This window comes from Lactuca virosa, chromosome 2 (assembly GCF_052849685.1).
Source record: "Lactuca virosa cultivar CGN04683 chromosome 2, Lactuca_virosa_CGN04683_v6, whole genome shotgun sequence".
In the NCBI taxonomy this organism is placed as follows: Eukaryota; Viridiplantae; Streptophyta; class Magnoliopsida; order Asterales; family Asteraceae; genus Lactuca; species Lactuca virosa.
In genome coordinates this window covers 84,261,138-84,333,226 of record NC_136427.1, presented here as the reverse complement: position 1 = coordinate 84,333,226, position 72,089 = coordinate 84,261,138, and the positions used below count along the sequence as shown (strand labels likewise).

The following is a 72,089-nucleotide window of genomic DNA, read 5'->3' as shown; positions in this document are numbered from 1 at the left end:
ATCAAGTCATATGATTGAAATCACAACTAGAAGTCAAGACATAAAGTTGGAGAATCTAGGGTTCTAGCCACTCATGACTAGAACAAGATCACAAATCTAGAAAATGAAATTAAAGTTCTTACAAAATGAAATCAAATGTTCCCAAGTGTTAATCTACTTCCAAAAGCACTGAAAATCGCCTTCTCTTTACCCAAAAGTCGACCCCCCTCCAAAAAAAACGATTGTCTCTATTATATGAGAGTAAAACTACTTTAAAAACTGTCGAGACGTTTACACGGCCCGTGTAAATTAAAGGGTGAAATTTACACAACCGTGTAAACAAGAAAAGTAGAATGCTCCTGTATATGCGTTTACACGGCCCGTGTAAATTATAGGCTTCCATTTACACGGCCGTGTAAACTCCTGTAAAACCAAAATCTTCATTTTCTTCATAACTTCCTCCTCGATGCTCCAATAGCCCTGAAATTTTACCCTCAACTCTTTTTAACCTCCTAAAGCAACATCCAACCTCTAAAAGTCCCTGAAATATTACAAAAGTGTGTGAATGGAATTGCATCATGAAAAATCCCGAAAATATGCAAAATGCATGAGTTTAAACCTAAATGCAATGTACTTTTATGAAATAAAGCTACAAAATGGGTACATGAAATGCACCTAACAAATCTCCCCAAGCTTAAACCTTTCTTGTCCTCAAGAAAGAACAAGAAAATTTAAACCGGATAAAATAAAATAAAAGAAAAGAAAAGAAAATCAAAGTTAAACTTTTTTTTTTTTGAAACTTGATGCAAGAAATCAAAACAAACATGAAAAAATATATCCAACCCAATTAACCCTGTTTTGTACCATAGTTGAGAATGTACCTGTCATGCCTTGAGTCAACTTGGCTTTAGTCTCAAAATATTATATAATAATAGAAACAAGACTTTGGCCACTCCCTAATACAACTCAACGGAATCAAAGATCACAACACTTTTTTTTTTCTTTTCAATATCATCAAGTCAATTCTTGGAACAAATTATGGTCTTACTCTCGTGAAATTATATGTGACAAAACATGCTCAACCATCTTTGTTTCATAAAATATAACAATGTCAGATTCCAGCTATTTGTTGATCAACAACAATCTTTTTCTGAAAAATCTTTTCTAAAAATTCCCTAATATTTATCCAGATTGGTTACAAACTTCAAACCACTTACACCAGTCAAAGTAATTAACATTCAGTCCAATGTCATAAGTTCAAATCCAAGTCCAAGGGAATCTTTTGACAGCCAAGTATTTTTCCTAAACACAATATTCAATTAAACTATAAACACAATTATATACAAACTTCTTAATTATATTTTTTTTACAAATAAAGCTCATGGCTTTCTTTGAAATCTATGTAACGGGCTTCCAACCAACACATCCAAATCAAATGACCTTAGTGTGCTAGATTTAAAAGGATCCCTCGGGTTTACTTGCCCGAACCTCAAAGGCCACATATTAGCTTTATTTGGTTATTAAGTTCATGACTTTCTATGGAACCCGTGTAGCGAATTTTCAACTCAATCAGTCCCAAACAATTTAGCTTTAGGCGATTAGGTGTAAAACACCCCTCAGAGTTTACTTGTTCGAGTCCCAAAGGTCACAGATTAACTTAATAATATATATTTTTTTAATTTTTTTCTATTATTATTATTTTTTTATTTTTTCATATAAATAAGATAACATATAACACTCTTATTAATTTATTTGCTAGGCCTATTTCTTTATATTTTCGTCCTTCACTTTTCTATTGTGGGACATCTCACGGTCTATTACCGTGAGGACTTCTAAGACATTTTTCAGGGGACTAAAGGTTAACATGCAAAGACCCGTAAGTATAGTTGAAAGCTATGTCCCCAAGCAGGGTATATAAAAGGGAATGAGTAGAAAGGACTTTTTAGAGCGCTGGAAGGCTCGGGACATTGAGATTTTGCATTCTTTTTATGAACTTTTGAATTTGGAATTTTAAGTTCAATTGAGCATTACTACTCATAAGACCGGTCATATGTCCCACAGAATTAACTCATACCTGCTATTATGCTCCAATGTTGACAATATTCTCACTTTCTGTTTTGCACAAGTAGCTTCAGGAGGTGTGCTCGTGTGTGATTAACTTGCTTTTAGATTTTTCAATAAAAAGAGCAAGCCAATTTCAAGGCACATGACTCGTTTACCAGCTCAACTGTTTTGAAAAGATTCGGTTGCTTGGGATTGGATCGTTTTTTTTTAATTATGCAATGAATGCAATGCAAAAATTTAGATGCAAAGAAAATAATAAAAATTAGAATAGAAAGAAAATCTTTTTGGTTTTTGAAAAATTTTCCATGCAGAAAAAAAAATGAAAAAGAAAATGAAATGAAAATTAATGCAATATGTACAAAACTACATGCAACCTACATGCAACGGGATTTATGCATGGATGGATGCCCCTTCCCAAGCTTAAAATAAGCATCGTCCTCGATGCTTGGAGAGAGGCATATCCGGCCTATTGAGGACCGGGCGGTGGAGGATATGGTGGGAACTGTGAAGAATAATCAGAAGGATAAAATGGAGGCCACTGGGGTTGGGATGATGATGGAGGCTGCTGCTGCTGGGTGGGAAGCACAAGTACTCTATGGATATCGCTCATCAAATGATGAACATTGCGGTTATGCTGCTCTTGAGCGACCCATCTCTGATCCTGCTCAGCCCACCGTAGCTCTTGTTGGGCCCAACGCTCTTCTTGAAAGTTACGGTAGTCCTGAAAATCAGAAGTGATTTCAGCGACACCTGTATAAATTTCTCCGACTTCCTGCTGTATGTTGGTGTAACGGTGGTTCAAGTGTGCAAACTCGCCCATGCAAACGGGCAGCAGTAACACCCAAGTTGGATTGGAGGTGCCAATTTGTAGAAGGGATGTCATTGGCCAAGACTAATATCTTCTTATTTCGGTTATCGACGCGTAAATATTCTTTACCATCGACTGTCCAACGAACATCCCCATTGGGATGGTGGTGAAAGAGATGCATGATTTCCAAAACCTCAAGTGATAAACGAGTACGGCCCGGAATTATATTGGTTGGATTGTTGGGTAGATGGAGGCCAAGATGTTCAGCTATAATAGATATCATGCCTCCACAATGTAGCTGGCCACCATTGCTCAGGGCATTTCTGAGCATTTTCTGAACTACCCAACACCCAAAATGAGGGACTTCCTCGGGCTTATTAATCATGCACCACAAAAATTCTAATTCTTTTTTGTTTGCTTTGCTAATCTCTTCTTGGGGAAATAAGAGAGAAGCAATAATCCGGTGGGTGACCTTCAGAACCGGATGAATAATGCTAGAAGCTTTTGTTGTGCCTGACTGAAACTCATCTTCACAAGAGATAGTTCTCCAAAACGTTCCACACTCGCGCTCAAATACAGCATTTCTTCTTCCTTTTTCTATATATACATCTCTTTTCGCTTTTGGGGCACCAATAATATCACAGAGAGTATCAGCATGAATTCTATGTGATTGATTGAGCAAACGGAAAGTGAGGATGTGTGTTTGGTAATCGAAAGTGATGGATGACAAGAATTCCAACATAGGTGTTTGATAACTTACTGCATGTAGATTCAATAGCCCTTCCCAACCAATGTTCTTGAAGAGCTTGTGGACACCTTTATAGATATGAAGGTCTTTGAGGGCTTGGATGTCCACAAATTTTTGAGCCGCCATTACTCTTCCAATAGGCTTGCATACAAAATGTTTTGTTGATTGGTCTCAAAAATAAGACCAAATTCATATGGGTTTTCCATGGGATGTTGGTCTTGTTCATCATTAGACTCTTGACCACCCATATGTGAGGTCCCAATTCTAGCCCTTTTTCCACGGGAGCCCATTGTCAAATTGGATTCAACAAAGTTTTGCACACAATGTAGGACAATTTAAACTCAAGAGTATGCACAAAAAAAACAGCAATATCACCAAAATCACCCCAAAATCTAAGTATATGCACAAGTAAAGAGTTGGAACAATTATACCAATTTGTGCTTGAAAATGGTGGTAGGGTGATGTCCAATGCTTCCCCAAGCTTATCCTACAAGAAATTTCAAGCATTAGGTCGATATTTTAACACTCAAAAATTCTAGGGTTTGCTCAAAACCCCCAAAATCGGCCATGAGAAGTTGAAATAGAGGTGGAAGATAAAGAAGATGAAGAAAAGAGAAGAATTTCATACCTTGGAGCTTGATTTTTGATGCAAAATTGAGGAAGATTGAGTATTTGGAATGGTTTTTTCGAAGGGGGCAGTAAGGAGAGAAGGAGTCGCAGGTATTGAGAGAACAATGAGTGAAAAAATCAAGTTTTGGGTTTTAACTCGTTCAGCCCTGTTTTAACGTTTACACGGCCCGTGTAAACAGAAAGGCAAAATTTACACGGCCGTGTAAATGTAGAGTTTGAATGCGGTGGCTGGTCGTTTACACGGCCCGTGTAAACCATAAACATAAGTTTACACGGCCGTGTAAATGTCTGAAAAGACCAAAAAAAAAAATTTTGATTTTTTCACTTTTTGAATTTGCAACCCGCTAAACCTCTACTGCCCGAAAAATGATTTTTAACCCTCTTTTAGCGTGAAAAACAACTTGGAAGTTTGAAAACAAAGAAAATACAATGAAAATATAAGAAATGACAAAAATACCCCCGGGTTGCCTCCCGGTTAGCTGCCCCTTTTTAATGTCGTTGGCTCGACTTTGCCCCCTTAATGTGCTTCAGTCTTGATACGTGGGCCTCTCCAACACATCAACCTCCTTGCCATCTCCTTCTTGACATGTATATTCTCTAAGGGATCCGGTGGAGTTGATCTTGTGCTTGTTCCACCGGTGGAAGGATTTTGACTTTGGTGGATGGCTTGGGTTTTATATCATCACTCCTCACATGCTTCTTGTCATCAATAAACTCCAAACTCTCCAACACCTCATTGTCCATATCGACCTCCTTTGCAAACTCTTTGGCTTTGTCCCTGTCTAGTTTTCCTTGTAAAACTAACTCTAGAAATTCATTGTTAGACAAACTTAAACCCTTTTTTGTTGAGGGCTGGATCAAATTGACAAAATTAACAGATTTAACATCAAAAGGAATCTTTTTTGCTTCATGCACATTGAAGTTGATAACTTCACCATCAAATTCCATACTCAAAATTCCATTATAGACATCAATTTTTGTCTTAGAAGTTTTAAGAAAAGGTCTACCCAAAAGTATGGAACTTGAACTTGGAGAGTCATCATCTCCCATATCTAAGACATAAAAATCAGCCGGGAAGACAAATTCATCGACTTGCACTAACACGTCCTCTAATACTCCCTTTGGGTGTACCAAAGACCGGTCAGCAAGTTGGATGATCACACCAGTTTTGCTCAATGTTCCTACACCAATTGATTTGAAAAGAGAATATGGTAGGACATTTACGGATGCACCTAGATCAAGCATAGCTCGGGGTACATAAAGATTCCCCAACTTGCAAAACACGGTAAAGACACCGGGATCCTTGCACTTTGGGGGCATCCTCTTTTGCAAAACCGCGGATACATGCTCCCCAACTGTTACGACTTGATTTCCTTTTAATTTCTTTTTAGATACACAAAGATCCTTAAGGAACCTTGCATATCTAGGTACCTGCTTGATGGCCTCGAGGAGTGGGATGTTGATTTGAACTCTCTTGAACATTTGCATGATCTCACTCTCTTCCCGTTCTTTCTTCGTGCTCTTTAATCTTTCGGGAAATGGAGGAGGTGTGGCTTTAGACTCAGTGATGAAGGGCTTCTTTTCGATTGTTTTCTCTTCCTCCTTTTCTTCTTTGGTTGCCTCTTCGACCACTATTTCTTCTTCCTTTTGATCAACCGACACTTTTGGATCATCATAGCTCTTTCCTCCTCTCAATGTGATGGCACACACGTTGTGCCTTGGGTTTGTTTCAGTTTGTGCAGGTAACTTTCCTTGAGATTCTAGTTTGCTTACGGAAGTGGCAAGCTGTGAAACTTGTTTCTCTAAGTTCTTTATGCTTGCTTTTGTCTCTTGTTGGAAAGCTTGTGTACTAGTTGCCAAACTCTTCATTATGTCCTCTAAGGACATACTTGATGAACCCGATTGTTGAGGAGGGTGTTGTGGTTGCCTTGGTTAAAAGTTTTGTGGTGGAAAAAGTGGTCTTTGTTGGTATTGATGTGGTTGACTTGGTTGATAATTTGTCTGTTGATGTCCTCCCCAACCTTCATTGTTACTCCATCTTTGATCACCCCGTGGCTGCTCATATCCCCTTTGATTAGACCCAAGAAAACCTCCCATGGCTTTTGCTTCTTCATAATCTTCCTCTTGAAGTTGAGGGCACATGTCGGTTAGATGCCCCACTTGAGTACAAATACCACAAGGTCTAACTGTTGGTGGTTGCACGCCCTTGTCGTTTGCAAGCATCATCACTACTTTAGTCAACTCAGAAAGCTGACTTTCAATTTTTGGGGTAGAAATTTCTTTCACTCCTCTTGGTGCATCACTGTACCATTCTTTTTCTTGGACTGTATGCTTGGACTCTTCTACCATGTTCTTGATAAGAACTCTGATTTCTGTTGGAGTCTTATCAGCTATAGATCCACCACTTGATGCATTGAGTAATCTCCTATCCCAAGATGACATTCCTTCACAAAAATACTGCAACAACTGATATTCTGTAATCCCATGTTTTGGACATCTTGAACACAATTTCTTGAACCGTTCCCAATAAGTATGCAAGGCTTCTCTCTTTTGTTGCTTGATACCAATTATCTCTCTGCGTAAAGCTGAAGCTCTCATTTCTGGAAAATATTTATCCAGAAACATCCTTGCAAGTTCATTCCATGTTGTGATTGACCCCGGTGGTAAGTCATACAACCACTCCTTAGCTGAATCTTGTAAAGAAAAAGGGAATGCCCTTAACTTGATTTGATCTTCTGTGACTTCATGTGGCTTCATACCCACACAAACAACATGAAATTCCTTAAGGAATTTATGTGGGTCTTCATTCTCAAGACCACGGAATGAGGGTAACAAATGGATGAGTCCAGACTTGAGTTCAAAGTTGATTGCTGCAGGGTAATTTATGCATAAAGGTTGTTGGGTGACATCTTGAGTGGCCCACTGTCTAAAGGTTTGTTCAGGTGGTGGGTTTTGAGGTGGGTTTCCTCCATGGTTGTCTGCCATGGTAGGAGTAGGTGAAGATGGTGGGGTGGTACTTTTGGATGTTGGTGAAGATGTGGTTGATGGATTTGATAAAGAAGCTCCGAATTGTTGTTTCTTTAAAAGTTTAGCTTGCTTCCTTCTTTGTTTTGCAGATTTCTCTATCTCCAAATCAACTGGTAAAGGTGTACCTGTGCGAAAAGATCTTGGCATAAACAATTAGTACTACTGTATCCCCGGCAACGGCGCCAATTTGTTAGGGCGTGTCAAACCCAACAAATAAAGGGTACAAATGACTCCTTAAACACTACTACTATGCACTAAAAATGTAGTACAAGGTAAGTAGGGTCGATCCACAGAGACACGGGACAAGTGTTTATACCTTTTTGCGTAACGTACAAAAATGGTCACAGAATGGGGGGAATTTATAAGCAATGATTTAAACTATAGAATAAAGCAATAAGTAAATGATTGATTAAGTGAAATAAGTTCAAGATTTGTAAGTACTCCAACTCTATGCAAGACAAATTAGCAATGTGATTCCATGGATGACAAGATATTTGTTTAATTCTATCTAAGTTGGTACTTGAAAGTGTTAACAAGCTCTAACACTTCCCATTCACCACAATAATTAACCAAAACAAGCTCTTTGATTAATCCTAACCTTACTAATCTAATCTAAACAAACTCTTAGAATTAGATTGAAAGATTGCATTAAACTTTATGTGAATGTTCCCAATAACACTCAATACTCCTCATAAGCTCGGGAGCATAAGAATGTGTGAATAAGATTTACACTAAATTCATTCAATAGAAATCAGTTTAGTGCTTGTTACCTAGTCCAATTTACAAAACAATTACGGATTTTGCAATTAGATAACTTGAATGATCTAACCCTAATTCAAATGACCAATAAGAATCACAATTAGAATCAAACATTCAATTGAAACAAAATCAAATTCACTAGATAGAAAATTGAAAGAAAACATCAAGTCATATGATTGAAATCACAACTAGAAGTCAAGACATAAAGTTGGAGAATCTAGGGTTCTAGCCACTCATGACTAGAACAAGATCACAAATCTAGAAAATAAAATTAAAGTTCTTACAAAATGAAATCAAATGTTCCCAAGTGTTAATCTACTTCCAAAAGCACTGAAAATCGCCTTCTCTTTACCCAAAAGTCGACCCCCCTCCAAAAAAACCGATTGTCTCTATTATATGAGAGTAAAACTACTTTAAAAACTGTCGAGACGTTTACACGGCCCGTGTAAATTAAAGGGTGAAATTTACACGACCGTGTAAACAAGAAAAGTAGAATGCTCCTGTACATGCGTTTACACGGCCCGTGTAAATTATAGGCTTCCATTTACACGGCCGTGTAAACTCCTGTAAAACCAAAATCTTCATTTTCTTCATAACTTCCTCCTCGATGCTCCAATAGCCCTGAAATTTTACCCTCAACTCTTTTTAACCTCCTAAAGCAACATCCAACCTCTAAAAGTCCTTGAAATATTACAAAAGTGTGTGAATGGAATTGCATCATGAAAAATCCCGAAAATATGCAAAATGCATGAGTTTAAACCTAAATGCAATGTACTTTTATGAAATAAAGCTACAAAATGGGTACATGAAATGCACCTAACATAAACTTTGCCAAAACCTCAACGTGAAATGACTATCATGATCCGATACAATTGTTAGAGGAACACCGTGAAGTGTTACAATATCCTTCACGTAAGAATTTGCAAGCTTATACATAGACCACCTCTCGTTGGCTGCTATGAAGTGTGCATTCTTAGTGAACCAATCCACGACCACCCAAATCATGTCGTGACCGCTCTTTTTCCTGGGCAGTTTAGTCACAAAATCCATGGTGATGTCTTCGCATTTACCCATGGGTACAGGTAAAGTTTCTAAACTCCCATACAGTTTCTGATGTTGTGCCTTAACTCTTGCACAGGTTACACACTCGGCCACGTACTTTGCCACATCGAGCTTCATCGTCGGCCACCAGTAGTAGGGTTTTAGGTCCCTATACATTTTAGTGCTACCGGGATGAATCGAGTACATTGTCTTATGAGCTTCTTCCATCAGAAGATCTCTTATCCCTCCCGTCTTAGGTACCCAAATGCTATCTTGGAATACCTTCAGTCCTTGACGGTTTGTACCGAACACCAATGTTTTGCCCAAACGTTCTTCCTTTCGGTCATTCTTCTCTGAAGCTTCCTCTTGGGCTTTCTTTATGCTTTCCACGATCGTCGAGACAACTTCTATTCTCAACGCTCTTGGCCTTTTCCTTTCAATATTGAATTTCCGACTTAGAGCATCAGTGACAACGTTTGCTTTACCGGGGTGGTAAAGTATCTCACAGTCATAGTCCTTGAGTAATTATATCCAACGTCGTTGCGTCATGTTCAATTCCTTCTGATTAAAGAGATATTGGAGACTCTTATGATCAGTGAAAAGTTTGCACTTCGTGCCATAGAGGTAATTCCTCCATATCTTTAAAGCAAATACTACCGCTGCTAACTCCAGATCATGAGTGGGGTAGTTCTTTTCGTGTTCTTTCAATTGTCGAGATGCATATGCTATCACCTTTTCTCTTTGGGTCAGAACACAACCCAACCCGACTCTAGATGCGTCGCTATAGACCGCGAAGTCTTCAACTCCATCGGGTAGAGAAAGAATCGGTGCTTCACATAACTTCTTCTTTAGCTTCTCGAATGCTTCTTCGTGCTTCTCACTCCATGTATATGTAGCTCCTTTATGGTTCAAAGTTGTCAATGGAGCAACTATCGAAGAAAAGCCTTGGATAAATCGTCGGTAATATCCAACTGATCCCAGAAAGCTTTGAATCTTTGTGGGACTCTTCGGTCGTTCCCACTTCATGACAGCTTCAATCTTTGTTGGGTCAACCATTATTCCCTCCTGGTTAACCACGTGACCTAAGAATTGGACTTCTCGGATCCAAAAATCACATTTGAAAACTTTGCATACAGCTTATCCTTCTTCAACACTTCTAACACTTCTCGCAAGTGTCTGCAATGCTCCTCCTGGCTTTTCAAGTAAATCAGAATGTCATCTATGAACACTATCACGGATTTATCGAGGAATGGTTTATAAACCCTGTTCATCAAATCCATGAATGCCGCTCGAGCATTGGTTAGTCCAAACGACATAACCAAAAACTCGTAGTGTTCATATCTTATTCTGAATGCAGTCTTCTCGATATCCTGCTCTCTCACCTTCAGCTGATGATATCCTGACCAAAGATTGATCTTTGAGAAATAGCTCGAACCTTGCAGCTGATCGAATAGGTCATCAATCCTCGGAAATGGGTACTTGTTCTTCACTGTTGCCTTGTTCATCTCTCTGTAATCTATACACATTCTCATGCTTATGTCTTTCTTCTTCACGAATAGCACCGGAGCTCCCCATGGTGATGAACTAGGTCGAATGAAACCATTGTCCAACAACTCCTGAAGTTGCGTCATGAGCTCTTTCATCTCCGTCGGTGATAATCAGTATGTTGCTTTTGCTATTGGTGTTGTTCCTGGTAACAAGTCTATTCAAAACTCCACTTGTCTATCAGGCGGTAATCCGGGAAGATCTTCGAGAAAGACTTCCAGATTGTCACACACGACCGGTATATTCTGCACTTCCTTCTTTTCCTTCTTGGCATCAATCACAAATGCCAAATATGATGCACATCCCTTGGACAAACATTTTTTGGCTTTCATCAGGGAGATGATTCCAGAATTTACTCTGCGTTTCTCCCCGTACACCATAAATGAATCTTTCCCAGGGGGGTTCACCCTTACTATCTTCTTTATGCATAGTATCTCGGCGTCGTTGGCGCTAAGCCAATCCATTCCCAGAACGATGTCAAAACCGTTCAACTCTATGGGTAACAGCTCTTCGTGGAATTCGTTTCCGTTTAAGTCGATGACGATGTTCTTAATACGATCAGTAACAGGTACGAATTTTCCACTGGCAACTTCCACAATTAAGGAATTATCAAGTTTTTCTACAGGCAATGCTAATTTCCCACCAAATTTATGCGATACAAAGGAGTAATTTGCTCCGGAATCAAACAGTATACTGGCAGGCAAACCATTTACAAGAAAGGTACATGAAGCGACATATGTTGCCTCCTTTGCAGCCTCAAGCGTCATTTGGAAGGCCCTCGCCTTCGGCTTCGGTGGAATGTTGGGTCTTTCTTCCTCATTCTTCTTCGGACAGTCCCTCGAAATGTGCCCCTCCTCGCCACACCCATAACAGACTTTCTTGGTGAAGGAGCATTCATTGGCATAGTGCCCGATCTTTCCACACTTAAAGCAGGTGACTTCCCCGTCACATTTCCTAGAGTGCTTCTTCTTGCACTTGTCACACCACTTCGCTTCTGCTCCTCCTCCTCTCGAACTAGACTTCGAGAATTTACTTTTTCTTGTTGGACCTTGAAGATCCATCAAACTTCTGCTTAGCCCCGAAACACGGGCGTTACAATATGCAACTAATCTCCAGATCTCTTTTCCTTCTGAATTTCGACTCCAGCAACTCTCCAAGGTAGCCAAAAGTCCCTCAAGTCGTAATGATCAGGAGTATATATAGTTGTCATAAAATTCATGGTTCACGGCGTGAATGATACATTCACGTCGTGACTTTCAGGAATCCTTATCGAGCAAGGATTTTTACTTTGCGCGTACTTATCTTCCAGAATCTTCATGACACGTTGTGAACTTGTGGTTCACGTCGTGAATTGAGCTGATTTCGTGGATTTCTTTTTCTTTTATTCTCCAAGCCTCCAAAGTTCCAAGTTTTACCGTTTTTAGTCCTTATTCTCCAAGAATGCTCCTCTTTGGCTGCAAAGTGCAATTAAAGCTTATAAGTACCATTATTCAATGCAAATAACCAAAATATGTATAAAAATGTAAGTAAATATTGCCTAAAAGCATGTATAAATATGGCAATATCAATAATCTCACCCCGTGGTTTTTCCCTAATACTCCAAAGTGATTCCTCCCACCTGGATCCTTCCACTCTCATATCACCCCATAATCTCATCATTAAGTCATCACTACCTTGCCTTCACTAAACTTATGTTCCGCGGTCCATCATGTACAGGTGCACACACCCACCCAGATTAAGCATCACTACCCCTAACGATAATTGCCGCAGCAAGGCACTTTCTCTCAATATAATCCATCTTCTTGAACAATCCCGTCTGATGATGATTAGCTATTGGGTTCCCACTGGAACAATAGTCACTAAATACTCAACTTGTCGTCTAATAAACCCAATTCTCATAGTAGTCGTGTGATTCAGGGCATCATACTCAAATACCTCGATACACCTTCCCAGAATCTCACAATGTCTTGCTATGACCACTGATCTTCCTCTCGCACAACTCGTAACCTCGAATACTCCAACTCAAAATTTGAAACACGGAGGAATCGTCAATGACTGAGAACACGTTGACGACAATCCGAAATCCCATTCTCTACTGATCAATCCCATACAAACTACTCATACCGACTCTGAAGTTGATTGACAAATCAACTGTTGTTCTTCCTGGAGTATAGATAACAACCTATTCATCGAACTAGCAAATCTCAACAATTGAAATCTGACCTCAACAACCGAACCGCCTCGAACTCAAACATTTGCAACCTCGAAGAATCCCTGGCCACAATAAGATTCCCTGGCCAACGGTCACCTACCGTGGATACACTCATCCTCTCTTGAACACATGCAACATGTACCATCTCGCTATGTACCTTACCTTGTCCACCAGTAGAACCAAATCTCATATATCCATACCGCATATTTCCGTCACCCAATCCTCTAACCCAACTTGAAGAGATTGATGATCCTCCCAACCAAATACCCAGTTCTCCCACACTTAGGGTTCGAACTATCGTCCAATGTCATGCCCAAATGTGACAACCGTCAAAATTCGAGTTGGTTCTAGATTTGATAAACTTAGTTGTATGTGTAGGCACGACACATACTAGACTTAGTAACTAGAAACTAAGTTATAACCTACTAGAAACTAGGAAACAATTAGAAACGATGGACAGTGTACTTAGATTTCACATTGTTATGTGAATTCTACAACTACTTAACTGTACAGACTATCCATATTCGGGTCACTCTTTGACTCGAACACCTTTTCATGAATCATACACACATTATTCACTTGACCTAGTAGTAGAAATTAGGTCGGAGTCTCGTGGAACTTAAGTCAAAGTTGAAACTATGACTATTATACTTGGTTCTTCAAGTTCACTTGAATCTCGGAACCACTACATATAAATGCCAATAAATCGACAAAAAGGAATTACAAACATTATTTCTAACTTGAATAAGAGTTAGTAAACACAAAAATAATTTGAAGTCTCAAAGATTCAATTTATTTTGATATCCAAAGATGTATTAAACTCCAAAACCCTAAAAGCCCTAAAATCTCAAATTTATAAACTTTAACACCTAAAACTCCATAAAATTTGTTATGAACCTCATAATATCAATTTAAAATGACTAAATTTAGGAAAATATAATCAAGGAAAAAAAAATAAATCATTAAAATTTACCCTTGATTTATAAGTCAAAAATCAAGAGTTTTATGCATAAAAACTAGAATAAGGTGCACATTTTATATAAAGTTGGATATTTTTATAAAAGATTTAAATTTTTATAAAAGAAACAAGAGAGAGGGAGCCTCTCCCCCCTAAAATTCTTCCTCTCTCTCCCATTATCTTTCTTCCCTAAAATTTGAATCATTTCTCACTTCTCCACACTTCACCTCCTCATTCTCTCTCACACTCTTCATCACCACTCCATCTTCTCTCTTCCCCTCACCCTAACCACGAAGTTTTCCAGAAAAATGGCTCCAAGAACACACCTTATACTCTAAATATTCATCATTTGAAGTAATCTTGAAGGTAATCCCGAATTTTCTTTCATTCTACTTCACTTTTCATTCAAGTTTTCCTATTTTCTTGCTCTTTCTCCTTCTTCTACTCCATTCTATGGTAAAATCATGAACACTTGCTCACACTCACAGTTTTGATGATGATAGTGGTAGGATTTCACCCAAAAACAACATGCATGTTGTAAATGGTGAAATCCAAGGACGAAAACCTAAGTCAAAATCAACATAATGCACTTTTCTACAAGTTTTGGGGGAAAATCACCACATGCACCCTAAGTTTTCATTCCAAAACGATTTTTGACCATTTCAAACTCATGAATAGCCTTCAAAACAACATGCATGTGATGATCTTCAAGCTTAGATGCTTGATGATCAAAGTTTGTTGTTAAAAGCTTTCAAATATGTTCATGAAAGATTTATTCCCATATAAATACCTAAAACTTCTTTTCTGTTCAAATGCGATTTTTTCCAGGATCCAACCAACAAAATAAGATGATCTGCAAATTTTCATGAAACAATTCATTTTTCTCGAATTATTATAATTATTGCAAAAAATAGGTCAGTAATTCATATAAAATACTTTATGAGGTCTATAAATCCTAGGTAAATTTTTGGATCACCCCTAAAGTAAATAATGACATCTCAATGAGTTTCACCGATTTTTGTTAGTGTTTGGTATGGTTTTGAATTTTCTTTTTGTTTAATTCAACTAAATCATAAAACCACTTTAAGGAATCTGAAAAGGCAATCTAAGATTTTTCACAGATCCTACATCATGTGGAATACTCATAAAAATATTTTTAGAATTTTGAATTATGCATACCTATTTTTCCCTGATTTTCGTATTTATAAAGGACTAATAATGAGAAAATTAGTTCTACTCTTCCAAAATTTATGAAAATTTACCAGAAGACGTTATGATATATTATAACTCTAAATAAAAATTTAAATGATTTTTCTATTCAGTATGCTATTTTTCTTCTATTTTCTAAGATTAAATACACTTAAATCCACAAAATCGGATTACAGTATATAAAAATCACCATTGGTATTTTTACCAGATTATGTACACTGTAAATGAAGTTTAAATTTTTTTTGGTAATTTACTTTAACGGTTTGATAATTATTCACCAATTAATGATTATTCAAGAGAATAAAACAAAGAAAAATAGCAAAACTAATTGAAAAATATATTTTATATTTTTCACAGCTTCTATATGTACAATAACAGTGTTACAAAACGTTTGGGTAATTTTGAAAACTTTCTTCTAATTATTTCCATTTTTGTTAGAATAAATGCACAAAAATCATAAAATTGGGTTAAACTATTTAGAAACCTATTTTTCTATTAATCCCAGCTTAAGTATGTTCAATGTCAGTATTATAAAAAGTTTTGGAATTTTTTATCATCTGGATACTATTTTTCACAAATTTATACTTTTATGAAGGCTTAAAAATTTAGAAAAATAGTTAATCACATCAAAAATTAAAGGCAAAATTTATGGAAGACCTCAACTGTATTTGGAATGAAAATATAAAATTTGATGAATTTTGGAAACTGTTTGATAATATTTTTGGATATTTAGGAGTTTAAAACACCTTTAAATGTGTTGAAATTCCCTCAATTAATATTCCAAAAACCTGGAAAATAATAGCCAAAATTATCTTAATCACATGAGTTATAAAATATCACCATTTCAGAAAAATTGTTACCCAGTTAATATAAAACCAATATTAGAACAAAAATTTAGCATTTCTCTATATGTAGAATTTAGTATATTAGCATTAGATTTCGACATACAGACTCACTAGTGTATACCATTATTGTAGGATTCGGTAGGGGTACAAGTGGAACTTAGATCAAGGCATCATTTGCATCATCTCAATGCATTGTGAGTATTCACTACTCCCCCTATTTTTGGTTTTTAAATGTTTTGGGGTGGAAAAGCATATCCAAAGACTGTTTATTGTTCGTTGTATTTAATTTGACTTGTATCAAACTTGGTTGCTATATTTTGTTGTGTATGTGTATGCTATTGTTAACTCATGAGCCCTTATCGCGTTTAAGTCCCTGGAATCAGTTCACACAACTCATTAACTCATTTGAGCCCATGGTCATTACGGATAGCGCTATTAGGAGGTAGACAACTCCTCACTCGCATGATTCGCTTGAGTGCATCTTACGATATTTCCCTATGTTAGCGATAGACATAGAAGAGGGCACCCTCGGTCATTAGGCTTGGGTTGTGAACTCATGGTATAATCATTATGCACATACGGACCTTGTATCTCGTTTTAGCAACAAACTTTATTTCCCATGAGAATATGAAAGTTGCATCTCATTTGGGCAACATACTTCATCTCTCATGATGACAACGAACTTTCTTTATGCAAACTTATTTACTCATTTTTGCAATATATTTCTATTTATGGAAACTTAATTCCCATGAGAATATGAACGTTACATCTCATTTAGGCAACATACTTCATCTCTCATGATGACAACAAACTTTCTTTATGCAAACTTATTTACTCATTTTTGCAATATATTTCTATTTATGGAAACTTTATTTCCCATGAGAATATGAACGTTGCATCTCATTTGGGCAACATACTTTATCTCTCATGATGACAACGAACTTTGTTTATGCAAACTTATTTACTCATTTTTGCAATATATTTCTATTTATGGAAACTTTATTACCCGCTTTAGCAACGAACTTCTATTCATGAAAACTTATTTACCTATTTTATAAATCAACATTGTTTATGGAAACTGTTGTCAATATTCTGATTATCATGATTTCAAACTATATTATGTTATAAACATGTGAGTAGTCACCAACTATTTTTATAGTTGACGCTCATTTTACATGCTTTTTCAGGAATCATCGAGTAAGTGGCACTTAGGGACACATGACCTTTAGGAGCATTCGCATGTGTTGTATTTCAATTCACATTGTAATTTCTTTTAAAATTTGTTCAAACCCATTGTAAATTTGTAATGCTTTTTAATACTATGGTTGGTGTTGTCTTTATCTTTTGCTATGAAACCCTTTGTACTGCCACACCCTGTATTTCCGCTTTAGCAGGGTGTGACACCAAACAACCGCACTACAGACTAGCTCTCCAAATGTACCATTCCCGACTCAGGGAACGTACCATGCAGCACTCGGTGACCTTCCAGAAAATGACCAAATAACTCTAGGTATCCCGAATCTCATATGAAAACCCCGGAATCCTCCCAACGCGACTGTCCCTAGTCGCCCAGAATCTCATATTGACACACCACCGGACATCTTAACTGTCCCAAATTAGTTATGACCCTCAGGTGAAATAATGAACTATCACACACCTCATCTCCGATTCCTCAACCAACATTACATCGCGTGAATTATCATAGAAGCAAGAGACCTCACTTTCACAGTCGATATCCAACATAACCAACAAGGACCACAACCCCGATGTACTCCTGTTGATTGCCATAAACTGGTGCTAAAATATGCCTTACTATAATCAAGTATGGCATATCCTTGTCCTCATCCATCTCAGTCCCCACTGATGACTCTCTTATGTTATAAGAAATACCTCACAATAGACATATCACAAAATACTCTGGTGAAAACATCACAACTATATGCTACCCCACGAGGTTTACCTCTAAACGCTGAACCGAAAACTCATTATCTCTTTCGCTCCGCACAGGAAACGGAAATAGTGTAACTCTCGTTACAGATGGTGACATTTCAATCACCGGCCGATCACTCAACCCAGACCGCAATCCTTTGCAAAGCATAATCTCCACTTTCCTCAAGTCCTGTGAATCCAACTGGCACCTCACCAATCAAACTCCTCGGAATCTAAACTTAATTCTCCATGCAAGGTACACTCTATTGAAGCTCCACTAACATGGCCTTCTGGCCCCACATATAACCGTATCCATTCTAAGTTTTGAACACCCATCGTCGGATAACTGGTACAGACGGAAGCACCCTCTGCTACGAATCATGGTACCCGAACCATGTTCTCTCCCCTCAATCTGCTATTTAGAACCTCTGGAATTCTTCCTGTTTCGAGTATGGGTCCGAGTATGGGTCCTCTGCTTTCAGTAGTACGGGCCCATACTACCTGCCACATCTACCCATACTTTCCACACGGATTGTCCCAGATTTCCTAAGTAGCAGATCAACCTTATCGATCTCCAATCCCATTACACATGTTCGCCCTCCAGCGAATACTCACCTCTAAACAGCGTACTCATCGGACTAAAATTACTCCCTAGGCTCTCCTAGGTTCTCACACTTCTCTGCCATCAACTGTTGAAGAACTCCTCATGATGCCAGCCATCTACCTCCTGAATATCATCATATTCACTTTGTAGCTAACTCCCATCATTCAAGATTTCCTCAAAGCACAAAGCAAGCAGCATTCGGGCATCGAATAACCTCCACCGGTACATAAAACCACTCTAGCATGCAACTCCACTCACTCCATTCACAACTCAACAGGCATCACCGAGCTCAGGCAATCCCACCTCTCGTGGAAATCTAACTATTCCCTCAGTAGGTTCCTCAAATTCACATCCAAGTATCTCTCCTAGATTACTCCTCTACTTAAAGCTCTCTCTAAAGATTCCTGCTAGGTACTCCTACTCAGCACATACATAGAGCAAATAGCAGATCATATTAATCAATAGCATCCCCTAGGCTAAGGCATCATGAATCAGGCAACTCTAGCTCTAAATTCCTGAAATACCTAACCTACTCTAGCATGCAGCTCTAATATCTCATAAGTATCTCATAATATAAGCAAGTATTGGTATTTTGGGAAATCACCGTTCGGGCTCTGGCTGAATGTACATACTGCTCCGTCTCGTTTTCTCTTAAAAACTCTTACTCGTTTTAGAAAAATCATTTCTCTTTAGAAAATTTTCTCAAATCCTTAGTTTGAGTCCAGATATACCCGAGAGTACATCCGAATCCCTCAAACCAAGGCTCTGATACCAACTTGTAACGCTCTAAATTTTACAAATAAAATTTTCATTTTTAAAGAACATAAAACTCAATATTACATTTCTCAAAAACCCAAGTGTATAAAATTATTCAAACACAAGATCACGAATGTCCCAGAATCCTCAAACATAATCTCAAACTGGTGTGTACAATCGAGCCTTCTCCTTCCCGAAATCTACAAGAGTACCTGAAACACATTTCACACAACATGGAAAGCACGAAGCTTACTGAGTTCCCCAAAATACCACACACAATAATTAGCCTCTCATGGCTATATCTAGATAAGGACCCTATGTTCATGTGTCTCAGTGAAGACCCTCCGGTCCCACGGCTTGGGTTGAACCCCCTGGTCCTATTTCCACAATGCATAGGATAATATACAGCATAAATCACAAGATAGAATGCATGATATCACATATCTCAGTATAAGCACATAAGATCAACATATACGCAGAACACTATAACAACATAAGTCACAAAGATAGTATGCACGATAACACACATCATAGTATAAACAAATAAGACCCTCTGGTCAATAATGTACTAAGACCCTCCGGTCAATAATGTACTAAGACCCTCTGGTCAATAATGTAAATAAGACCCTCCAGTCAATAACACGAATAAGACCCTCTGGTCACACATAAATTACCACACAGGTAAGTATAATGAGAAGACTCACCTCGCAGAGTAAAGCAATGTATTCCACACTCGAGCTGCTGGTCCAATCTCCGCCCCTCCATGGCCTCCAAAATCCACAGTTAACCAAAACCCTAAAATCAATGGAAGTCAACACTAAAGACTGACCCATTTCTGAAAGTCAACGCGAGTCAACACTCAAGTCAACAATCCATGTTGACTAAACTCGCCGAGTACGGCTCATGAACTCGTCGAGTTCCTCTGAATTTAGTAAATCGAGAAAACCCAAGTCGACTCGCCGAGTTGCTGGCCAACTCATTGAGTCCATGCAGCATCCAGAAGACTAGGAAAAACCCTAACAAATCGTCAAGTTGTCCCATCAACTCACCGAGTTCACTCCAAATCCAAGGACGGGTAAAACCCTCTCAACTCGTCGAGTTGTCTCACCAACTCGCCGAGTCTGTAAATCGTCCAGACCATCGGGGTAACCCTAACCGACTCATGGAGTCAGTTCACCGACTCGCCGAGTCCCTTCAGTCTAATATCTCATTCAGACGATTTCAGGTAGAAATGATGTCTCATACTTGGGATCTATCTTTCCAAGGCTCACTTATCATGTAAAGCTGCAAGCTTTACGTCCTTGCATGACATATAGGGCTCAAAATGCCAAAACAAGCTCCATAAAGGGCTTCTTGCATAGAGACTTACCCAAACTTGATAAAGCTCGAATCTTTGGTCTCATGGGACCTCAATATGTCCATATCTTGAGGTTTCAACCTCATGACATGCTCAAGTAATTCAATAACCAAAAGATGGATGGGAGAAAACCCTAAAACTCCTTAAAATGAGATCTAACAAAAGGAATGGTCAAGATGGAAGCTTTTTACCTCAAATCAGAAGCTAGTTACTGAAGAACACAGGACCCAACAATCCCTCCTTGATCCAAACCGTGTTGCTCTACAAACCTCCTTCCAAAATGCATAAGAACACTCAAATTACTCTCTCTCTCTCTCTCTCTCTCACAACGAGTGGAACTGGCCTAGGGTTTCTCACAAGGCTCTCAAGTGACGAGGGAGGCAGATATTAAGGCTTTAGGTCCTTTAAATAGGACACAAACCCTAACAATTAGGGTTTCACTACACAGACTCAACATGTCAAGTCCAACCCCTCGACTCGACGAGTAGGCTACATATCCTGCGCGGCCAGCTCAGCTCCTACACGACGAGTCAGGACCATCCAACTCGTCGAGTAGGTCCTATATTGTGCATTATAACTCTCAAGTTTCATATCTAGGATTCGGGGTGTTACAATATTCCTAGGGAAAATTCGAATTAGGGCTTCACAGCATAGTGAAATCACACAAAACAAATGTATATTATGTAAGAAGGAAATCCAATCAAGCATATTCAAAACAATATCACATAATTCAACCCTGAAATACCCTCACTTTGTATGCCCAAATCAGATTGCCAAAATCAGTCACAACATCCAAATGCCAAATAAAATTAGGAACAAGGAGAAAGGTCTTACATTATTCTCGATAAAATCTATAGATGAACAGGAAAAATAACACTAACACATTTTTCTCAATGCTCAGATGGCGACATGGCGTTATCTTCCTGGATATCGATTGTGATTTCAATACCCCTTCTTTTAGAGGCATCTCTCGTTTGCGAGTCTGCTGTATTGCACTTCGAAAATTCAAATCGAAATCCTAGAACAAGAAGATCAAAATTAAAATGGATTGCTGGAGGAGCACCGCGGTGGGGGTCCTTCGCCCCATTGTCGAAAACAAAATTTGGATCTCCAGACCTGATGATTATGAAAAACATAAATCAGACCTGATGATTATGAAAAACATAAATCACGATGAATATCTGAATTCGACGGTCATACCCGATGAATACGAAGAAGACAAACCAAGATGAAGCAAGTTCAGTTCTAGTTGCTTTGATTTTGGGATTTGATTCTACTTTGGTTTCACGAAGTCAAATGCGATTCTATTGTGGGGTCAGAACTCAGAAGCCTTTTTTTTGACAAAATTGCAAGAATGGTCGGTACTCGAAAAGGTTGTCTAAAGTTTGATTTTGTCTAAAAAATTTGAAACTTTTTAAAATGATGGATTTGCCCCTTATTGTTTTATTTATTATTTTCTTTTATTACAATAATTAAAAAACAATTTAAAATAAAACAAAAGCAATCTTTGTGTGTGTGTGTGTGTTCCAAAGGGAAGAGTTCAGATTGATTGCATCGCACACACCATATGGATTCCACTTTTGAGACATACTCCGATTATTATGATGTTTGATATACTTATTTTTCACTGGGTTGTATGAGCAATGATTTTGGAATATTGTCTTATTTAAATTAAAATTGAAATTTTTGGGTTATATTTTTGGGACGTTTCAAACCCACAGACCACCAACATACTTGCATTCAACATCACCAAATCCTTCCTTTTTCAGTACCTTATATAATCGAGGTATCAAATCTAACTCCCGAACCTTAGCCAAAACAACACACTCCACATCGTGAACCATTAGAAGATCAGGCTCGTTTAAAGATAATGATTTTAGGAGCTTAGATACCGGTAAGACTTATGATCTTTATTATGAATTAGCTCAGGTTTTTTTCCAGATCTAGCAGGTATGGTTTAGAATTCTGTTGTTTACGCTCTTCTTGCCTCATATTACTTCCTTCGATCCTTTCGACCAAATCTTTCCCACGAAGCAAAGAAGCAAACAGATGGAAATTCTCAACCCAAACCATATTCATGTCCACCACCAGATGTTTAAATGGTTTGGTTTTGAAAAATTTAACGAATGCAAATCTTTGCCCTGTCTTATATAGAGTATGAGCAATATACATCCGCCACCATTGTATTTCGAACATAACTACCAAAGATCATTGACCTTCATTAACTCTCAGAAATTCGATACATACACATTCACCGATATAACATCCAAGTTTTTAAGATTTGAAATGGGTAAATGTCACTCTAGTCCAACAAACTTACGTGTTTTGGTTTAAAAGGTCCCTCATCTTATTTTTTTGCTTTCTAAGGGCATCAACTTGTGTTTTACCTGCTAATTTGGGTAAACAACCCATTATAACCGGTTAGATCTGCCAAATAGGTTAGAAAATGATGACATGTAGCCTCGTCAACAACACTTGGAGCCTAGTAGACTTCTGCCCCGTCAGCAACTTTGGGGATTTATCTAAGCAGACACTTTTTCTTACCTAAAAAAAGATTTCGCCTTTTTTCTTCTATCTTTTTCAATATTGGGAAATGGAAAAAGCTTAACTCCATTAACAATGGTGGGCTCTAATCACCACAACGTGTCCAGGTTTTGAAGCATCCCGATTTCCGGAGGAACTTCACTGGAGAGACCACAGTTGGCAGCGTCGAGGCGAATGAGGCTTGATAAATTACCAATTTCTGGAGGAATACCACCGGTGTAACCATTATAGTACCCAAGGTAGAGCTGTTGGGGGTTTGTTAAGTTTTCGATTTCGGGAGGGATAGAGCCTGTGAATTCGTTCACAGGTGACAACGGACCAAGTACAGTGGCTGGCTGGTAGAAAGGTCTCAGGTGGAAAGGAAGGACTGATGGTCGTCGAAGATGGCAGATTTGAGGGAAATTAGTGCTTAGTATTCTGGCAATCGGCCTGATTTGGCAGTAAATGAGTTGGGAATGCACTGTAACAACAGTAGGAGGAAGAGGAACCTCATCTTGTGGTCAATTTCTCTCACACACACTGGTTATTTCATAGAAAGAAATTGGGAAGAAAAAAAAGAAGGGTGGGTGAAGAATTACGGAAGGAGTAGAAAGACCACCAGATGTCGGTGGTGACCGGATAAGCTCATTCTAATAACTCTCAGCGTCACAACGGGGGTTGGCTTTCGGTACGTCTCCGGCGGTGGCCGTGGTCGCTGAGGGTTTCTTGGAGTTGACTTTCAGAATTGAGATGGAATGATAACGTGGGTTGGGGGTTGGAGGAGAGTAAGACAAAGAAGAAGTAGTGAGAGAGAAAGAGATGATGAATGTTATTTTGAGGGGAAGTGATGATAATGGCGATAGATTCCACATGGTTGCTCTCCCCCAAATCCGTGCTCTCCTGTTCGTCTCATTTAACGATACATTAGGTGGCATCTGATTTGGCAAATGAGTTGACTTTTTTTAATGACGTGTACAAGATAACTAGCTGATTGGGAAAGGGGTGATCGGGTGACCGCTTCACTTTTTAGAAAATGGCCTTAAAAGCCGGTAAAAAGAGATTTCATGCCCTTAAAAAGCCAAAAAATAACAATAGGGACCTTTTAAACCAAAATGGAAAAGTTCGTGGGACTACAGTGACATTTTCCCATTTGAAATTGGAACTGTTTAATTAGAACGATCATCTAGACGTCCTTGCAATTTTTTCTGCCCTAATCTCCATTGCCATCCCTCCATAACCGTCTCCTTCACCATTCACTTGCATGAAAACAGGCAAACGCCGATTAAAGGACCACCGGTCGATGACATCAAGGGTTTTTAGTGACGAATACTACAATATTGGTCATTAAATTTTTAAATTTACTGACAACTTATTATATGGCGACTTAATGATATTGTTAGTGATGAGATTTTAAGTCGTCACTAAAAAAAACTGTGAATAACGAAGACTTTTTTTTTTCCTTTTTTGTAGTGGAGGGTCGGTACAAAAGGTTTTTAAGAGATGTTAATGATTATTAAAAATTCAAAATAGTTATGTGCTCTAATTGTTATTGGCTAATTTCTATTTATAAATTAATTATGCAAAACCTATGATAAGAGCTCAAAGTTGAAGAGTAAAATTACAGAAGGTCCATGGTTTAAAACCGGGCAAACCGCACACCTAAAATATTGTTAGTGATCTATGATTAATTTCTCATTTGAGCCTTAATTAGGGTAGATTGATGTATACTTCAGATTGTGTTGTTTACCATTTAGACAATAATAATTATTATTATGAGTGTTAGGTGATACGAAGCTTTTAGTAGATGCCATTTTTTGTTTGGATAATTTAAATGATATTATAATTGTATGCGGTAATTCAATATTGGCGGCTACCTTTTATTTAAATTATGAGGGGCAGGTGATATAAAGGTGATATAAAGCTTTTAACTAATGTTTCATTCTTAATTGAAAAAGACTAAATAATATTTTATACAACAAGGAAGTAGTCTTCGTTGGTTTTGGTTACATATTAAAACTTGGTATGTTATGAAAGGTTTAATAGCAGTCAGATTTTTAAAATTACAATCACCCCCCTTTCCCATTACAAATAGTCGTTATGTATACCTTATGACTTTCACTTTCTTCTTCACAACTCACAATTCATCCTGAAAATATTTATTTGCAAAACAGGCGATCAAAAGAGAAGACACAGGTATTTACTTATTTTTTTTTTTAATATTGTTTATGTTATATATATGCGCGCATGTATACAATCCATTTGTTTGTTGGTCGACGGGATACCTTTGTTTGTGTATCACTTCCCTTTTTTCCATTCTTTTCTACTTGAGCAGACTTTTTTTCTTTTTCTTTTTTCGTTCAGATTTATAACTGTTGGATTATTTATATTTTGTATGTTGGTCTAGCTAGCCGGATATTTGTAACATATTGAAATTTATGCTCTTGGCCGATTGGTGAGTAGGTTATGTGATTTGGTCAAATAATGTTTTGCTTGGCGATATTTATAACTTTATTGAAATTTATGTTCTTGGCCGATTGGTGAGTAGATTATGTGATTTGGTCAAATAGTGTTTTGCTAGGCGATACTTTATAACTTTAGATCAGCCAAATTTTGGTTTATTAGTTTATAGTGAAATTTGCTTTTCCTTCGAGGCGTATCTTAAGGCCGGTATGTTTGGGGTTTGAGATAAAACAAAAAGATCAATTTTTGAGCCAAATTTTGGCATGCTAAACAATGAATAAATAAATTAGTTACAATATTAAACTGAACATCATTACGAAGTGTCTATAGCGTTCCAGACTAGATTGTTGTACACATTCCAGAGCTATTCTTCGTATTCTAGAATACAAAATTCATCCCGGAGTTCTATGAAGAGAGTTGTAATTAACCTAACTACATATCTAATGTATTGGGACGTTAATAAGACTTAACAACTACATACCCAACACTCTCTATATGAATTAATACTACATCTCGAAGATGTTCTCAGTAATCCTGACATTTCTTCGCACTCCAGACTATAATATTTCAGTTATACTAAATATAAAACAAATACAAGTAAAGGAAGAAAAACTTAACCGTAAAACTATTGTAAATCAGAACCAAAAGACATCAAGGAAATCGACAAATAATATTGATATTTATATGTCAATTAATTGTGAATAATAAATCCAATTATTATTAATGTTATTACCAAGTTTCGTCTAGAAACCAGATCAATCCTTCTTGATTAGATTTAATTGTAAGAAAGCTAGAAGAAGAGTGTATTGTTATTGGACGAAAGTAAACGCGAGACAATAATATAAAACTTTATTTTGTGTCCCTTCGACCAAAGAAGAATAGAAATCGTCTCCAAAACTTTTCTCTATTCTAGCCCTAGTACTTCTCCTTGGTTCCTGCAGAATAGGAGGAGGTAGGAGAATTTCTCAAGTACTAGTAGGTGTTGTGTAACTAGAGTTTTCATCATCCCTAAAAAACTTGTCCTCAAAGAATTCAACATCTCTGGATTCCACAACAACACCTGATTCAATATCTAATAATTGGTAAGCCTTGCTATTGTGAGCATACCCAATAAATATACTTTTATTAGCTCATGCTCCCAATTTGGTTCGCTTAGGATTAGGAGTCCGATATTAAGCAACACACCCCCACACTTTCAAATAGTCTAGGTTAGGTTTTCTATCTTTCCACAACTCATAAGAGCTTGTAGGAATCACACGACTAGTGATCCTATTATGAACATAACAAGTGGTCAATAGTGCTTCCCCCACAGATTTTTTGGTTGACCCGATTAATTCAACATACAGTGGATCATCTCACAAAGGGTTCTGTTCTTTCTTTCAGCCAAACCATTTTGTTGGGGAGTGTATGGTGAAGTTCTCTCACGTTTGATTCCATTCTCTTTGCAAAATGTGTCAAAATCTTTGTTGAAATATTCTCCACCTTTGTCCGAACGAAGAATTTTGATTTGTCTTTCAAGTTGATTTTCGACTTCTGCCTTATACAGTTTAATGCGTCAAAAGCTTCATCTTTTGATCTTAGCAAATAAACATGTAGATATCGACTAGAGTTATCACAGAATGTTATGAAATGCCTTTTTCCTCCTTGAGTAAGTATTCCATTTAATTCACATATATCAGAATGAATCAACTCAAGTAATGATGTATTTCTCTTAACTAATGGAAATGGTTTCTTTGTAAACTTTGATTTCACACAAGCTTCACATTTTTCAAAATCTTTCATGTAATATTTTAACATTCCTTTAGTTTGCATTTTTTTCAATGTTTTTAACATTTATGTGTGCTAAACGTTTATGCCATAAAGAAATTGAACACACAAAATAACCAGAAAAGTTCACTTCATTCACAATAGCAACCAATCCACCAGTTACATCATTACTAGCAACACTAGACACACTTGAAACACTAGCACTAGCACCATTACTCTCAACACTTGGCCCACTAGCACTACCCTCATCACTAAGGCACAAACCATACATCCCTGAACAATTGTTCGCCCTTCTAACATATCTTCTGTCGTTAGTTGTCACAGTTTTGCCTTTCTTAAGCACCATGTTGAACCCACCTTGTCAAACTTGTCCGTAGAAACCAACCCCTTCGAGATAGTAGGAACATGAAGAACATCTCGAAGGGCAACCCATTCACCATGTGTGAACTTAAAACGAACATCACCCCTTCCTTGAACTTTAGTTGTGTGACTATCAACACATACGACTGTCGTTCCTGTTGGCATTGGACAGTAAGTACGGAAGCTCTCTTGTTGCCCACAAACATGCAAAGTGGCTCCAATGTCGACGAACCATCCTCGAGAATAGATTGCTCAGGTAAGAGAAGAGATCATGAAAATCTCTCCAATGTTCATACTTACCGCCATATCAGTGACCTGCTTGACTACATGTGCTACTAGTCCTGATTTGATATCTTTGTATTCTCTCGCATAGTGCCCATTCTATCGCATAGTGCCCAAATCTCTCTATAGACGTGGCAAGATCCGACCCTCTTTGGCTTCGATTTAGGATTCTGATGACCCGGTTTCTTGAAGCTTTGTTTCTTGGGTCTGAAGTTCTTCTTGTTTTGTCCCCCATACTTTCCCTTGTAACCAGAACCACCAATTGACACGTGATGCACACTCGATCCGACTTTACCATGCTTGTCCCTGATGCAAGTTTCCTCCTCAATACGAAGGTGTTTCATTAGATCATCCAAGGAGTAGTTCTCAGATTTGTGCATCATTCTCTTAGATAAATCTTTCCATGAGGGTGGCAATTTTGCGATGATCGCACCAACCTGAAAGAGTTCTGGTATAGAGACGGAGAGTGTTTTTAGCTTGTTGACTATGACTTGGAGTTGATGTACTTGCTCCATGATAGATTTTTCATCAGCCATTTGAAACCCTAGGTACTTAGACACAAGGTACTTGTTAGTACCTTAATCATGTGCCTTGTACTTTAGTTTCAAAGCACTCCATAGCTCTCTTGGATCTTTGACCGCTATGTAAAGATCAAAGAGCCGATCAGACAGTGAGTTCTTGATGTGACCCACATACAGTTCTTCAGACTCTCTACGAAGGGCCTTTTGCTTTTCCAGTTCTGTAACGACTGTTGGGTCCATAATTTTCTCCACCTCGGGAATTTGATTAGCAAGAATTGGGGTCAGGTTAGGGTCCAACACAAAGGCTAGCTTCAGCACATGAACAATTAACTTGACCTTTTTGGCCCAACGAATGTAGTTTTGACAATCGAATTGGTCAATCTTGGCAAACTCTTGGTTCATGAAGTGGAGGTGGCAGCCATTAGTCTGTTAATTTATCACAAATAGGGGTGCAAACGAGCCAAGCTACTCGTGAGCAACTCGATATCGAATCGTTAAAAGCTCGACTCGAGATCGATTTTAAACAAGCCCGAGCCGAGCTCGAGCTTAATATTAGGCTTGTTTATTAAACGAGCTCGAGCTCGAGCCTCTGTTACTTGTTACTTGGCTCGATTAGGCTCACGATCCTAAACGAGCCTACATATATATAATAAAAAATTATTTTTATTTTTATATATTAAAATAAATAACAATTTAATAAATACCATTTTAGGAAATTAGAGTATACCGTATACGAGCCGAGCCCAAACCGAGCCCGAGCCCGTACAATTCTTAACGAGCCGATCTCGAGCTTTGTACCACAAGGCTCGAACGAGCCGAGCTCGAGCTCGAGCCTATAAATAGTTAAACGAACCAAGCCCGAGCCTGGTCAGGCTCGAGCTCGGCTTGGCTCGTTTGCAGCCCTAATCACAAACAAAATAAAAAAAAAACCGTTAAGATTGTTGTAAATCAGAACCAATAAATACGTAAGGAAACCGACAAATAATATTGAGAATTATCTGTCAATTAATTACGAATAAAAAATCCAATTATTATTAATGTTATTACCAAGTTCCATCTAGAAACCAGATCAATCCTTCTTGATTAGATATGATTGTAAGAAAAGTAGAAAAAAAATGTTCTATTATTGAACATGGAATGACTACACAGATCATTCATTTGGGCATGGTCATTCCTTTTATCCACTAAAGCCTTTAAAGGCCTATCAAGAGAAATGGTTTATAAACTCACAAAATGTTTATTCCCCCATCAATGTGGGATAGAAGAAACTTGCCAACTTTCAACATTTCCTCTATAATTTCCAACAAAAATATCCAACTCATCGGAATCGGATGTAATTTTTTCTTTGCAAAGTTTCTCCGAAATACGAAGATATTTCGGTGTAGATTCTAGAATGTCATATGTAGTGGTTATTCAGTACAGAACCCGATACAAAATGGGTTGGACCGGTTTACCCAACTCTGCTATATAATGTTTCGGACTAGACCGTCATTTTGTAATAAAAAAGAAACAAATCCACAATTCAGTAAATTGTCATAAACATTTGACTAGTTTACTTAATTTCCACATTTTTCTAATACAATTGATATGTTGATATCCTATTACGAACTAATAAACAAAGTTACAATTCAGTAGATGTAACACAACGGATGTCCGATTAGGTAGGCTAATGCGGAGTTTTTTTTACCAAAAGGTTGTATCTCCAATAAATATTTACCAACTAACGGTATTTTAATTTTTATTTACTTAATAAGTCTGGTTATTAAAAAAAAGATTTAAAAAAAAAAAAAAAAAAAAAAGCCTAATTACCCTGTTCGCCCCACGTGCTTTCTCCTCCGGTCTCTTTCACGTAGTCTTCCTCACACATAAGATTTTACCTCTTTGGGTTCTGAAACTTAAACGACTCATCGGTTTCTCCCTCTCTTACCGGTCATGCCTGCTTGTCGTCTTTTCCTGGATCTGTGGATCATGTCCCTCTCCATCCATATGTCCCTTATCGCCTCATTCACTGATTCACACCGATTTTTCAAAACCTATTTGTGTTTTCGATATCTCCTCTAAAAATCTTCCAATTTGATATTTTTTTGGCCATTCGATTTCAGCGGAAGCCTTGTGTCTAGGAAGTTGCTCAGTATCATTTGTGAAGATTTGACACATTCAAATCTCTTTAGAACTCTGATTTATCATCAAATTTTATGGGAATTTTGATGTATAGTTCTTGTAGCATAGAAAATCATTATGAACCAAGAACTTGTTGGTTTTACCAACGACACCTTTAATGGTCCACTGATGTTTTTACTTCCTGAAGTTCTTTAGTCAAGTTTTTATATTCAACGTCGTCTTTGTTTTCTAAATTTATTGGTTTCTTCTAGGTTTGAGATAATCGACACTACTTCGTGATGTACTAACTACAATGATCTACTAACTACAAACCTTAATCTGTTAGTCCTTAGTCCATGGAAGCGTGATTGTTGGTGCAAGCAATCAAATCGTTACTTTTGTTCATCCACATATACACCATTATGAAGCTAATATTAGATCGAAGGTGCCTAACAATTTTTCATTTTTATATAAGTAAGAACATGGTTGATTCAGTGTATCATTCTTCAGCCAAGAACACCAACACCTTGATCCATATTCTACCCTATTTTTTGATATTATGCCGGCATACAAACATGCTTTTGTACATGCATTGTACAATTCTTCATTTTTAATTAAGAACATGGTTAATCTCCACCTGGATTTGAGTGTTCGTATGAGGGAAAGAGGTGAGGAGTGTGGGTTGTTATGGGGTGTGGTGTGCAAAAATGCAAATGGGTCCTATATAGTAGGAGATAAAAAGTCATTTAATATAAAACTACAATATTTTTGTAATTAAATTTCAAAGTACTCTTAATTGGTAAATACTTTTCAAAAGTATAATCCCTTGGTACAAAACTCAGCTAACCTTGCTATTGAAAAGTTACACGTGTCTACACAATTCGTTTCAACATTTTACCCAACCTTGCTATTGATAATAATATATTAGATTGATTCAAGATGTGCGTATGTGTGTTGCTCCCGTATGAGGCGGTGGCATGATCACACTGCATTGAAATTTATTTTGATAATGTAGAGAAGCATACGTGGGTTACAATTGTTTATTCAGATTTGCATCAAAATGTTGTATATAAGTATATATATTAAATAAATGGAAGGAAAACAAATAAATACAAATATAATAAAAAGAATAAAAAAAGTCTATTTTCATAGATAATTAATTACCTGATTCATATCCTCCGTTTGAGTATAATATGTTTATTACGATACATACCCTGTTTGGTTACAATTCCACTTTCCCTGGTGGGTTCTTTCCATTTATCATGTATATCTCTTTCCACCATCTAACTAATTATCTACTTTTCTCAACAGTGAAAATGGCTGAAGCCTTAGTCACTATTGTCGCTGGAGGGATATTGAAAAAAGTGTTGTCTATTGCTGCTGGCGAACTTGCCATTTCTTGGGGCTACGAAGAACAGCTGATCAGCCTCCACAGAACATTGGAGCTGATCTGTGCCAAGTTGAGCGACGCGGAAAGTCAAAAGGGAACACAAGCTGTGATGGTGTGGCTGAAGCAGCTAAAAGTTGTAGTGGGTGAAGCTGATGATGTGTTGGACGAGGTTCATTACGAAATGCTGAGGCGGGAGATAAAGAAACGAGATCGGGTGGCAAAAAAGGTGCCATCTCTTCCAAGTTTAAAAAAGCTTTCGTTTCGCTGGGAAATGGGTCATAAAATCAAAAACATCAATAAAAAGTTGCTTGATATCAATACACAGGCAAACGGATTAGGACTACAAAATGAAAACCCTGGTGCCACCCCTTTTACAGAACGTCTCTATCGGGAGTCTGTTCCATATCCAGAAAAATTCAAAACTGTTGGGAGGGATGATGATGAGGTACGTATCATAGAGCTTTTAACCCAATCAAGAAAGGAAGAAAAACTTACAATTGTTCCCATAGTGGGAATGGGCGGGATTGGGAAGACCACTTTGGCTAAGTCGGTCTACAACAGTAAAACCATAGAGCAATATTTTGATGTTAAAGCTTGGTTGTGTGTGTCGGTTAAGGTTGACATCAACACACTTCTCGCAAAGATCTATGAATCTCTCGCCGGAAAGAAACCTGAGTCGGACTCTAAGGTCAATTTAATTAAAAGTCTTGAAGAGAAGTTGGGATCAAAAAGATATTTGCTTGTCCTTGATGACGTTTGGGTTGAAGAGCGAGCATATTGGGAAGAATTTGAGATTTGTATGCTAAATGTAAACTCCCAAAATGGAAGTGGCATTCTTGTCACTACACGGAAACTTGAAATCGGAACTACCGGAATGAAGGCTGATTCATGTATTTTAAAAGGTCTTTCGGATGATCATTGTTGGGACATCTTTAGAGAAAGAGCGTTTGTGGCACCCTCTCCAGAATTGGAGGAGATAGGCCGCGAGATTGTAAAAAAATGTGGGGGTTTACCATTGCTATTAAATGTAACAGGCGGCATGTTGGGAAATTATAATGATGATAAAGAAAAGTGGTTGTCTATAAAAAATAGCAAGGTTTGGGATCTAGAAGAAGAAAGGGATAGAGTTCAAAAGAGTTTGGAACTGAGCTTTGATAATCTCCCCAATTCTATCGTCAAGCAATGCTTTGCATATTGTTCAATCTTTAAAAAAGATAAGGTCATCAAAAGGGAAGAACTGGTCCAGCTTTGGATGGCTATGGGATTGATTCAAGCGGATGAGGAAAGAAACAAAGAGATGGAAGATGTGGGAAATGAGATTTTTCAAATTTTGGTCAGCAATTCGTTGTTCCAAGATGTTGAAAGGGATGAGTATGGTCACGCCGATCATTGTAGCATGCATGATATGGTGCATGATCTCTCATTATCGCTTTCAAAACATGAAAGCTTATGTTTGGTAGATGCGACAAATGATGATATTGCATGTATACCTCAATTTAAACATCTTGCTTTTTACCAAGAACATAATAAGTACGATGAATTGAAAGCCAATGTTTCTATGTTCATTGAAAGGAATACAGTGGCTAGAACTTTGCATACATTGTTTATCAAAGTTGAAGTCGAGAAGAAACTTTCATTTCAACGATTAAAGTGCATACGCATTCTAAAACTCAAGGGAGATAGTATTGAGAAGTTAGACGATTCAATTGGAGGGTTGGTGCATCTCAGGTATCTTAATTTATCATCTACAGAGATACGTGTTCTTCCTGAATCTATTGGTAAATTGTACCACTTGCAAACTCTGAAGTTGCCTAATCGCATAGAGCAGTTTCCAGAAACCATGAGAAATTTGATAAGCCTGCGGTATCTTAAGTGTGAAGAAAACATTCCCGCGAGTATTGTGGGACAATTGACTTCTCTTCGAACATTTACGCCCTCCTTCAAGGTGCTTAAAAGGAAGGGACATAGTATTGAAGAGCTACGCCATTTGAATAACCTCAGTGGAAGCCTCTTTATTTCACATCTAGAGAACGTCAGTAGCAAGGAGCAAGCTAGCAAGGCAGGTTTATCTAGCAAGAAAAATTTACACAATATTCATTTCAAATGGAGTGAAGACGATCAAGGCGCCAACCGAATTGACAAGGATGTATTGGAAGGCTTGCAACCCCCTAGAGATGTAAAAACATTGACAATTAAGAATTTTTCTGGTGATAATTTTCCAGATTGGGTAATGAAGATGGTGATCCACATCGAAGGGAAATGGACGCCCCTTGATAAGCTGATGGATATCACATTATCTAACTGTAGAAGCTGCCTCTCTCTTCCAACGCTTGAGCACCTACCACATCTTCGGCATCTGTGGTTGCAGAATATGGACAGCTTGACATGCTTAAGGACTTCCGATGGTAGTGGAATAACAAAGCCTTTGTCTCCATCGTTGACATCACTCCTACTATATCGCATGAGAAAATTGGAAAAGTGGATAGATGGAGCACCCAACAGCTCAAAAATGATATCTCCTGTCCTTGGGAGCTTGTACATTCGTGAGTGCCCAAAAATTATTCACTTGGATGAATGCCATCCCCATCCTCTTTTTTCCTTACAGATTAGAGGCTGCGAAGGACTGGCGTCCATTAAGAGTATACATGGACTCACATCTCTCGTATCTTTACAAATTTCCATGTGTCCTAGTCTTTTAGAAATAGCGAATTTGCCCAAACAGTGTCATTCTTTGAAGACTTTGTACATTACGCATTGCCTCAAACTGACTTCCTTGCCTCACAAACTGTTTGACTGTTATGCATTCTTAAATGAGTTGGAACTTGGTCTGTTCTCGAAGGAGCTCGATTCTTTTCCATGTCTCCAAGGCATCGAGAAGTTAAGAAACCACCTTCACTCTTTGTATTTGGGAGGTTGGGATCATTGGGAGTCAATTCCAGAAGAAATACAACACCTCACCTCACTGACTTTGTTACGCATAGATAGATTCGGATTACAAGAACTGCCCATGTGGTTAACCAACATGTCATCTATTCGAGAAATTATTTTCTATAATTGCAAGGGGCTAGATGAAGAAAAGGTTAAGCGGGGAGCACCGCGAGAAGCAAATGTTGTCAGATTAGATAATTTGACTGTAAGTAGAGATGTTAATTAGTTATTTGGTATCAGGATCTAATTTTGATTTTGAAAAATATCCAATTTGGTTGTCAAAAGTCATGACTTGAACTTATTGTCATAAAGGTACACTACTAACATTGCTCAACAAATATATCATTGATATTATTGTTTAAATCTAGCAATTACCACTTACTATAATGATTCATGATAAGGAAAAAAGCAACGAACCTTGAAATAATGAAATCCTTAGCCTCAGCCCAATCCCGACCCAATCACAACCGCTACCTCCCCAATCCCGGTCCCAGCCACCTCCAGAGCCACAACTGCGGCAACAACAACATTTGCAGGCCCAACCCAAACAATAACAAGTGAAAAAATCTCAAGAACATAATGTTGCCTCTATCGAGCTTCCTGCTAACAGTGAAAATGGTGTAATGGAAGAAGAAATAGAAACAGAGACTGAAGAACCTGATGAAATTGTAGATGATTTACCACCCATAAGCCATAACTGAAGGCAAAGAAGCCACGAGAAGCTTTGTTTCTTTAATGGTGATCTTATCAGGTCGCCAATAGTTTATTCATTTATGTAAAATTGGTTTTCTTTATGATGTTAATTTTACCTGTTTTTATGTCATCAGTCTTTTTTTGAATGTGGTAATGCTTTGCAACAACAAATTGATCAGGGAAGTAGTGATGAACCCTCTCTTTTTTATGAACACCAAGTGTTCGACAAAATTCCCCAATGAAAAGATATCCACAGATTCTATGCCCCCATTGTAGTGTTGAGGATATACATATTCTTTGAGTTTTCCTTAAAAATCATTGCATTCATTTTCCTTGTCATTATCATTAGATTACTTTTCATTTGGTGTTCATCATGATGATTGTGAACGTTAGATTACTTTTCATACAAAGTTTTAGTCTCTATAAATTTACTATGTCCATATGGCATCCGTATAGATACAAATACATATGTGCACAGATATATACATGATAATGTCTTTCTACATTCAGTAAATCTTTTTATTTTAATGTTACAATGATGAATTCCATGCATTTTGCAGGTTGTTGAAGTAATAAAGGATTTCTAGACATGTATTTCATCAATGTAAACTTCATTCTATTTTATTTGTTAGTAATTTATCAAAACATTTTGTTATCCTTTTTGAAAATTATGAAATTAAAGTTACTACGTTTTCGTTCTTAATATAATATTATTTGTGTGATCAAAAGTTGGTAAATTTGAACTACTTTCATTTCTTCTTATTCCTTAAGAGAAGCTAAACCCTATCTGATTATCATACATATCATTGCTCGTGTTGACTGGTCCAAATAAAGCTGCAGGTCCTCACCGAATATTTATTTATTTAACAAAAATCATGGATTTGAATACAGTTTTTATGTTTAATGAATTAATCATTGAAATTGATTCTCATTAGATGTTTTACCTTTTTAACAGATAGCTTATTGGTGATTCTCACCTGTTAACAAGAGGCGTTGTTTGTTGAAACTCTATAGGATTGAAATAGTCAGCAGTAGTGGCAGATCCAGCGTAAATTACAGAAATAACCATATTTTGGTTTTGTATCAATAATATTTTGGTTAAATGCAAAAACGTGGGATATAAATTTTTAGTTTTGTGGTTTATTTTTCGACAATTTAAGTTCATAATCCATATGGATTTTGATGTTTTATAGGGGGGCAACACCTGTCATGCTTCTTTGAAGACATGGTGAATCCATCAAGTTAAATCCATATTTTAGTGCATATTTTAGTGTTTTATACTTGAGAGTTTCCAATGTCCTATTGGTTTTATACGTTTCTTTCTTCATCATTTCAACTTTTGCCACAGATGTGCTTCTGCTGAAAATTCTTTAATTAAAAAATAATTTTCTTGTTATTAGTTTCATTATTCTTGATGCTACAGATCCGTACCAGTGAGAATAATGATCAGAATTTTTTAGTTTTGAACTTAAGGGACTTAATGAGGACACAACTTTATCCAATAACCTATATATGGATGTTCCTTTTTTATTTAATGTAGAAAAAATGACTTAATAGAGAAATTCCCATTAGGTTCTTCCTAATTTTTACAAAGATCGTCAGCAAGAGTATCAATCACTGAATGAAATTGCTAATGTGTTTATTGCGTCACAGAGTAAGGATTTGAAGGTGGCTGTGGCCTTGTGAGTGATGCTACTTGTATTGTTGATAAACAACAATGGTCTCAGTTTTATAATCAACCATGGTTAGTTTTTTGTTTTCTTTTTGGTAATCAGGTTTGAAATTTGGCTTTGATATTTTGTAATTGTTAGAAATATAATATAACAGAGAACCACTATAAAACACGATTTATCTAGAAATCAATGGTGACACAGAACAGGAGAATAAAGCTTTTCTTTGATTGATTTTTCATACAACGATTACAACCAGAGAGACAAAATAAATAAGCTAAACAATCACAAAAAAAAAGGAAAGAAGATAATTGATTGGCCGATATTTAAGGAGGGAATATATGGACGAAAATAGAGAACCTCATACTTCCCCTCAAGATGGAGCATGGAGATCGCGAATGCCCATCTTGTTTAGTAGAGAACGAAGCTGTTGCGTGCTGAGACCCTTAGTCAGAAGGTCTGCAAGTTGAAGTTTGCTTTCAATTGGTTGTGGTTCGATGTCTCTAGTCTCTACACGTTCACGAGCAAAGAAACAGTTCATTTCGACATGTTTTTTGTCGTTCATGATAAACGGGATTGTTAGCTATGTGACGAGCCGCTTGATTGTCACAAAACAAGGATGTTGGTGTTGTGAGTTGAACTTGTGTATCTTTGAGTAACCATCTCACTCACAAGACTTCACTAACAGTGGAAGCCATCGCTCTATATTCTGCCTCTGCCGAAGACCGAGAGACGACTGACTGTTTTTTTGTTTTCCAAGAGATGGGGCCGCCACCGAATAAAAGAAGGTACCCTGTTCTGGACCGTCTTGTGAAAGGACACCCAAGCCAGTCTGAGTCACACTAAGCAGTCAAATTTAAAGGCCCTTCGCGGGGAAGAAGAATCCCTTGACCCGGTGTTCCTTTTAAGTATCTTAAGACCCGATTTGCGGCTTCCAAATGGTTTTGACGAGGGTCCAATACAAATTGGCTGAGAACATTCACGGCATATGTGACATCAGGTCGGGTAGCCTGTAGATACAACAATCTTCCCACAAGTCTTCGATATTGGGTAGCATCCACTCGAGCTCGTTCTTCTCCTTTGTCTAGTTTGGTTCCTTGCTCGAAAGGGAAAGCACTTAGCCGACAACCCAACATTCTGCTATCCTTTAAGATGTCCAAGATGTATTTTCGTTGACTCAAAACTAAGCCATCACTCGTTTTGGCAACCTCAATCCCAAGAAAATATTTCAGGGGTCCAAGGTTCTTGATACTGAATTCATTGTCAAGTTGTTGTTTTGTCCGTTGAATCTTGTCGGAATTATTCCCAACGATGATGACGTCATCTACATAAACAAGGATAGCAACATAGACCCCTCCATTTTGATAAGTGAATAAGGAGTGATCTGCTTTTGACTGTTCGAAGCTCAAGGAGATAAGGAAACTTGTTAACTTTCTGTACCAGTTTCTTGACGCTTGCTTGAGCCCGTAAAGAGATTTTTGAAGACGACAGACTCTAGTTTCTCCTTCCTTTGCAAACCCTTTTGGAATCTTCATGTAGACTTATTCGTCTAAGTCTCCATGTAAGAACGCATTGTTGACGGACAGTTGATGGATGCTCCAGTTTTTCTTGGTTGCAACGGCTAATAGAGTTCAAACAGTGACAAGCTTGGCAACCGGAGCAAAAGTTTCATGATAGTCTACTCCTTCCATTTGTGTGAAACCTTTTGCAACGAGTCTGGCTTTGTATCTTTCAACCTCTCCATTGGATTTGAACTTTGTCTTGTAAACCCATTTTGAGCTTTCCTTTCGGCAATTCTTCTAAAGTCCACGTCCTATTCTTTTCAAGAGCCTTTATTTCTTGATGCATGGCATTCCCCCATTTCTCATCCTGTGCAGCTTGTTCAAAACAACTTGGTTCTTGATTAGAACTTATTGCCGTTAAAAAAGCTTTGTGAGAATGAGAAAATTTATCATAAGAAACGAAATGAGAAATGGGGTGTACCGTCGAGTTTGCTTGACTGGAGTCGGGTTGTGAGTTAGTGACCAAAGGGGCAAGGTTCACGGCGTATTCATTGAGACGAGCCGGTTGTATTCGTATCCTTTTGCTTCTTGGTTCCGGTTCATCGTGAGGAATGGTGTGATCTTCTTGGATTTCTTGATCCAAAATGGGGTTGCCATTTTCAAAGAAATCATTCTCATGTTGAGCATTGTTTTCTTCTTCAGTTCTTGTATCATCAGATGTGGTGCTAGGACAATCTTGTGATGGATCATCAAAACAATTGTTTTGCTCACCACCGTCCAAGTTGGAGTTAGTGGACTCAAAATGAACTTTGGTTGGTTCATCTTTGCTGCAATCAAAGCTTCCGAAAATGTGCTTGAAGGGAAAATTGTCTTCAAGAAATAATACGTCATGGCTCACAATGATTTTTTTTACTTTCAATGTCATAAATTTTGTATCCCTTTGTTCCTTGCGGGTAACCTAAAAAAACTCCGGGTTTCCCTTTTTCTTCAAATTTGTCTCCTCCGGTGTTGGTGTTTTTAAAATAAGCTAAACATCCGAAGACTCTCAAATGCTCATAATTAGGTTCTTCATTCCAAACAAGTTCGTAAGAGGTCTTGTTTTCAATTACCTTCGATGGGAGACGATTTTTTTATGTATGCAGCGGTTAAAATACATTCTCCCCAAAATCTTTTTGGAATATTTGCCTGGAAGCGTAAGGCACGTGCTGTCTCGAGCAAGTGTCTGTGTTTCCTTTCCACAACCCCGTTTTGTTGAGGGGTGTGGGGGCAAGTAGTTTCTAACAAAATTCCGTTTTTCTCATAAAAGGCGATCATGGCGTTAGATGTGAATTCCCAACCGTTATCACACCTAACCCTTTTTATTCGTTTTTCAAATTGAACCTCAACCAGCTTATGAAAATTCATTAGGCATTGACTAGCATCTTTCTTGTGTTTTATTAAGAAAACCCACACCGATCTACTATAACCGTTAACGCTGGTGAGAAAAAAATTTGCACGTGTTTACGAAGGAACCCGATAGCCTCCCCAAATATCACAATGGATAAGTTCAAAACAGCCATTGGTTTTAATAAAACTCTTTGGAAAAGGGTTACAAACATGTTTGGCCTTAGCACACGAATCACAAAAGACATTGCTAAGTTTACTAGAATTATTTTTAAAGAGATTGACATTGGATAGTTTATCCCTTGAAGCATGTCCTAATCTTTTATGACATGTGTCCGTGGTGGCGATCATCGCTTGTCTTCCTTTCTTGAACATGTCCATGAGATACAAACCCCCTTGGCACCTCGGTCCAATCAAGCTCCTCGTTCGAAGCCCCTACATGACAAAAAAGGTAGGGAAAAAGGTTACAGCACATTTGAGATCTTTGCAAATTTTGCTAACAGAAAGGAGGTTGTGTTTAAAATTAGGGATATAAAGAACCTCTTTTAATTTTTCTCCCCCTGGCAACAAAAAATCTCCCTTTCCCTCAACAGGAATGGTATCGTCATTTGGTATGATGACAGGAGCTTCATTTGAGATTTCCTTCTTATTTTTAAGAAGGTTGGATTTGTAAATTATGTTTTCGGTGCAACCTGTGTCAACAACCCACACATCATCCCTATTACGTGTCTTGTTTGCCTCGGGTTTTGTCTCACCATTGTTGCTCAAACTCGAAAAGAACTTCATAAACTCTTGGTATTGTTCTTCATTTAATCCGGGTATGGAGCTTGCTTGGTTGTTAACACATGCAACTTTTGGTTTTGTCTTGTCGTCTCTCTTCCCGGGCCACCAATCGGGATAACCAACTAGTTTGAAACACCCTTCTCGTTTGTGCCCGTTCCTTCCACAAAAAGTGCATTCATCGTCTTGCTTGTTTTCTTTTTCTTGTTTGGTCGTGTCCTTCCCTTTCGCTGGTCTGAAATCACGTTTCTGGAAGGCTTTGAATGCAGCTGGTTCTGGAGTGGCTTGGTTCTCAAGAGATATGGCCCTTTGTCTTTCATCTTCTGCCACCATGTGATAAGCCGTCCATAGAGTAGGAACGGGTTTTGTTGCTGAGATTTGGGTCCTGATAACATTGAAATCGTTGTCTAGGCCCATAAGAAACTCATAAAGTTGTTGTTTCTCAAGATGAGCGGTGATTTTCTTTCCTAGTTCACACATACATTTGTTACATGAACAACATGGAAAAGCAAAAATTGAATGAGACTCATCCCATAATGACCTGAGACGGGTGTAGTAGGTCGAAACACTGTTGCCCTCTTTACGTGTAGCGGCGATCTTCTGGTTTAGTTTGTAAGCCCTCGGTGCACTTTCTTTCCCAAATCTTTCTTTCAGGTCTGACCAAATCTCTAATGATGTGCTGGCGTATTTCACGATGTCACGTATACCTTTCTCCATGGATGTGGTAAGCCACCCCTTTATCATTGCATCGCACCTCATACATGGTTTGTATTCTGGAGACAAAATCTCCGGTTTCTTCAAGGTTCCATCAATGAAATCTGTTTTGTTTTTGGCAAAGAGAAAGTTGGTCATCTCTCGTACCCAATTGTTGTAGTTTCCATCTGTAAGAACCTCATTTACAGAAGGTTTCTTAGGAGAATCCGAAGGGTGTAGGTAGTATGGCGATGAGAAATTGATGGTGCTAGATCCACCTTTGTCACCTTCGTTTCCGGTCATGATGTTGGGATCAATTGATTTTAAAACATGGCTCTGATACCATCTAGAAATCAATGGTGACACAGAATAGGAGAATAAAGCTTTTATTTGATTGATTTTTAATACAACGATTACAACCAAAGAGACAAAATAAATAAGCTAAACAATCACAAAAAAAAAAAGATAATTGATAGACCAATATTTAAGGAGGGAATATGGACGAAAATAGAGAGTCCCATAATTTAAGACATTAAACATGCTATATTGATGCTTTCTATAACTCATCAATTTGATCCAATCTTCCAACTTCAAATGAAAAAATGGTGTTGGGTCATCTTCCATTCATAAAGTTGATTTCAACCATGTTGATAAACTAACCACATAAGCTTAATACTATAAACCATTTCATCAGTTTATTACACATGTCTTTCCATGCTACACTCATGTAGATTGATAAAATAAGCGGACCAATAGTTCTCGATTGCTAATCTCTCAGCATGAACACATACTGGAATAGACATGTCCTGTTGTTCACCTTCCACCTTGAGCTAAGCAATTGTAGTTTATTCATCTGAATCACTAGGCAATTAATAGCAACCTACTTTCTATTTAAACGCACAAGGCCACAATAGCAATAAGATGAGATGAGTAGAAAATAGGCTTATGTAAAATAACATTAATAGAAAGCAGGATGCTATAAAAGGACAAATGAAAAGTACGCTGCTATAAAATGACATAAACATAATATTTTAGTCAATTAATAGAAACCTTCTATCTATTTAAAGGCACAATAGTTATAAGATGGCATATATGGAAAGTAGGATGCTATAAAATGACATAAATGAAAAGTACATTTCTATCTAATAATATAAATAAAATATTTTACTCAATTTATATATAGGAACCTAATTTCTGCTTAAAGCCACACTAGCTATAAGAAGACACAAATAGAAAGCACAGTGTTATAAATTGACATAAATGAAGACTACGTTGCTATAAAATGAGAAAAGCAGAATATTTTAGTCAATTTATAGCAAGTTACTGTCTATTTGAAGAAATAGTAGATATACGACTACATAAAAAGAAAGTAGGCTGCTATACAATGACATTAACAGTTGCAATAAAGTAAAACATCAAAAATTGAAGGGGGGAAAATGTGCATCTATCTAATGTGGTCGAAGTTGCACGGAAACAGATACGACAATAGGAAACGCATACGGAACGGAAACGGGAAAAGTCAAAACTCAAAAATTCAATATACGGATACGGCAGAGATACGGCAATGTATATATATATATATATATATATATATATATATATATATATATATAGGCTTAGGTTATTCTATTCAAAGTAATTATTATGTTATTGTATGCATAAATGTGGATCAATCATTTTTGGTAAATTAAGAAAGTGATTATTGTGGTTAAAGAAATTAAAAAAGAAAAAGAAAAAGCTTTCCATTTAATAAATAAGTAACATTCACTTTCTTAATTTACCAAAAATTTACTAATTAGGAAACACAATTTTAATTAATAAAAAGTTTCGAATTTTTAGAGATATTTGATTTTCTTAATTTTGAATTTTGATTTTTTTAACTAATTAGATTATAATCCTAAGATAATTCTGTTAGAATGATATTTTATGAGAATGTCAGATTATCTATTCTGACAAAATAAATGTTTTGAATGAATGAATATTTTTAACACAAATAATAGTTTTGAACCATCGGTTTAAAAATAACATGATTCTTATATATAATCATAGACATTGAATGTAAATATAGATTCATACATATTCTTATAGAGTAATAGTCTTGTACATTTTAATACAATTATACATATTCTAACAGAATGTCATAAAAAATAAATAAAGATCTTAAAAAGCATAGAATTCTTAAATATAGAATTCTTGAACGAATGCATTCGATCATTTTATTTAGGACTATTCTTCCAGAATATAACGATGAATAATGCTTGCTTTTGTGAAGACCATTAAGCATTATTCATCTTCATCTCACGCGCAATCATCCAACGTTCACGCCCTTGATCAGCATGTCTCCTTCACACATTCTATGAGAATAACTGCTATGAAATTGAGCATTTTATAAGAATAACTACCATGAAATCGTATGACAATCCTTAAAACCAAATTCACAAATTACAAGCAAAAACTTCCAAAATGATGAATATATTTGTTTTAAATAATAAAATAGCAACGTATCTAATTTGACAATTAGGCCTTATGAAGAATGCTTATTAGTTATTATTATAGTTGCAAATCAAAACTCATAATCAATTTTGAAAATGCAAAATCCTGAATACACCTTACTGTAATTTAAATGAATATTTTATGTTTGTAAAACAAGTGAAGATAATAGGGCTTGAATAACTGTCATGAAATTGAATTATGTAAGAATAAAACTATGTGAGAATGCTTTTATACGACAAAAATAAAACAAATTTTAGTAATTCTTAGAGAACTCATACTACATGTTAAAATCAAGTAACACAAATAACGAACTCATAAATTATTTTTGTGTTCTTCAAGAATTTGAACATCAAGTTCTCTTTCAGACATTTCTACAAACTCCTGGTGTGCAATATTCTCATAGAATTATTTTTGTGTTCTTTAAGATTTCTGAACCGCCATGACTTGTTAGAATCACATAATTACTGTTCACGAGAAATATTTCCATGAAAAAAATCAAAAAAAGAAGATGAAAATACTTACAAAATCAGAACATGAAAATACCATCCAGACTCCTATTAATCACCGTGTTCTATTTTGTGTCGGAGTCATGGTTGCGCACTGGTTTACAGCATTTGAAGCGCCACAACCGTTCGAAGCAATCACCTTATGTGAGCTGAGCTAACTAGCTATGTGATATCAGGTGTGTGTTCAACGGGTTCGAATGTGAGAAACAAAAAAAAATGACCTTAACCCAATCATTCTTTTTTACTTCCTCAACAAATGAAAACCGCACCAGTTGTCTTTGTTCTTTCAGCAATCCAACAAATATACACGAGATACAGAAAGCATAAGAATGAAATCGAGGAAGTGAATTAGAGGACTTACACACTGGAATCTTCCCTCCCACGAAGTTTGACAGGAGTTCCAGATCGGGGAGACATGAGAGGAGAAGCAGAGAGCTCATAGGGCCCAGGATCTTGCCCGACCACCACGGCCCATTCCGCCTCCGAATCCAAACGATGGTCCCAACACCGTTGAGGAGGAGAGAAGGCAGCTTCCGGTGTTGCGAGGGCGGCAATATGTTACCAGATTTGGGTGGGATGGGGTATGAAGCAGGAGCATCGATGAGGAGAATAGGGTCAAATGGAGATGCAACAATGGTCGGTCGATGGTGTGCGAAACCGGCGGAGGAGCGACAACAACTTCCAGTCGTACGATGGTAGTGCTAAGTCGTCGGTTGGATGGACAGGTGAGTGAAGCAGGAGCCTTCAAAGGATTTTAGGGTCTGCGTCTTGAACGAACAAAAGAATGCGAGTGTTTAATTGGAATTTTCCTTGGAATGGTGTAGGAAAAGAATTCCTCGGAAAAGTCAATTTATTTTCATTTTCTATCGTGGTTTACGGTTATTTTGAAGAAGACGGGATGGATTGGAGATAAAGAAGCAGTAACGGTTTGAAGGGATTTAAAGGAAAGCAATCCACTATTTTAGGGATTAATTAAATTTTTATTTAATTAACAAAATTAATTAATTGGTAAGATTACATATCCTTATTTAAGTTTTTGAAATGATTGTCCCACATTAATGCATACAATAACACAATAATTACTTTTAATACCTGAACCTAGCTCTAGTAAGTTCAAATAAAAACAGTAAATAGTGTGAGAACGTAAAAACACTATGTTTATGTTATTATTTTGTAATGAATTTTGTATATGTGTATTGTTGAAGTAATTTTAATATAAATATTAACTTTCGATTAGTCATATATTCATTACAATGTTATTCTATTATAAACTTATGTATGTGCATTTTTGTAGTAAATTCTAATTTTAATTTTAACCTTTGAATATTCATTTATTCTTTGCTGAATAATGACATAAAGTTATCGATACAAAATTCATTGCAGAATAATAACATAGAAAAGCGTTTTTACGTTCTCACACTATTTACTGTTTTTATTTGAACTCTCCCCTATATATATATATATATATATATATATATATATATATATATATATATATATATATATATATATATATTAAAAAATGGTGATGAATAATGATCTACGATCATTGTGCTTCTTGAGAAACCATAATCGATGATGTGATTAGGAATTAGAAGAATCAAGAATTGTGATGAATGATGATTGACGATCCTTGTGAATTATGATCGATTGATCGTCTTTTGATCGAGAAGACGGGAGATGACTCATGACAGGAGATTTTGATCGACGATAGATTAGGGACTTAGGGAAATACCAGATATGTTTTGAGCCTTAAAAACAGGAGCCCATTATCCTTTTTTGGATTTAAACTTAAAAAGCTCATGTAAACCCTAAAATAAAATAGAAACAGTTAGGAAACTTCACCCCAACTTCAAGGAAACTTCGCAGAAACGTTTCCATTATACCGGATACTTCCAGGAAATGTTTCCATGGAGTATCCATTTCCATGGAGTTTACGAAACGGAAACCGCAACCTTAGAGAAGTTTCCATGCATCATAGAATGCGGTTTATTTTGATTCAGGCATATAATTGAATATTTCAGTGAAACAACTTATTTCAAACATTTTATCAACCCTTTGTTATTGAAAATATTATATTAGATGGATTCAAAAGATGTAATATGTAGTTACACAAATTTTGGCAAAAATTTGTAATTATATTATTAATTACTTGTGTTTGTGTTGGATGAAGCTTGCATGTAAAATGATTACAACCATAGAACAATTTGAGGTCGGACAATATTTTAAAATGTTGATTAATTAGTTATAAATAAAATTACTCAAATGGTCCTCATGGTTTCCAAAGTTCATACATATCGTCCCTACCTTTTTTTATAAAGTTGGTCCATGTGGTTTCAATTTCTTACTGTAAAATGACTATTTTACCTTTTTGAATATTTATTATCACTTTTTTTTATTTATTTCTGATTTATATCAATAATAAAAATAGGGCCCCACCATCCCCATACCCTTGTACCCGCCCCACCCTCCACCCTTCGTCATCTTTTTTCCGGTCACAACACTATCAAACACCATCCTCAAAATTTGAGTCCAAATCTCAGAGGCAACCGAGTTTCATTCTCAATATGTATGAAGATCTTCCAATACTTCACAAGATCAATGATCACGAACACAAAGAAAAAACAAACTACACAACAACACAATGTGAAATACAGAGCCACCATTTGTTTGTGGAGGGAAGAAATATTATAAACAAATCCAAAAGAAATGCTTGTATGGTCCATATGGAGAAGCCACATAATAAATTTCAGCAATAGTTTATTACTCAGTTTCTCGTTTTTAGGCAAGGAACAATATCTAAATAGATAGAACTTCAATAAAATGAAACATATACAAACCTATACAAAGAGAACTTCCAAGGAATAACCGTTGTGACTAAATGTTAAAAATCGACCAGGCCAAAACTTGTTATTGTTGTTTGGCTTCAAAAGAGAGTACATCAAAACCTTCACCTTCAAACCTGCAATTGATTTCAAAATCTTATTTTTTTCATTTTGTTTACTACTATTTCATATTTCTTCATCCAAACAGAAGAATGTAGTTGATTTTCTTTGTGGTATTGGGTCGTGAGTCTGGCAAGGAAGTAACGAGACAGTGCATGAGAAAAGTAGTGGTTACTGGTTACTGGTTACTGGCGGAGGGTGGCACTGATGAAGTGAGGTTGAGGGAGGTATCGCGTCAAGCTTGAAGACAAACTGAGATGGTTGGGTTAAGGATAGTTTTAATGGATTTTTATTTTTTTAATTAATATAAATTATAATATAAAAAATAAAAACCAATAAAAAGGGGTAAAACAACAATTTTGGATCAAATTTGTAATAAAATGAAACGGACCAACTACACTAGAAAGTAAAACGACACAGATAATGCTTATCAAGCAAAAAAGGTTAGGGACAATATATGTGAATTTTGGATTTCACAGGGACCATTTATGTACTTTTCTCTTAGTTATATCCTCATTGACACAATTATTACAAAAATTTCCATGTTCCATATAAGAAAAAAGTATCCGACCCATATAAAGAAACGTAGTGATTAAAATGGAAAGATATATTTACATATCATATTACAATATAGAGGTATATCAAAAGGATAAAAGGTAAATGAAAATAAAACAGTTACAAAGATCAATTCTAGATTACATATGAAAATTTATATATCTCTAAATATTACTAAAACAAAACCTTAAATTCTTCATTGAAGAAACATCAACCCTTGATTGCATTTCCCTCCTTTAGTCTCCAACTTAGGATCATTTTGCTGACGTCATCCTGACCCAGCATAATACACGCGCCTCCCGAATAAAACTTCCTTCTTACGATTCTTTCCTTCATTCTTATGTTTTCTCTCTAAACAATCAACACAATCAGCTCCCCTGAAACTCAATAGATATGAACCCTAACCCCTTCCTTCTCCTTCCTTCTGCCATATGCATAACCCCATTGATTTCATCTATACATGGAATCGATCCTATGCGTTCTACTAAATAATGAAATGGAATCGATCCTATGCGTAACCCCAGGAATTCCCTGGGGGGCACCGCGTCGACCATCAACGATTTTCGACCATCAGTTTCTTTTCCACCCATCGTTCCCGATTCCCCATCAACTCTCCGCGTCGACCATTTGTCGTTCATCACCAAAACAAAAGGCATTGGTTACACGACTTGTTAAAGAGGGAACCGGAAAGACGACATTAGCAATCGGCGATGGAGCTAACGATGTCGGAATGATTCAAGAAGCCGACATCGGAATCGGAATCAGTGGAGTTGAGGGAATGCAGGCGGTTATGTCGAGCGACATCTCAATTGCTCAATTCCGGTTTTTGGAACAATTGCTATTAGTCCATGGACATTGGTCTTACCGAAGAATTTCTTCAATGTTAAGAATTCTGTAAAAAAAATCCCCAAATTTGATGCACAAGGGTATGTCGTATATTGAATATTTGATTGATTTTGTTGGTTTAATTTTTGCAGATATGCTATTTTTTCTATAAAAACATCGTATTTGGAACCACGATTTTCTTGTATGAAGCTTATGCATCATTCTCAGCTCAACCTGCGTATAATGATTGGTATTTGTCTCTTTACAATGTCTTCTTCACATCGCTTCCTGTCATTGCATTGGGAGTATTTGATCAAGATGTATCTTCTCGATTTTGTCTCAAGGTATTGAAAATTCAAATATTGTATCTTTTTTATTTAATGGATTTAATGGAGACAAGACTTATTAGGGTTTTTTTCTTTTTGACTTATGAAAACCTAGAAGAATGTTCTTTTCTCTATTTGGGAGAAGCTTTGGGCATTTCGTACAAGTTGTAAAGAAAGATGTCGATTTTCTCAAGAAGAATTTCAGTCTCCTTCTTGGCCTCGGCCTTATTATCCAGGTTTTGCTTTTTCTCACTTTCTCCATAATCTCTATTTTTGGCATAATTTACTTGTAATTATAATTTCAAGAAATCCTGCAGCTATTTCTTCAAATTATTTCCATTTCCACCTTTTTTTGATATCTATGCTAAATGACCAATTTCATTCGACAGCCGAACTTCACTTGCTCATGCTCATGCCAATGAAGATAACCATATTGCTGATGCTGAATCTGATGGGTTTGAATTGGAAATCAGTGCTCTTGTCATGAAACTAAGGCCAATCAAACAGGTCTGTGATCTGTCTTATTATTCCTTTTAAAAATTTAAGTTATTGTTTTATAGAAGATTACAATAAGATAATATATCTCTTCTTTCAGGAGTCTTTAATTCGTGTTAACAACAAACTTATATTGTTGGCATCCCTTAGTAATTCATTGGAGTAAATTGTCGATTCTATAGAAAGGCAAGTTCTTATTTTATGTATTGATATATGAAACACATGTTTTTTTTTTAAAAAGATGTGTCATGTAATCTACAGGTTTGGAAATGCATCAGCAAAAGCATCTGATGAAGAAGTGGTACAAGAACAGAATGATGTTAAGCCGACACCTGGGCATGGGCATCATAAACTCCCATGTTGGGGTTATCTTCTTTAAAGCTCACTGGTTTGCTCCGTTTGATCTTCAATTTCTTCTCCTCTTTTTGTGTTTGGGTTTCTGTTTTACTCCATGTTAATTTTGATTTCGATATATATCATATAAGTAACAGTTGAACAAGAACTCATCCATGGAGTTTCTGCCACCAATGATCACAACAACACAATAAGAACAGGTTAATCCAAAGTCAAACACCCTTTTGTGTTTTTCCAAATCCATTTTCAATCAAACAAATCATAACTCTGGATAGATTAATTTCCTTGGATTCAGGAACACTATGGATAGATTAATTTCCTTCTATATTTATTCTATAATTTCCTTATTCTACAAGCTTTTCAAATTTACAGTTTTTTATATGGTAAATATTATCTTAAATATGGTATGATTTTATTTATTTTTTTCTTATTCTACAAGCTTTTCAAATTTACAGTTTTTTATATGGTAAATATTATCTTAAATATGGTATGATTTTATTTATTTTTTCCTTATTCTACAAGCTTTTCAAATTTACAGTTTTTTATATGGTAATTATTATATTTTAAAAGATAGTATGATTTTATCTATTTTCTACTTATATTTGACATGGTATACTGATATTATTTTGGATATCATACCATATATAAAACATCTTTTAAGTATGGAAATGATATTACATTCCAGAATCTTTATGTCATATCAGCGTTAACCAAATTTATATTTTCCTATATTTTGTAAAAATATATTAACCATCTTATATTGATATTATTTTCGATATCATACCATATTTATGAAAATAATGTATATTTATTATATAATTTCCTTATATTAGACATGGTATATTGATATTATTTTGGATATCATACCATAATTAAAACATATCTTAAGTATGGAAATGATATTACATTCCAAAATCTTTATGTGATATCAGCATTAACCAAATTTATTTTTCCCTATAAATATACTGTCTACGATTTTTCATTACAAATCAAAATTCTCTCTAACCAATTATCCCCTTCCATTGCAGATAATAGTATTCCATGGCATCTAACAATGCAGATCAGGTCGTCTTTGATAAGGTTGCTGAAATCAACGCATCTAAAGAGTCTTGGAACATACGTGTTAAAGTCGTCACGCTTTGGAAGCCGACCTATATAAACAATCCTAATATGGTCGCAAGCCTGGACATGATTTTAATTGACCAGGAGGTACTGTTTTTACACCATTTGTTTTTTAGATTATCAATTTCTTATGTTATCTCTATTCAAAAAAATTGAAATTCGATTTTTGTTATGCTTTTTTACTTCTATTCATACAATTTTAACAATTTTAATAATCAACTATATTATTTTTAAAAATAAACTTTAGTCTATGTAATGAAATCTCTTATTGTTCCTTTTTTTTAATATTTTTTTTACACTTTTTTATCTTTCATTGTCACCTACAGGGAAGTAGAATTCAAGCAACAATAAAAAAAGATCTTATTCCTGTATTTGAATCCCTATTCGATGAAGGAGCTGTCCGGGAGATCAGTAACTTCGCTATGGCTAGCAATGAAAGCGAATACATGCTTGTCCCTCATAAACATAAAATCAATTTCTACAAAACCACAAAAGTTCGTGTATCCAATGATTTTGTTGATACAGTAGATCCTTATCATTTTATCTCTTTCCCAGATTTGCTAGCCAGGAACTTTGACACTCGTGTTGCATTTGGTATGTTATGTTGTTAGTTTAACTTATTTCTATACTTTAATTTTTAATGTAATACACATTTGGATTATTATTACTAATTTATTAAATTTTTTCACATAGATTTTCTAGGTGAAGTTGTGTCAACTGATCCCATGCAAGTCATTGTTGAGTATGGAAGAGAGAAAAGGTTAATGAATCTGGTTGTTCAGGATTTAAGGTACACATTCGTATTATTATTACACATTCCCTCGTTTATATTTATCTTTCATTAATAACCACCATGCATATTTAGTGGTACGAGAATTGCAGTCGCTTTGTGGGGCAGTTTTGCAATGAAGCTGAATACTTACATTTCACAACATAATAATGACACTGCTCCTGTTATTATCCTGCTACGTTTGGCCAAACTCAAAATTTGGGGTGGTAAGTGTTTTTTACAACAAATTATCATTTCAACTTCAAAGTAATTACTGACAATATTATTTTACTTTTTTCTTGCAGGTCAGCCTCAAGTTGGTAATTGTTTGTTTGGGTCTAGATTGCATATAAATGATGACATGCCTCAGATTTTGGAGTTCAAATCAAAGTATGTTATTTACCATTTTTAACACATTTATCTTACTAAATCATTACTTTTGTTGAATAACATCACTTTTTTGTTTATGTAGTCTTAATGCTTTGGATACGAATGTTGAGTCTTCTAGCCGTACATCCCAGCTCAACTCAGATACCGTTGTGGCTAATCCAGAGGATTACTACCTCCGTTTTCAGATAAAAAACATTGATGAAATTCCTGATTTTAATGAGGTTTACTTAACATTTTTATATAACAGTTTCCGCATTCTATTATTGTTTTGATTTTATATCTACAATTTATATGAAATAATATTTTAATATGATTCCTTTTTTTTCCTATATATGAAACAGGAAGTTGGTTTAACCATTATCGCTACTATCATTGGTTTTGATATGGATGATGGTTGGTATTCATTTTATTGCCGTGATTGTTCTAAAAAGGTTACTAAAAATGATGATGATGTTGATGCTGGCCCTTTTCACTGTGATGGTTGTGGATTTGTCTCTGATGTATTTGGAAAGTAAGTAATTATTATCTCTTTGACTATGCATGTATTTTACATTTTTCATATATTTCATTGTGTATGTCAAGCTAAATATAAGTGTTATGTTATAATTTTTAGGATTAGGATAGTAGTTCGTGTGCAAGATGAAAGTGGCTCTTCTTCGTTTGTATTGTTTGAGCGTCATGTAAAAGATCTTATTCATCGTGGAAACCAATGGTTGATGGACAAAATAGCTAAGGTTTCATAAAATATCTCCGTTATTTAAATGATTGACATATATGATTTTTCTTCTTTAACTTTTCCAACCATTTTATAATGTAAATTAGGATCAAGGGCGACAACAAATACCTGATGAGTTCAAAATTCTTCTAAATAAGAAGTTTGTCTTCAAAGTTCAGATTTCCATGTTCAATCTGCAGAACAACTATCGTTCTTACATTGTGCATAAGTTAACCGATGATGAAAGGGTTCTTGCTGAGGTGACAAAACGGTCACCAAATCATCAACATGATAATATAAATGATAATGGTACTCCTATTAACAAGTCAAATAAGGTTGGTAACTGTCTCATATATTTCCAAAGTCAAACCCTGTGCCCTCTCTTCAATATATTTTTCTTTCATTTTTCATGACTTTATGCAAATATGGTATGTTTTGTTTTATATTTTTTTTGATCGATATTTATTATTTTCTGTTTTCTGCAGGAAAATACTAATTCTGTGCATGATGACAATCTTGATGTTGTTGACCTTGAAGCTGTAACACCATCATCGAGTACGGGGAAGCGCCCTATTAAGATTGATGCCAACGCTGACTCTTTGGAGTGGTCTTCTTCAAAAACTTGTGATGTACGGGATACCTTGAAGATCCCAAAGTTGGAAAAGTTGGACTAATATCAAGCCACCCATCAAAATTTTACATATCATCTTCGATATGTTTATAGACATTTTCTTTTTAATCTTTTGTGTGTCGCATATTTAATTCTCTGTTTATTGATCTTTTGGTTGTTTTTAAAATTTTATTGAGTTTTTATTTGGTGTGTACACAATGATACAATTGGAGGTTATGACAATTTCAAGTTATTGAACTCTTTTGATTTAATGCATATTTTCTTTCTTTTTTCTTTCATTCATCATTTGATTTTATAAATTTATTATATATATATATATATATATATATATATATATATACACACACACACACACACACGAAAATTAAGAATTTTTTTTATATATGCTAATTCACCTACTTTTATTTGTCTAAATGGAATTTAAATTTTATTTGCATAAATATACATCGTTTACATATGGTAACAGAATAAAATCATAGTCTAAGTATTCAAAATACATGTCATGTATATTTTATTTATTCCTACCATAATTATATGCATGCTTTACTTTTTACCTAATTTAAATCATTCTAATATTCAGTTACCTAATTTAAATATATATATATATATATATATATATATATATATATATATATATTATATATGATATTTCACCTACTTTTATTTGTTAAATTCAAATTTAAATTTTATTTTCATAAATATGCATCGTTTTCATATGGTAACAGAATAAAATCATGGAATATGTAATCAAAATCAATTTTTCTATACTGCATTTATTCCCTCGATAATTATATGTAGACTTTATTTTTTACCTAAGTTAAACCCAACTAATATTTCATTACTTTATTTAATTATATGCAATATTAATTTTTTACCAAATTTAAACCTTTCAAATATCCAGTTCCTTTATTTAAAGTGTTAGAAATCATCATCATCACTATATATATATATATATATATATATATATATATATATATATATATATATATATATATATATACAGAGATATGACTAAGAACGTAAAAATTATCAAACATATTGAAATGACTGACATTTCAAATGCTTCGGGAAAGAAAAAACCTACAAGGTTTGTTACTAATGTGTCACCCAACAACACTTCCCCAACAACACAACTGTCCGACATCACAAATGGTAAGATTCATATTTAAGCATTCTGTTTGTATTTGAAGTGCTTGAATGTTTATAATGTTCAATTTGTATAACTCATTTCTCTTTATATTTCATATGATATTTTAATATACATACCATTGTTCCTTAGTGAATGCATCATCTTCATCCAATGCTCTAAAACCATCATCACATTCAACATTACAAACAATATCCCACAAAGGTACATATTCTTATATGTTATGCATCTTTTATATTACACTTTCGTTTTTATATTTGCTTATATGTTGTACTATTAATATTTTTTAATATTTCTCCTCCGTTTATGATACGAATCTTCATTTCAGAAAATAATTTTTTCATACCACCTAATTGTCGAGTTGCTCGAAACCTTTCCGAATTACCTAAGGCTACCTCGTCTCATAACATCATACAACCGAATGTTCAATCCACATTTATTTCCCCAAGATCGCCACTTTCACACCTAACAAATCAAGGTAAAGTATTCTTAATTTCTTTTATATTATATTTACATCCACTTCTTAAATCATATAACGTCAATTTTAACTTCCCAATATATAAACTTTTAACATTTAGTTTTTAATACATATATGTCTATAATATCTAATTTGTATAACTATCTTTTTTAATACATATAGGTCTATAATATCTAATTTGGCTAACTATATTTTTCCTTTAATATCTTATTTAATTTAATGTTTATATATACTTTTCCTCTTTAGTTCATTCACCCTCTTCATCGAATGCTTTGAAAACACCATCATCTCAGACAATACAAAGAAATTCTCACAAAGGTACATTTTGTTATATGTTATGTCTCTTTTGTATTGCATTTTTTGTTTTTTTATTTGCTTATGTGTATTAAATTCATATATTTTATTTATATATTTCGCTATATTATCATACAAAATTTCATTTTTCAGAAAATAGTTTCTTCGTACCCCCTAATTGTCGAGTTGCTCAAAAGTTTACCGAATTACCTCCAGACTTTTCCAACAACCAAGATACAATTCAGCACAACACAACTCATTCAACAACAACGAAACGGAAACGATTTAATACACAAGATATTCCATTTTTTAAGTTGAATGAAGATGTCGTTGAACCTTCAGGTACCCATATTGTTCAACTTGATCGTTTATCTATTAATAATGATCAACTTCATCATTCAGTTGTGTTATTATATATTTTATTCATACATACAGTCACACATTTTTCAGTTGGTACCAGCGTTAACTATAAAGAAAAGAAAAAAAGAGGCAGACCAATTTCTACAAAAAAGAAGACACAAATATGTATTCCTTCTACTTCAAATGCTCAGAATGATGTAACCGGTAACAATCATACTAAATATATCGGAATAAGCAAAGGTATTATATCCACACCACAAATTATTTGTCATGACAAATAAAATGTCGTTACCCTATTACATTTAAAGCATACCACAAATATAATTTCGTAAATTTGTTTATTTATTTATAGATTATTTGGATTCTGGAGATGTTGTATATGTTTGCTCAGTATGTAAAGCTAAGGTGTGGCAGGGAGAAGCAATTCGAGGAAATAAGGATTTAAAGAAAACATGTTATTCCATTTGTTGTTACAATGGAAAAGTTGAACTACCCAGTCTGATTCACCCACCTCAGTTGTTGATTGATTTATATAGCGGTCTTTCGGAAAAAAGTCAAAACTTTATACAGAATATACGTCGATACAATATGATGTTCGCATTCACATCTATGGCTGGAAAGATTGATCACACCGTTAACTCAGGAGGTGGTCCTTATGTTTATCGAATGCATGGCCAAAATTATCATATTGCAGGCAGCTTACTTCCCAAAGAGGGTGAATCACCCAGATTTTGCCAGTTGTACATATATGATACAGACCATGAGGTTCAAAACAGATTCAAATCATGCGAGTGTGTTAATACCCTATATTATATAACTCCATTAGTGTTATATATATATATATATATATATATATATATATATATATATATATATTACTACAAAAAATTTATATCCATTATTTTTTTGATTATGTTATTGTAGGTCTAATAAGAAGAAAAAGACCACATCTAATGAGTCCATGGCAAATCCGTTTTCTCTTGAGTTCTGGACTATTCACGAGTTGATGGGCTTATTGGATTTCATTAATCCACTGGTTAAACAATTTAGAATGGCACGTGATCGCTTTGGTTCAAATCTAATAGAGCGTATTAGGTTGAAATTGATTGGGTCAAGAGAAGATGATGGTAGGCAGTATAATCTTCCTACCACAAATGAGGTAGCTGCCCTCACTATAGGTGACATTGATGGGTATGATTCAAGGGATATCGTATTGGAAACGCAAAGTCGACAACTTCAACGTATTAATGAGTTGCATCCTCAATATCTTGCACTTCAATATCCTTTATTATTCCCTTATGCCGAAGATGGATTTCGAGTCGATATACTACATCGTGGTGTTGAAGATCCAGAATCTGATGGACGAATAAGGTTGACCATGCGTGAGTTTTTTGCTTATCGTATACAACAGAGAACCGATGAAATATCATTGATATTACGTTCAAGAAAACTATTCCAACAGTTTTTGGTTGATTCGTATACAATGGTTGAAAATGAACGACTTAGATATATTAGGTTTAACCAGCCAACATTAAATGAACGACTTAGATATATTAGGTTTAACCAGCCAACATTACGCTTGGCACCTTATCGCAACTTGGCCCAGGCAGCTGAAGATGGCATTGAAGATGCTTCTTTGATGGGAAACCGTATTATTATACCATCTTCTTTTACTGGCGGCAGCCGTTACATGCAACAAAACTACTTAGATGCGATGACTCTGGTTAAGTGGTTTGGTTATCCAGATCTTTTTTTAACCCTTACATGTAATCCTAAATGGCCAGAAGTCATTAGATTTGTTGAAGCCGAGAATCTTAAACCGGAAGACAGGCCAGATATTCTGACACGAATTTTCAAAATTAAACTTGATTCATTAATCAGTCAGTTGAAGGATGAAAAAACTTTGGGTGAAGTCGCTGGAGGTATCAATCTTATATATTTTTTACTCATTAAGATTATAACTTTTTGATAATTTTATCTTTTAACCCTGGTTGCTTTCTTTGCTCACACAGTTGTATATACGATTGAGTTTCAAAAGAGGGGCCTGCCACATTGTTATGTATGTCTGTTTTTGGAAAAAAATTCTAAAATTCCAAATCCTAAAGACATAGACCGTGTTATATGTGCTGAATTGCCAGACAAGGATAGTGAACCCGATTTGTATCAGATTGTTTGTGATAACATGATACACGGACCTTGTGGCAACGATCAACCATTTATGCCGTGTATGAAAAAAGGCAAATGTTCAAAACGATTTCCAAGGGAATATACCGATCATACGTATATTGATGAAGATGGTTATCCTATTTAGCGGAGACGTAACGATGGAAATAATGTCCTTAAAAAAGGTGTTTCTTTAGACAACAGGTATACACAAATCCTTTTGAATGATTTACTAAATTTTAATTCCTTAAATTTGTTTCCTTTTTATGAAATATATTATTATATGTTTAAATACATAAATATCAATAAACAACTTAAATTAAAATGGTACTAATATTTTATTTTTAAACGGATAATGTAATCTATAAAAACATATTACTCATTATATATGTTTTCTTATGTTCTTCCTATGTTAACTTCAAATTATCATTTAATGTTGTTTATGACATTTTTCTTGATTTTTTAGGAATGTTGTTCCATATAATAAGATCCTTATGAAACAATATCAAGCTCACATGAATCTAGAGTGGTGTAACCAAGTTGGATCGATAAAGTATCTTTTTATATATTAACAAAGGACCGGATAGGATAACAGCATCTATTGTTGATCCAACAAAAAAGAAAAAACAACAAATAGAAAATAACGACCATGACGAAATTGGTGAGTTCTATAACTGTCGTTATATTTCCGCATGTGAGGCATGTTGGAGGCTTTTTGGGTATGATATTCATTATCGAACACCGCCTGTCGAAAGGTTGTCATTTCACCTCGAACACAAACAACCTGTTGTTTTTAAACCAAGCCAACATCTTAATCAGGTTGTTTCTAAACCGACTGTCGCTGCTTCTTAATTTTTAGCTTGGATGGAATGTAACAAGCATGATGAAGATGCACGAAAGTTGTCATACGTTGAATTCCCAACTAAATATGTTTGGAATAAATCAGATAAGATATGGACAAAAAGAAAAACCAAGTCCAAGGCACTCGGTCGATTAAACCACGTTTCTCCCAAGGCTGGTGACATTTATTACCTACGGATTTTGCTGAACAAAATCAAGGGTCCTACATGCTATGAAGATATCAAGAAAATTAACGGAATTGTACATGACTCTTACAAAGATGCTTGCTATGCACTTGGTCTATTAGATGATGATAGAGAGTACATTTCGTCAATAAACGAAACACATCATTGGGCCACAGCTTCTTTCTGCCGGTCTCTCTTTGTTATGTTGATTACATCAGATAGTTTGTCAAGTCCTGCTCATGTTTTTGAAGAAACATATCAATGTCTTTCTGATGATGTCATTCACGTTCGTGAACAAGAAATCGGCGTCAGAGGTAAATACACTAATTTATAGTTTTTTTTATTCAAACTAATTAATTTCTTCTTGAAAAGAAAATCAATTAATTTCAACTTTAAATAAAACGGATACAAACTAATTAACAATAGGTCATATTTAAAGGGCCAGGAATTGCATTTGTATTAATTGCCCTAAAATTTCATTTTCCCCTACATTTTAATTTGATTCCAAAACAACCCAATTATTGTTCATATACATATGGTCCTTGGACGGAAGTATATTGCTTAAAAATGACCTCTTTGAAAAAATTTGACATAAAACATAATCAACAATTTTTTTTTGCCATTTTCACACAAAATTGTTCGTTTTCCATCATTTATACATTATGCATGTAAAACTGACAAAAAAGCAACTCGTGATTACATCATTTATAGTCGTTATAAAGGTCTTAACATAAGCCATTTACATAGCTATAACTATATTTAATTTCGTTGTCTATTGCATTTTCAGGCTTGAAGTTAAAAGAGGATGCAATTTTCAACCTTACCTTGTCATACATCGAGAAATCATTATTGAGTTGTGGATTGAGTTTGAAGCAAATACCAAATATGCCGTTTCCTGATCATAGATACATTCAAGAGTCATGCAATATGTTAATTCAAGATGAGCTTAACTATGATCCTGGTGTTATTGAAGTTGAGCATCAAGATTTGTATTCCAAATTAAATGTCGAGCAAAAAAATGTTTATCACACCATTATGAATGCGGTTAACAACAACCAAAGTGGTGTCTTTTTCCTTTATGGTTACGGAGGAACCGGAAAAACATTTGTTTGGAAGACCTTGTCTGCTGATATTAGATCCAAAGGTGAAATTGTTATCAACGTTGCTTCAAGTGGAATTGCAGCACTATTGCTCCCTGGTGGTAGGACAGCGCATTCAAGATTTATTATCCCAATTAACTTGACCGAGAATTCATTTTGTTCTATCGCGCCAGACAGTGATCTTGCTGCACTACTTAACAAAGCGAGACTTATCATTTGGGATGAAGCTCCGATGATGCACCGTCATTGTTTTGAAGCATTTGATAGGACACTTAGAGACATTATCCGTTCATCTGACAGGAATAAAGCGTTTGGCGACAAGACCATTGTATTTGGAGGTGACTTTAGACAAATTCTTCCAGTAATACAAAGAGGTAATCGTTCGGATATTGTGCAGGCATCGTTACATTCATCAAGATTATGGAGTGAATGTACAGTTTTACGTTTAACGGTAAACATGAGGCTTCAGGTTGGTTGTCCAACTAATGATTTGGATGAGACAAAAGCATTTGCAGAATGGATTCTTAAAATTGGTGAAGGTAATATTGGTGGTCCTAATGATGGTGAAGCTGAAGTTGAATTTCCAGAAGATGTTATCATTCGCTCTACAGGTGACCATATTCATTCAATTGTATCGACCATTTATCCTTCTTTTGAAAATCATCTTGATGACCCATCATATTTTCAAGATAAGGCTATTTTGGTTCCTACAAATGAAGAAGTTGATGCTATCAATGACTACATGTTAGGATTGATGAAAGACGAAGGGAAAACTTATCTGAGTTCGGATTCTTTATGTGAGACAGAGTCAGCAGATTGTTTTGAGGAATCAGTTTACTCTCCGGATGTACTGAATGCTTTTACGGCATCTGGAATTCCCAACCATAAACTCACATTAAAAACAGGTGTTCCGGTCATGTTGCTTCGTAATATTGACCAAACCAAAGGTCTATGCAATGGTACAAGGTTACAAATAGTTAGGCTTGGAAAACATGTCATTGAGGCACGCATTATAGCTGGTAGATTCTTCAATGAGACTACTTATATACCTCGCATGAAGTTAACTCCGTCTGATAAAAGAATCCCCTTCCGTTTTCAGCGGAGACAATTTCCCGTAGCTGTTTGTTTTGCCATGACGATTAACAAGAGTCAAGGGCAGTCATTATCAACTGTTGGATTGTATTTACGTAGACCTGTCTTTACTCATGGTCAGTTATATGTAGCTGTATCTCGCGTGACAAGTAAAACAGGCTTGAAGGTACTCATATGTGATGAGGAAGGTCGTCAAACCAATAAAACAAAAAATGTTGTGTACAAGGAGGTCCTTCAACGATTATAGATAATCATACATTTCTTTTTATTTATTTAGACATATCAATATAATCAATAAAACGACGTGTCTTTATGTTACTTTACCATATTTAATTTTATTATGTTCGTTTTTTATGATATCATCTTAGATAATCGGGGTCCTTGATTGTGTTTTCTTTATATGTTTTACACCCTTAAATCAAATGTCTTAATTTAATAAACATATGAAACACTCCAAAGTCTAAAACCTGCAAAAGACAGCTTTATTGTTTATTGAATAAACAATTATTTTCCTTTGTTTCTTATAAGTAAATAAATTCATATTATTGGTAACGTACATTTAAATTTCACTAGGTAAGGGTAGATATATCCACTAGGAGGATAAATTGAGAACTTTTTTATTTGAATGATATTTACACTAAATAACTCAAACAAACCTTGAATACCTACATAAAAATAGAAATGTGCTTCTTAGTCAGAAGTAGATTGCTATTGTGGAGTAGGTATTGACAGTTCATTGCCATTTTAAAATTCAATTTGTGTTGAGATTTTCCTGAAAATGTAATTAAAGTCGAACAAAAAGTAAGATAATCTGGCAGAAAGAATATTGTGCTAATAATATGATTAACTAAGTAGTTTTGGACCAAGGAATATATATATATATATATATATATATATATATATATATATATATATATATATATATATATATATATAGTTTTTGAGGAGGGGTCTTACTACATTTCCAATTAAAATTCTTTTTCTTATTTTTTTTCTTTTTCTTCTACCATTGATAATCTATTCAAGAATAGGACCACAAAAAAAACCCATGAAATCTACAAAAAAAACCCTCCACTTCAAATGAAAATCGAATCAAAGAGATACGAACTCCCAGAAAAGAAAAACTTTCCTTAATTTTACATTGTTGACATAAATACCCTTCAATCAAATTTTCATTATACCATTTCCTGAACAAATCGATCCAATTACAGATGCAATGGCGGGACCAAGCCATATCCATGTCATTCAAACTCCAAGCATTGAAGTATACGAAAATAAAAAAATGTTTGAAAGTCAACCAAAACAGATTTTGACCAAACTGCCCCTTTGTCCTTAAAAAAATGATTCGACTGTGATTAATCTCCAAACATTCAAATTTCACTTTACAGCATTATTAGAGCAGTACCCATTATCAACCAAAGATAAAAGTAACCAATTGATCTTTTTGCCAATCCCTTCGCTAATACCAGTAGCATAACTCAAATTCCCATAGTTAAAAGAACACCATGTAGCAACTAAGAATCCAGCAAATTGAAGACAATTTCAGTAGCATTGCATGTTATCTAAGTGATTTCCTGATCTCTTAGATTTTTAATAAAAAATTAACTTTTCAGATAAAGCAAAGGAAACATGGAGGCATTAATCGAAACAGTTAGCATGCTTAGATATAACATATAACCAAAAAAAAATAACAGTTCTTATACAAATGCTTTTCATTTTTTGGTTCATTATGGAAACATAACATTATTACAAAAAAATAAAGAATACATATATGTAACTAAAATTTCATCATCTCTAAGGCTGCAATTATCATTCCCTTAAGTGTCCTTTACACTAACGAATCAGATCCATGTTTTCAAATTCATTCATAAGCTTCAAAACATATGAAAATAAACCATGTGCAACAGATAAAATGACTAACAAATGGTACAACTCAAATTTAACTCAATCAATCAAACTTTAACCAAAATATCAGTTTAAATTATGAAAATCTATCTTTCCTATGGAATTAGGATAAAATGACCAATCTACCCCTGTAAGTACATCATACTTTATAAAGAGACAACCCCAAAAAAATGATGGATACATAACAACCTACTTTATTTCCACCGAACATCATATGTCTGAGTTCCCATTTTCCATGATATTTGACAGATGTATCGCCAACTGTATCTCTTTCTTCTTCCCTAACAAGCATACATTGGTATCTGATTTGCTATCATCTAAGACCATTTCAGGCTTAACATCTACCTCTGATTTCACATCATCAGCAATTACATTATCCTTTAGTTCATTCTTTTCAGAATTGGAGATAGTAGTATCAACAGAAATAGAATCAGAGATTACTTGGCTGACCTCGGTTACCTGGTTGCTGACCTCAGCTAATTCTTCTTTAGGTGATTGAGATTCAGCCTTTGAATCCCCATTGTTTCCAACCACCTGTGATTCTTTCACATTAAACTCAAAGCTCTTTTATATTTTGAGAGGATTAGTTCATAAGGGTTAATAAAGATGATATCATTACTGTTAAAGGATTTTAAAATAACCAAATAAGTGATGCAAATGCATTATCACACAAACATAGATGTCAAGAAATTCTTATTAAGAAATTCTTATTATGATGCCCCTGGTGAAAATCGAAACTTGCGTTGAAGCTTTTGCTGATGGATTATGTAATTTGTCACATGAAAACGATTTTATAGCGATTTGATTGGAAATTACTCAGGGATTTTGAGGGAAAATGTTACGATCGTGATCATACTCAAGTACAAAATCGAGATTTATTCTTCATAATATTGAAGATACGATGCTGATATTTAGTGCTATCATGCATACAGATGATAAACAAATATAAAAATGTACAAGATTAGGGACGATTTTTTTTTTTTAAATTTGGAAAGAAATCTCACAAAAACTATGAAAATCATGAAACAATATATCACGAATCAGTTGTAAATATCTACGAAATTAGGGACAAAAACTCATTATTTTGATCTTTTAGAACATACCTCACTAATCCCTCTCAGTTGTCATTCACAAGTATCCGATTTCACCATCTTCTTAGCCTTGCACCTGTTGTTGACTCTTTGAGTCCCTGACTGGCACCCGTTCATACTACTCTCCGAACCTCCGTCCTCTATTGTTGCCGTCATCTTCTCCAATTTCACTGTTTTCTGTTATTCTCCACGTCTTCTTTTCTCTTCAAAATTAGATCTTCAAGATCAGGTACGTTTATTCTTTTGAATACTTTGTCTTCATCGTCTTCACTTTATACTCTCTGTATTATTGATTTTGAATCAGGTTGTAAGTTTTAAGTGATAAATAACAACGTTCCTAAAATATCTAGGGTTAATAATGTATTCGTATGAAAAACAAGTTATTTTCGTTTTTAATTTTAATTCATTAATATCATATTAAATATAAATATTTATATATGTTGTTTGTTTTTAAATTTTAAGTCAACGTCTTTGAATTGTATTTTTTTTAAATTGACGTCTTTGAAAGTGTTATTACACTTTGTAACTTTGCAATCTTAGATTCGGGTTTTATATATATATATATATATATATATATATATATATATATATATATAATTTCAAACAATATTTGTTTTTTGTCCAGATAAATGGCTCAAACCACAATTGCTAATTGTAGCAACTCTTCGTCATTGATCATCTACTCCGAAAATGAAGATTTTCTTCATAATTTTGATTTCAATAGTATTGCTGATCTCCAACAAGTACATCAGGTATATATAAATCACTTTCATTTACAATATATAAATTATGAGAAATTGGTTTTGTATTATTTATATCTTATTCCTTGATTATTATTATTTTATACTAAAATTTAAACTTCCATTAACATTTTTTAGGAAAAGACTTTAATTGTTGTCGGTACGATTAAGCAAGTATGTGCTGAAGGGGAATGGTACTGTTTTACTTGTATTAGATGTCAACAGAAAGTCGTGAAACAAATTTTAATCCATCATGATCAGTCTCAAGATAAAGAAGTTTTTTATTGTAACACTTCAAGCTGCATAAACAAAGTCATTTCTGTTGTTCCCAGGTTTTGAAACTTATTTTATAAATATTATTATATTGTTCTGTTAAATTATATAAATTTATATTACTAAATATGTTTACATCAATGCTTTCAGTTTTAAAATCACCATTATAGTTGAAGATATTACCGGTTCGGCGTCACTTACTTTATATGATTCTGACGCAAAGAAGCTTATAAGAAAAAACGCACAAGAGTTGGTTCATGAGTTTTATAAGGTTATACATATTAACTTCATTTACATAAAACAAAATTATTATTTTATATATCTATTTTTATAAACATTCTTTTTTTTTAGGTTGGTAATAATGAAATTTATCCATCTGCTATAAATATACTATTGGAAAAAAAGATGGCGTTCAAAATTCAAATTACACATGACAATTTGAATAACAAAACAGAAGGTTATGCTATCTCAAGGATCACGTCTAACAATACAATCATTGATGTATTGGAAAAAAAAATGAAAATGGATCGGGTAAAATTCTTTACCCTCAATGCTACAAACAGTATACTTATTATCAATTAAAATCGTATGTCATCAAATATTAAATTTTAAGTTTTTCTAATATTATTATCTTATTATTTCTTTCTTTTGCAGTTATCGTTATTGACTTCTGAACTAATTATTGAAATTCTTTCACGAACATCATTACAAACATTTGCTACTGTACGTTGTACAAATACATATTATGGAAATCTAACATACAACAACTATGTTCTTCATAACTACAACCGTAGAAATAATGTGGTTTGTGGAATTATCGTTCAACAAAAAAAACCATGGAGAAATATAGAGCGTCAGTTTCTTCCGTCTTTTGGTAGCAACAATCATGACATTAATTGGCTACCACATACTTGTACTATTTTAGCATCATCATTGTGTGGACCCCTTCTTTTTGAATCCTATGATCCAGATGAATACGTTTCAAAGATTTTATTTGTTATCAAACCAACGACTTCAGATGCCAAATGGATACCGTTTCCGACCTCTGAATACACTGCAACAAAGTTTGCTTTGGTAGTTATCAGTTCGAACCCGTTACATTTCAAGGTCATTCGATTGTCATACACAAACCCATCGTAAGAGTTTATATGTAGTACATTTTAAATTATTAATTTACCTTATGATTTACTTATATGTTATTTTATTTGTAGTGATATGCCTACGGAAAAAGTGGACTATGCTTACTACAACATAGAATTGTTTTCATCTACTACATGGCAATGGAGGGAGTTTCAAAATATCCGGTTACCATCATCTGTTTATCCTGTCTCTGATGAGGCAGTTACAAGTGGCGGTGCCGTATACTTCTTATTATCTAATGATATCATATTGCGATTTGATATTTATTCTGAAGAACATATACTCATATTTGCACCTTCTACTATTAATGAATTAAAACCGTATGCATCGAGACTAATCAAGTTTCACGGAAAATTAGGATATCTCTCTATAAGTGGAGATAGTTCGTGGGCTATTTGGATTTTCATTCACAATCAGTGGGTTAAAGTAGATGATAGTACTTACAATGAAAGTGCACATGAATGGTGGGATTATAGAAACAATACCCTATATTTCTTTAGAGGAAATACGATTGAGTATGTGGTTCCGGCACATCATTCTCAACAACTTTTTTCAATCCGTTCTGATTTTGATACAGTGACTATGCCAGGTCGATATTACTGATTATATATATTTTAATTTGCATTCGAACATAGTTGTTTTTATTGTAATGAACTATTTTAATATTTTATATTATTCTATGATTTATTAGTTTTTTTATTTATTGTTTTAATTGTTATGAAATTAAAATAGCTATTGTAATGTATGTTAATGAATTTAAAATAGCTATGGTAAACTACTTTTAATTGTCATGCTTCCTATGATGTAATATAAGTTTACAATTCAATGTTTTTTTATATGCTCCCGCGTTTAACGCGGGTTTTAATCTAGTTAACTATTAAAACATAAAATATAATGATATATTAATATTTTAGATAAGGTAAAAACAAAAGAAAAGAAAAGAAAATTAGCAAAGTGTATGTTCTAAACTTGTAACTTAGGAAAGGTATAACTTGGTAGACACCTTCAATTCTGATTCGATACCATTTTCCACTACACACGCCACCAACTGAATCTCCATTTCCATTCATTGGGTCTCTCTTTGTTCCACCATCTCACAGATTCTTATTGTTTTCTATCTTTCTTCCACCATTCATCCCCTCTTCCTCTCTCTTCTAAACAGTGAAAATGGCTGAAGCATTAGTCACTATTGCTGCTGAGGGGATATTGAAAAAGGTGTTGTCTATTGCTGCGGGTGAACTTGCCATTGCCTGGGGTTATGAAGAAAAGCTGACCAGCCTTCACAGAACATTAGACCTGATTCGTGCCAAGTTACGTGATGCGGAGCGAAAAAAGGAATCAGAGGTTGTGATGGTGTGGCTGAAGCAGCTAAAAGGTGTTGTGGGTGAAGCTGATGATGTGTTGGATGAGGTTGATTACGAAATGCTGAGGCGTCAAATAAAGAAACAAGATCAGATGGCAAGAAAGGTAGTGTGCCTTCCAAGCTTGAAAAGGTTTTCCTTTCGTTATAAAATAGGTCATAAAATCCAAAACATCAATGAAAAGTTGCTTAAGATGAATACAGAAGCAAATAGTTTAGGACTACAATATGAACACCCTGTTGGCCCTGTTCTAGATCGTCTCTATTGGAGAGAGACTGTTCCAAATCAAGAAGAATTTAAAATTGTTGGGAGGGATAATGATAAGCTCCATATCATTGAACTTTTAACTATATCAAAAAAAGAAGAAAAACTTAGCATTCTTCCCATTGTGGGAATGGGCGGGATTGGGAAGACCACTTTGGCTAAGTCGGTCTACAATGATAAAAAGATTGAGCAACATTTTGATGTTAAAGCATGGTTGTGTGTGTCGGTTAAGGTTGACATCAATACACTTCTTGCAAAGATCTACGAGTCTCTTGTCAAAAAGAAACCTACCTCGGACTTAAGGTCCAATTTAATTGAAAGCCTTAAAGAGCAGTTGGCATCAAAAAGATATTTGCTCGTGTTGGATGACGTTTGGGTCGAAGAGAGGCCATACTGGGAAGAATTTAGGACTTGTATGCTAAATGTAAGCTCACAAAATGGAAGTGGCATTCTTGTCACTACACGGAAGCTTGAAATCGGAACTCATGATATGCACATGGATTCGTGTCTTTTAAAAGGTCTTTCTGACGATCATTGTTGGGACATCTTCAGAGAAAGAGCGTTTGTTGCAGGCACTTCAGCGTCACCAGAACTGGTGAAGATAGGCCGCGACATTGTAGAAAAATGTGGTGGTTTACCGTTGCTATTAAAGGTAATAGGTGGCATGTTGGCACATTACAATGACACAGAGAAGTGGTTGTCCATAAAAAATAGCAAGGTTTGGGATCTGGAAGAAGAAAGAGATAGAGTTCAAAAGAGTTTGGAACTGAGCTTTGATAATCTCCCCAATTCTATTGTTAAGCAATGTTTTGTATATTGTTCCATCTTTAAGAAAGATACGGTGATGGAAAGGGAAGAACTGGTCCGACTTTGGATGGCTTTAGGGTTGGTTCAAGCAGATGAGGAAAGAAACAAGGAGATGGAGGATGTGGGGAATGATATTTTTCAAATTTTGGTCAGCAATTCTTTGTTCCAAGATGTTGAAAGGGATGAGTATGGTCACATCACTCGTTGTAGCATGCATGATCTGGTGCATGATCTTTCATTATCACTTTCAAAACATGAAAGCTTATGTCTGGAGGATGCGACAAATGATGATATTGCATGTATCCCTCTTGTTAAACATCTCGCCTTTTACGAAAAACAGAACATTGAATTGGTAGCAGAGGTTTTTATGTTCATTGAAAGGAATATAGTGGCTAGAACTTTGCGTACATTGTTCATCGAAGGTGAAGTTAATATGAAATTTCCATTTCAACGATTAAAGTGCATACGAATCCTACAACTCAAATGTTATTTAATACGGGAGTTAGACGATTCAATTGGAAGGTTGGTGCATCTCAGGTATCTGGATTTGAGATATACGAGAATCCGTGTTCTTCCGGAATCTATTGGTAAATTATACTACTTGCAAACTCTGAAGTTGCCTGATGACATTGAGCAGTTTCCAGAAGCCATGAGAAATTTGATAAGCCTGCGATATTTCCAGTGTGACAAAAACATTCCTGCCAATATCGTAGGACAACTGACTTCTCTTCAAACTTTGCCTTGCTTCATAGTGCTTAGAAGGAAGAGACATGGTATAGAAGAGCTACGCCATTTGAATAACCTTAGTGGAAGGCTTCGTATCTCCAAACTAGAGAATGTTAGGAGCAAAGAGGATGCTGTCAAGGCAGACTTATCCAGAAAGAAAAATTTATACGAGATCGAATTGGAATGGAGTCGGGACCGTGGAGCTGCCAACAAAAACGAGAAGGATGTATTGGAAGGCTTGCAACCCCCACGAGATTTAAACCTATTGAAAATTAACAATTTTTGTGGTGATAATTTTCCAGAATGGGTAATGAGGATGGCAATCGATATCGAAGGGAAATGGACGCCCCTTGATAAGCTGGTGGAGATCAGATTATATGGCTGTAGGAGCTGCCTCTCTCTTCCGACGCTTGAGCACCTGCCACATCTTCGGGATCTTGTGTTAATAGGAATGGACAGCTTGACATGCTTAAGGAGTTCCGATGTTACTAGATGAACGAAGCCCTTGTCTCCTTCCTTGAGATCGCTCCAACTATTTTCTATGAAAAGACTGGAAAAGTGGATAGACGGAGCACCCAACAGCTCAAAAACGATATCACCTGTCCTCGAGAGGTTGGATATTTATTTTTGCCCAAAGATTATTTGCTTAGATGAATGCCATCCCCATCCTCTTGTTTCCTTAGACATATCTCAGTGCACAGGTCTGGTGTCCATTAAGAGCATACAAGGCCTCACATCTCTTGAATGTTTAGAAATTTTCATGTGTCCCAGTCTTTCAGATATAACCAATTTACCTAACCAGTGTCATTCTTTGAAGACTTTGTCTATTAGCAATTGTGACAAACTGACCTCCTTGCCTCATGGAATGTTCAACTGTTTTGCCTTCTTAAATAAGTTGACACTTGGTCCGTTCTCAAAGGAGCTCGATTCTTTCCCGAGTCTCCAAGGCATCAAGAAGTTAAGTAACCACCTTCAGTCGTTAGAATTGAGAGGTTGGGATCATTGGGAGTTAATGCCAGAAGAACTACAACACCTCACCTCACTGACTTTGTTATGCATAAATAGATTCGGAATAAAAGAACTGCCCATGTGGTTAACCAACATGTCATCTATCCGAGAATTGAGGTTCAATAATTGCAAGGGGCTAAATAAAGAAACAGTTAGACGGGGAGCGCCGCGGGAAGCAACTGATGTCAGACTAAATTATGGAAGAGTGTGAATTAATTAGTTATTTGAGTGTGTTGGTTGGTGTATATATAGATATGTTGTTTCAGTCAGATCATTCCTCCTCTTGGCTCTTGCTTAATAATAAACTCTCTTCTAGTTTTCTCCTCCCTTGTGATCCAATTGTACCGACACATTTGTCTTGTCAAGTATAAGAGACAAGTACAAAACACGGGTAAAAGAACATTATATAAATGTAATACTAAATATCCCAAAACTCTTCTCTCACTTATAACTTACAGTTACCGATTTTTAATCCAATTGGTCGACCAATTTTGGCAACTTTCCGTTGTGCTCATCATTCTTTCATGATTCATCATTTGACTAATTCATTGCATGATGGCTCTCGTCCATTGTAAGTTTGTAACTGACATCTACTATACTACTAATTTGTTGTTTTGAAATATACCCTGCAATGCGATCTTAACAATGATTAGATATCCATGTTATTTGTATTGTTAACTTGGAAAGGTTTGTGCAACTCAATTAATGTCGGGTATTATTAGTTTCTATTGGTCATAAAGCTAAAGTTTAAGCTTTTGGCCTGTTAATCTAAAAAATTTGAGGACCACAGAATAAAGCAGAGGGGCTGATGCTGTCAGGTGCTAAAAGTTGGAGGTGGCTGAGGATATCAGAAGTTATTAAAAGTTGTTCCCATATTGATGTGTATAGTCGACGGTCGTATTCTATGCTTCGTTATATGTTATAAAAGAACTGTACAATATCGCTTACAAATTAATTAGATATCTTTCTCATATTTCTTGTTTCTATACAAACGTGTGAGAAAGGATTAGGGTTTTAGTGTGTGAGAGCTTCATATCCAATTTTAGTGTTTGTATGTGGGTTCTACTTGTAAAGTTATTGAATAAGAGTTGCGTCTCATTACATAACATGTTGAATTATAATATAATATATCAAAATCCCTATGAATCTCAATATCCTTCGTCCTTTGTCCTTCTATATGTTGATTGGCATAAACTATCAGTATAATGTTCCTTAGGATTATAAAACCAACAATATTTAGCCACAGGTAAAACAAAAACAAACATGTACATGATCCCTAGTTAACAACCCTCAACTTTCTAATCCTCCAACTTAATTTATACAGATTAATTTCAACACTTGTTTGTAGGCTTCACATCGATTGCTTGGTCCTTTTGGAACAGAACATTCTTTCTCTTGTTATAGTCAAACTCACACCACATGTCTTCACTCCACCAATAAACATTTCAACAATATATATATGGATG

At 35.4% G+C, this 72,089-nt stretch overlaps 6 protein-coding genes across 6 annotated transcripts; 5 read left to right on the top strand and 1 right to left on the bottom strand.

Annotated features, from left to right (window-relative positions):
- Positions 1-25,049: 25,049 nt before the first annotated feature.
- Positions 25,050-35,641, top strand: LOC145159237 (putative disease resistance protein RGA3). The gene is made up of 2 exons (XM_079078166.1): positions 25,050-25,187; positions 31,796-35,641. Exon 2 carries the CDS (start codon positions 31,801-31,803, stop codon positions 35,026-35,028), a length of 3,228 nt encoding a protein of 1,075 aa, XP_078934292.1. The 5' UTR covers positions 25,050-25,187; positions 31,796-31,800; the 3' UTR covers positions 35,029-35,641.
- A 3,255-nt stretch (positions 35,642-38,896) lies between these two features.
- On the bottom strand, positions 38,897-40,071 carry LOC145157571 (uncharacterized). Its single transcript, XM_079076598.1, has 2 exons — positions 39,777-40,071; positions 38,897-39,537 (listed from the first exon to the last, which is right to left on the bottom strand). The coding sequence occupies exons 1-2, from the start codon at positions 40,069-40,071 to the stop codon at positions 38,897-38,899; spliced, it is 936 nt and encodes a 311-aa protein (XP_078932724.1).
- Positions 40,072-48,921: 8,850 nt separating this feature from the next.
- On the top strand, positions 48,922-49,855 carry LOC145159241 (exocyst complex component SEC8-like). The gene is made up of 4 exons (XM_079078169.1): positions 48,922-49,191; positions 49,289-49,409; positions 49,563-49,680; positions 49,769-49,855. The coding sequence occupies exons 2-4, from the start codon at positions 49,351-49,353 to the stop codon at positions 49,832-49,834; spliced, it is 243 nt and encodes an 80-aa protein (XP_078934295.1). The 5' UTR covers positions 48,922-49,191; positions 49,289-49,350; the 3' UTR covers positions 49,835-49,855.
- Positions 49,856-49,933: 78 nt separating this feature from the next.
- On the top strand, positions 49,934-53,766 carry LOC145159240 (replication protein A 70 kDa DNA-binding subunit C-like). Its single transcript, XM_079078168.1, has 12 exons — positions 49,934-50,056; positions 50,160-50,222; positions 51,051-51,231; positions 51,471-51,738; positions 51,838-51,934; positions 52,010-52,140; positions 52,219-52,303; positions 52,386-52,524; positions 52,645-52,814; positions 52,917-53,037; positions 53,126-53,353; positions 53,504-53,766. The coding sequence occupies exons 3-12, from the start codon at positions 51,064-51,066 to the stop codon at positions 53,690-53,692; spliced, it is 1,596 nt and encodes a 531-aa protein (XP_078934294.1). The 5' UTR covers positions 49,934-50,056; positions 50,160-50,222; positions 51,051-51,063; the 3' UTR covers positions 53,693-53,766.
- A 5,189-nt stretch (positions 53,767-58,955) lies between these two features.
- LOC145157570 (uncharacterized) lies at positions 58,956-61,555 on the top strand. The gene is made up of 2 exons (XM_079076596.1): positions 58,956-59,430; positions 59,904-61,555. The coding sequence occupies exons 1-2, from the start codon at positions 58,956-58,958 to the stop codon at positions 61,553-61,555; spliced, it is 2,127 nt and encodes a 708-aa protein (XP_078932722.1).
- A 6,045-nt stretch (positions 61,556-67,600) lies between these two features.
- On the top strand, positions 67,601-70,235 carry LOC145159239 (putative disease resistance protein RGA3). Its single transcript, XM_079078167.1, has one exon. The coding sequence runs from the start codon at positions 67,625-67,627 to the stop codon at positions 70,109-70,111; it is 2,487 nt and encodes an 828-aa protein (XP_078934293.1). The 5' UTR covers positions 67,601-67,624; the 3' UTR covers positions 70,112-70,235.
- The last annotated feature ends 1,854 nt before the right edge of the window (positions 70,236-72,089 follow it).

What these genes read in the sequence shown, in the direction of transcription:
- LOC145159237 (XM_079078166.1), top strand. Translation starts at nt 31,801, where the DNA reads ATGGCTGAAGCCTTAGTCACTATTGTCGCTGGAGGGATATTGAAAAAA.
- LOC145157571 (XM_079076598.1), bottom strand. Translation starts at nt 40,071, where the DNA reads ATGAATTTTCATAAGCTGGTTGAGGTTCAATTTGAAAAACGAATAAAA. An exon ending in AAAATCGTCTCCCATCGAAG is followed by an intron (nt 39,538 to 39,776) that starts GTAATTGAAAAC and finishes TATTTCTTGAAG; the next exon opens with ACAATTTTCCCTTCAAGCAC.
- LOC145159241 (XM_079078169.1), top strand. Translation starts at nt 49,351, where the DNA reads ATGTCGATTTTCTCAAGAAGAATTTCAGTCTCCTTCTTGGCCTCGGCC. An exon ending in GCCTCGGCCTTATTATCCAG is followed by an intron (nt 49,410 to 49,562) that starts GTTTTGCTTTTT and finishes TTCATTCGACAG; the next exon opens with CCGAACTTCACTTGCTCATG. An exon ending in AACTAAGGCCAATCAAACAG is followed by an intron (nt 49,681 to 49,768) that starts GTCTGTGATCTG and finishes CTCTTCTTTCAG; the next exon opens with GAGTCTTTAATTCGTGTTAA.
- LOC145159240 (XM_079078168.1), top strand. Translation starts at nt 51,064, where the DNA reads ATGGCATCTAACAATGCAGATCAGGTCGTCTTTGATAAGGTTGCTGAA. An exon ending in CTGGTTGTTCAGGATTTAAG is followed by an intron (nt 51,935 to 52,009) that starts GTACACATTCGT and finishes ATGCATATTTAG; the next exon opens with TGGTACGAGAATTGCAGTCG. An exon ending in AAATTCCTGATTTTAATGAG is followed by an intron (nt 52,525 to 52,644) that starts GTTTACTTAACA and finishes TATATGAAACAG; the next exon opens with GAAGTTGGTTTAACCATTAT.
- LOC145157570 (XM_079076596.1), top strand. Translation starts at nt 58,956, where the DNA reads ATGGAATGTAACAAGCATGATGAAGATGCACGAAAGTTGTCATACGTT. An exon ending in ACAAGAAATCGGCGTCAGAG is followed by an intron (nt 59,431 to 59,903) that starts GTAAATACACTA and finishes TTGCATTTTCAG; the next exon opens with GCTTGAAGTTAAAAGAGGAT.
- LOC145159239 (XM_079078167.1), top strand. Translation starts at nt 67,625, where the DNA reads ATGGCTGAAGCATTAGTCACTATTGCTGCTGAGGGGATATTGAAAAAG.